A 72,059-nucleotide genomic window follows, 5' to 3' on the forward strand; every position below is an offset into this window, starting at 1 on the left:
TCACTAAAGAAGACATTCAGGTAGCTAACAGATATATAAGGAAATGTTCACGATCATTAGCCATTAGAGAAATGCAGATCAAAACTACAATGAGATTTCATCTCACTCCAACAAGGCTGGCATTAATCCAAAAAAACACAGTAAATGTTGGAGAGGCTGTTGAGAGATTGGAACACTTCTACCCTGCTGGTGGGAATGTCAAATGGTACCACCACTTTGGAAATCAATTTGGCGCTTCCTTAAAAAGCTAGAAATAGAACTACCATACGGTCCAGCAATCTCACTCCTTGGAATATATCCTAGAGAAATAAGAGCCTTCACACGAACAGATCTATGCACACCCATGTTTATTGCAGCACTGTTTACAATAGCAAAAACATGGAAGCAACCAAGGTGCCCATCAACGGATGAATGGATAAATCAATTATGGTATATTCATACAATGGAATACTATGCATCGATAAAGAACAGTGAGAAATCTGTGAAACATTTCGTAACATGGAGGAAGCTGGAAGGCATTATGCTGAGTGAAATTAGTCAGTTGCAAAAGGACAAATATTGTATAAGACCACTATTATAAGAACTTGAGAAAGAGTTTAAACTGAGAAGAAAACATTCTTTTGTGGTTTTGAGAGGGGGGAGGGAGGGAGGGTGGGAAAGGAGTATTCACTAATTAGATAGTAGATAGGAACTACTTTAGGTGAAGGGAAAGACAGCATACAATACAGGGGAGGTCAGCACAACTGGACTAAACCAAAAGCAAAGAAGTTTTCTGAATAAACTGAACGCTTCGAAGGCCAGTGTAGCAGGGGCAGGGGTCTGGGGACCATGGTTTCAGGGGACATCTAAGTCAACTGGCATAATAAAATCTATTAAGAAAACATTCTGCATCCCACTTTGAAGAGTAGCGTCTGGGGTCTTAAACGCTAGCAAGCAGCCATCTAGGATGCATCAAGTGGTCTCAACCCACCTGGACCAAAGGAGAATGAAGAACACCAAGGACACAAGGTGATTACGAGCCCAAGAGATAGAAAGGGCCACATGAACCAGAGACTGCATCATCCTGAGACCAGAAGAACTAGGTGGTTCCCAGCTACAATCGATGACTGCCCTGACAGGGAACACGACAGAGAACTCCAGAGGGAGCAGGAGAGTAGTGGGATGCAGACCCGAAATTCTCATAAGACCAGACTTAATGGTCTGACTGAGACTGGAAGGACCCCAGTGGTCATGGCCCCCAGACCTTCTGTTGCCCCAGGACGGAAACCATTCCCGAAGCCAACTCCTCCGACATGGATTGGACTGGACAATGGATTGGAGAGGGATGGTGGTGAGGAGTGAGCTTCTTGGATCAGGTGGACGCTTAAGACTATGTTGTCATCTCCTGCCTGGAGGGGACATGAGAGGGTGGAGGGGGTTAGAAGCTGGCGATAAGGACAGGAAAAGAGAGAGTGGAGGGAGAGAGTGGGCTGTCTCATTAGGGGGAGAGTAATTGGGAGTGTGTAGCAAGGTGTACATGGGTTTTTGTGTGAAAGACTGACTCGATTCGTAAACTTTCACTTAAAGCACAATAAAAATAATTAAAAAAAAAAAAAAAAGAGTGCTCTAGATGGACTTCTGATCATGCTGGATCCCTTTGCCCATCTTGACCCCTGAGATGCCCGAGTGCCAAGAGGGGAAAGGATGAAGTCTGTGTTTCAGGTGAGTTCTCAGCCAAGATCAGCTGGTCTGTGTGAGGATGACTGGCTTTTCTCTTTCTCTCTGCAAACATACCTGGGGCTGCTTCTATGGCAAGTTCTTTATTATCTTCCTTTGCGTTTACCCGCTCTGATAAAGAAATTATATTCTGTGTGATTAACAAAGAGAGCCTGTTTATCTCGTTCCTAAGAGAAATGGGAGCCATCAAGCGTCCTGAATTTCCTAAACATTGCACAACAGATAATTTGTTGGCTGGAGCATCGAGAAATTTATTATTGGTGAATGTTTGTATCTTAGATTGGTGTAGAAACGTTGCTCTACTTTTCACTCCATAAGTCCTTTTATTTTTTTTTCTTAAAAAAAGTTAAAACTAAGAAAGCCAGAGCTCTCCTCTGAGCATATCTCTGAATGTGTCAGCTCAGCTGGGAGCCGTAGGCCCGAGTCAGGGGGAGGAGATAGAGCTCCTAGTCCTCTACTTCCTGTAGCAGTGAGGCTCTCTTGCTTTGCTGCTGTGACTTTTGGGGCCTGATTCTTCACTCCTGAGACAGCTCTATCCCTTGACTTCTGTTTTCCTGATGCTGGCCTGGTCAACAAACGGAATTTACGGGCTCTTGCTTCTGCTTCATATTTCCTGTTTGGTTAAAATACATCCTGACCCAGATTAGCCCACTTCAGTAGCTTGGAAAAGAGGTCCAGATCTCTCCACTGCCTCTGAAGTTCAAGAAGGGCTGAGAATGAGTAGTATCTCTATATGCCAGCAGTGACCAAGCAGAGGATATCCTTGTGAAGGGAACACCAAAACAAGTCCTAAGTCCTGCTGAAGGAATGTCCTACCTGGATAAGCCAGGATATCTTTGGTTGCAGGTGACAGAAAATCAACTCAAACTAGCTTAAATACCAAAAGAGGGAGAATATGGATCTAGGTTCATGCAGCTGAGATGTTCAAGGTGTGATAGTTGTAGATACAGTTGGATCCCGTATTTAAATTGTGTTATCAGGAATGTATTTCTCTCCAACTCAAGGCTCTACTTTCCTATGTTTGGGTCTATTTTAGGCAGGAACTCCTAGTGTGTCAGCAAAGATGGCTACAGATTTATCATCTACAGAGCTATTAACCTCAAAGAAAAGAACATCTCTCTTTTCCCAGAGTTCCAGTAAAATCCCAGGGGAGGACCCTGAATGGCCCAGGTTGGATCACTTGCTAATTTCTAAACAAGTCCTTGTGGACAGGATGGTGGAGTACTTTGGGCCACATGCCCTCATGCAAAACGGAAACTAGGGTGGAGGAATTGTTCCCACCCAAGCCTCTGAGAATAAGGAGGGGCAGTCCTGCAGAGTGGTGCCAGGAAGAAAAAAAGAAGATACATAAAACATTTGTCGACTACTACACTGGGGGGATGCAAGTGGTTAACGGGCTCAGCTGCTAAGGTTGGCAGTTCAAGTCCACCCAGAGGCAACTCAGAAGAAAGACCAGGCAACCTACTTTTAAAAAATTAGCCATTGAAAACCCGATGGAGCACAGTTCTACCCTGACAAACATGGGGTTGATGAGTCAGGATCTACTCGATGCCAGCTGGTAACAGGTGGATTAGGCTAGCTGATAAAAAGTGCTCAAAAAACTCAGAACTGAAGCCACTCTCAAAGTCCACCCTTCAGCCAAAGATTAGACAGGCCTATAAAACAAACAATAATACATGTGAGGAATGTGCTTCTTTGTTCAATCAAGTATACCAGACCAAATGGGCAACACCTGCCCCAAAGCAAAGATGACAAGGCAGGAAGGGATGGAAAAACTGGGTAAATGGACATGGGGGACCCGGGGTGGAAACGGAAAGGGTACACATTGCAGGCATTGCAACACATTGTGAGGATTGTAACCAAAGTCATGAAATAATTTCTGTATAAATTTTTGAATGAGAACTAATTTAAAATAAAAAATAAGAGAACAGATATAGAGGGGCACACAGCTGCAGTATAAAAATACTCCCCCTAAACTTTTTAAACAAACGTCCATTCCTGACGTGTCTTTTCAGATACTATTCTGATTGTGTAGTCTATGTTTTTTTTTTCTTAAATGTTGTTGTGATAAAATATACATAACAAAAAATTACAGTTTTAAAAAAATCATCACCTTGTATATTTTAAATACGTGCAGCTTATTGTATGCCAATTATACATCAATAAAGCAGAAAATATGTAAATGGACTAAATCCACCAGATAATAATCGAGATTGTCAGAAAAAAAAAGTGCTCAAAAAACAGTACATGATAAGTTGATTTAAAAAAAGGAAAAGTGCTTTTTTCAAATATTTGGAAAGCCACCATGTGGAAAAGAGCAACATAGAAAGAGGATGGAACTGGAAATTGTGTGTGGAAGAGATTTCAGCTCAGGGTAAGGACAGGCATTTCTGCCACTGATGACAGCAAAAAGGTGGCTCATGAAGTGGTAAGCTCCCCATTCCTAGACAATTCTGGCAGGGACGAGGACCACCCATCAGCGATGCTGAAAAGGGGATTCTAAGTCAGGTGGGCTGGGACTTAGCCTTATCCCAAAGACCACTTCTAACCTGAAGATCCTGCCATTCCCAAACTACTTGCGTCCATTTTACAACACACTGAAGCACAACGAAGGTGCACACTAGAGGAAGGCCACCTTGCGCAGCATCAAGGTTGGTTTGTTTCTTTATGTTTTTTTCTCAAATTAACGTTTCTGGAGGCCTTATTCTGTGCCAGCCGCTGGGCTAAGTGCTTTGCATGCCTCGTCTCATTTAATGCTCGCAGCCACTCTTGAAACAAATTTTAGTGACTCTATTTTACAAATAAGGAAACTAGGATGCAGAGAGATTGAGTAACTTGCCAAACGCTACACAGTTAGTAAGCAGTGGAGTTGCAACATGAATCCAGGCCAGCTGTAATTTAAGCCCATGCTCTTAACCTCTTCGCTCTTCGGGCACAAAAAGGCTCACTTCTTTCCAGAGAGCAGCATCGTATGCCTTTCTGCTCTCACCTCTCCACTCTTCCTAGCTCAGGATCAAGGCTGACAAGATCCAGATGATGGCAGGCAGGTCTAATGAGATGTGAAGGGTGTAAGTCACAGTGAGCCAAGAGTGGCTGGGAGAGAATCCCAGATTCACATCCCACCTATTGAGATGTCAAGTAGAAATGTTGTGGCCATGTATTAAAAACAACAACAAAAATGAAGCCACATTATCATTTAACCCTTTCGTACTCCAGTCCAACCAGTTGCTTACATTGGTGCATCAGCTAAGCCAGCTGGCTCGTAGGGGTAACAAATCATAGGAAAAAGAGCCCTGCCATCGTAACTCTCATCTTCCTTCTGGGAATTCAGCACAAATAAGTTAACTTTTCTAAGTTTTCGCTTTTCCTTTTTTATTTCAGTAAAGGTTATTTTTAAAGGTTATTTTTAATTTATTGAAAGATACTATGGTCCAGGATACCCCACATTCTTTGCCTTTTTTGAAAAATTTATTTCACTGCATACTTAAGAGACATCAAGAAGAAAATGGGATTATTTTCTAGTTTCATTTACATATTTTGCTCGTTACACAAGTATTTATCTAGCTCCCACTATGAGTCCCCTCCCCCCACACATCTGTCAGTTTGTCCTACTGTAGGGGCTTGCGTGTTGGGATGCTGGAAGCTATGCCACCAGCGTTCAAATACCAGCAGAGTCACCCATGGTGGACAGGTTTCAGCAGAGCTTCCAGACTAAGACAGACTAGGAAGAAGGACCTGGCAGTCTACTTCTGAAAAAAAATTATCCAGTGAAAACCTCGTGAATAGCAGTGGAGCATGGTCTGATATAGTGCCAGGAGATGAGCCATTCAGGTTGGAACCAAACCTGTTGCTGTCAAGTCAATTCCAACTCACAGCAACCCTATAGGACAGAGTAGAACTGCCCCATAGGGTTTCCAAGGAGCACCTGGTGGATTCGAACTGCCGACCTTTTGGTTAGCAGCTGAACTCTTAAACACTATACCATGAGGGTTTCCTTCAGGTTGAAAGGCACTGAAAAGATGACTGGGGAAGAGCTGCCTCCTCAAAGTAGAGTCGTGGATGGAATCAAGCTTTCAGGACCTTCATTTGCTGATGTGGCACCACTCAAAATTAGAATAGCTGAAAACATTCATTAATAATCGAAACATGGGATGTATGAAGCATGAATCTAGGAAAATTGGAAATCGTCAAAAATGAGATGGAATGCATACACATCGATATCCTAGGCATTAGTGAGTTGAAATGGACTGGTATTGGCCATTCTGAATCAGTCTACTATACCTGGAATGACTACTTGAGGAGGAATGGTGTTGCACTGATCGTCAAAAAGGACATTTCAAGGTCTATCCTGAAGTGTAATGCTGTCAGTGATAGGATAATATCCATATGCCTACAATGAAGACCAGTTAATATGAGTATTAGTCAAATTTATGAACCAACCACTAAGGCCAAAGATGAAGAATTTGAACGTTTTTACTAACCTCTACAGTCTGAAATTTATCAAACATGCAATCAGGATGCATTGATAATTACCGGTGATTGGAATTTGAAAGTTGGAAACAAAGAAGGGTTAGTAGTGGGAAACTATGGTCTTGGTGACAGAAATGATGGCAGAGATCGAATGATAGAATTTTGCAAGACCAATGGCTTCATTTTAAATACCTTTTTTCAACAACATAAATAGCAACTATACACATGGACCTTGCCAGATGGAATGCACAGGAATCAAATCGACTACATCTGTGGAAAGAGTCGATGGAAAAGCTCAATATCATCAGTCAGAACAAGGCCAGGGGCCAACTGTGGAACAGACCTTCAATTGCTCTTATGCAAGTTCAAGTGGAAGTAAAAGAAAATTAGAACAAGCCCACGAGAGCCAAAGTACGACCTTGAGCATATTGCACCTGAATTTCGAAACCATCTTAAGAATAGATTTGACGCATTGAACACTAATGACCGAAGATCAGACTAGTTGTGGAATGACGTAAAGGACATCACATGTGAAGAAAGCAATGGGTCATTAAAAAGACTGGAAAGAAAGAAAAGACCAAAATGGATGTCAGAAGAGACTCTGAAACTTGCTCTTGAATATCGAGTAGCTAAAGCAAAAGGAAGAAATGATGAAGTAAACAGCTGAACATAAGATTTCAAACGGCAGCTTGAGAATACAAAGTCAAGTATTACAATGACATATGCAAAGACCTGCGGATAGAAAACCAGAAAGGGAAAAACAAACTCGCCATTTCTCAAGCTGGAAAAATTAAAGAAAAAACTCAAGCTTTGAGTTGTAATATTGAAGGGGAAAATACTAAAATTGAAGGGGAAAATACTAAACGATGCAAGAAACATCCAAAAAAGATGGAAGGAACACACAGAGTCACTGTAACAAAAAGAGTTGGTTGACATTCAACCATTTCAGGAAGTAACATATGTTCGAGGACCCAATGGTACTGAAGGAAGAAGCCCAAGATGCACTGAAAGCATTGGCAAAAAACAAGGGTCCAGGAATTGACGGAATACCAATTGAGATGTTTCAACAAACAGAGACAGCGCTGTAAGTGCTCACTCATCTATGCCAAGAAATTTGGAAGACAGCTACCTGGCCAACTGACTGGAGGGGATCAATATTTATGCCTATGAACATGGAGTAGCTAAAGCAAAAGGAAGAAATGATAAAGTAAAACAACTGAACATAAGATTTCAAAGGGCAGCTTGAAAAGACAAAGTCAAGTATTACAATGACATGTGCAAACACCTGGGGATGTTCAATCTGTATGCTGAGCAAATAATCCAAGAAGCTGGACTATATGAAGAAAACCAGGGCATCAAGATTGAAGGAAGACTCATTAACAACCTGCGTTATGCAGATGACACAACCTTGCTTGCTGAAAATGAAAAGGACTTGAAGCACTTATTAATGAAGGTCAAAGGCCACAGCCTTCGGTATGGATTGCACCTCAACATAAAGAAAACAAACTGGACCAACGAGCAACATCATGATGAATGGAGAAAAGATTGAAGTTGTCAAGGATTTCATTTTACTTGGATCCACAATCAACAGCCATGGAAGCAGCAGTCAAGAAATTAAACGTCGCATTGCATTGGGTAAATCTGCGGCAAAGGACCTCTTTAAAGTGTTGAAGAGCAAAGACGTCACCTTGAAAAATAAGGTGTGCCTGACCCAAGCCATGGTATTTTCAATCGCATCATATGCATGTGAAAGCTGGACAATGAATAAGGAAGACCGAAGAAGAATTGAGGCCTTTGAATTGTGGTGTTGGTGAGGATTATTGAATATACCATGGACTGCCAGAAGAACGAACACATCTGTCTTAGAAGAAGTACAACCAGAATGCTCCTTAGAGGCAAGGATGGCAAGGCTGCGTCTTACACGCTTTGGACATGTTGTCAGGGGGGATCATTCCCTGGAGAAGGACATCATGCTTGGCAGAGTACAGGGTCAGTGGAAAAGGGGAAAACCCTCAATGAGGTGGGTTGACACAGTGGCTGCAACAGTGAGCTCAAGCATAACAGTGTTTAATTCTGTTGTGCATAGGATCGCTATGAGTCAGAACCAACTCGACAGCACCTAACAACAATCACAGGTACAAGAAAGGATAATACCAATTTCAAGGTAAGTCTTAGGGCTTCAGTAGTTGTTTTCCACCAGTTTGAGAGGAAAAAGTGAGTGGCGTCTGGAAAAAGCCCTCTGAAAGAAAGGCAAACCGTTCAAAATGGACCTGTCTGGAACTGATGGATAAGCATCACTGACTGAACTCTTTTTCCCTGGCAGGACCAATGTGGGGAATGGAGGCTTGGACTTGAGAAGTTCTTTTCCAGGAACTGACCCCTCCTGACAACATGTCCAGAGTATATGAAACGAAGTCTCACCATCGTCGCTTCTAGGGAGCATTCTGGCTGTAAACCTACGAGAGCTTCTCTTCTCTATGAGATGGCAAATCTTGAAACAAGACACAGGCAGAAAACACGAAGGCCTCTCCAAGTTTGGGCTCAAGTGTATATTACTTGTTAGAATGGATCAAAAAGAGCCAGGCTGGGCATAGCCAATCTTGCCTAGACAACAGGCTGCTTGTCTGAGGCTCGGTTATTTGTTTCCCAGATTTCCTGCTTCTCTGCCCCTCCGTGCCAGATGCTAGTCATCAGATTTCCAGGTTGTTCACGTCCCCAGCGGCTTCACTGAGGTGTGTGGGGCTCCAAGCTTGTAGTTTTTGTTTCTTCCTTGAGCAGCAGGCTCTGCAGTTAATGGAGAACACGTTAGCAGCTGCCTTATCCAATATGTACCTCTGAAAGACAGCCCGTCACTGACAGGAGAGCTTGACAAGGCCGAGGACATTGACTTTTTAAGGTAAGCATGTGGTGGCTTTGACAAGAGTCTGTTTTGAGAGGTTAACATTGTGCCAAAGAAAGAGACACAATTTATGTTAAAGGCGCGTCTTCACTCAGGCCCACTAGCTTGGAGACTCGAATGCAACCAGAGGCCAACTGAGCTTGGCTTGGTCAAAAGCCTTTTGAAACACCCTCTCCTCTCAACGTGAGCTGCGTCCCAGCAACCTGAAAGGGCCTGCTTCTAGAGCTTCTCCCGGTGGCAGGTGTGTTCTGAAAAGATGTCTCAGAGAATTGCAAAAGATTACTGCGACTTTGAGTCGTGTTGGGGAAAATTACGTGGGCCCATGACTCCGATATATCAATTACATGTAATAACATCAATACCAGACTTAAAATGCGGTTTCAATTCTCTTCCAGTAGCAACAATAGCAATGACTCATCCTATATGCCTTGAATAAAAGTTATATTTCAGAAAAGTTGTATATTTTAAAACCACAGAATTGAGGGTCTGGTTTTTCCTTCAGTCACCTAAAAAGTACTACAGCACTATCATAGAATAATAAGCTTGCATTTCAGAGAGCTAACATAATACTGCAGAGTGTCGGTGTTGGGGGAATGCGTGAGACGGAACCACTCTTTCTGGTTTGTTCTTCCCTTAGAGCTGCTGCCCTTAGGCGATGGAGACTGCTTCTTTTTGGAGTTTAAAGAACTAACATGTTTCATCCAGAATTCTTATGGATATTTGGAGACTTTACTCTAGGATCTCCATCTCTTTTTCTTGCCTCATTTTCCCCAGTGAAAAGTGTATTTCTGTAATTCAAGATCTAGCCACGGGAAAAGGAAGACTTCCAGATAGACCTTATTGTGCTGGTAATCAGGCTGTGTGCTGGCGTTATGGATTGAATTGTGTCACCCCCAAAATATGTGCTGTGAATCTTGACCTCTCTGCCTGTGGCTATAATCCCATTTGGGAATGGGTTGTCTTTGTTATGTTAATGAGGCAGGATTAGCGTAGGGTGTATCTTGAGTCAATCTGTTTTGAGATATAAAAGAAATTAAACGAGCAGAGCAGAGATTGGGTAAGATATATGCCAAGATACATGGAGGTCTCCAAAGAACCAGGAAACAGAAGCTGAAGAGACAAGGACCTTCCTCCAGAGCTGACAGAGAGAGAAAGCCTTCCCCTAGAGCCAGCACCCTGAATTCGGACTTCAAGCCTTCTAAACTATGAGGAAATAAATTTCTGTTTATTAAAGCCACCCCCTTGTGGCGTTTCTGTGATAGCAGCACTAGATGACTAAGATGGCTGGCAAACATATGATGCTCCTTTGAGTTCCCAAGTTTAGTTCAATTAAAAAATAAAACTAACCTCAAAAACACTCACAGCGTACTTAAGGTATGCTTCCTAAGTGAGCTGAACATTAAAAAAAAATGGTTTTTTTAAACGAGGAAAATAAGTCCTAAGTCGTTAGCTGTTATTTCTCCAGGGATCACTTGGTTTTAGAAGAAACGGCTGTTCATCTTCACACGGTGACTACAGCTAAGAAACCGTGCATCAGAATGCACCTGGGCAAAGCCAGCCCCGTCAGTGGTTTTTTCTTTCTTTCTTTCATTAAAGATAATATAAATACAAAAAAATGCACATACGTGCTCAGCTAAATGAATTTTCACAAATTGAACACATCTGTTTAACCAGCACCCAGATTTAAAAACAGGACATAATTAGCATCGCAGAAGCCCCTCCTTCTCCTCTTCAGTCCCTACCTACCCCCAGGATAAAACCAAAACCAAACTAGTTGTCCTGGAGTTGACTGCAGCTCATGGTGAGTCCATGTATGTCAGAGTAGAGCTGGCCCTTATGGGGTTTTCAATGCCTGAGACCTTTTGGAAGTAGATTGATTGTACTTCCCAGGCACCTCTGGGTAGATCCCCAACCTTTCGGGGTGGCAACTGAGCCCTAAACCGTTTGCACCACCCAAGGCCAACCCCCAGGATAGTCAGAATCCTAGTATCCTGGTTCTAACCCCAGCGATTGGTTTGGCCAGCCTTTGTACTTTATATAAATGGAAGAACACAGTATGCCCTCGTTTGTGTCTGGCTTCTTTCAGGCGATGTTATGACTGTGAGGCTTATTCCTGTTTCCACACATAGTTACAGCGTTCGTGCTCATTGCTGGCTGGTGTTCCCTCGTGCGAATATACCACAATTTATTTACCCGTCTTACTGGTTGATGGACATTTGGTTGGTTTCCAGCTTGGGGGTGGTATAAAGAGCCAGCTGCATGAGTTTTTACAGTTTTTATGGAGGGCTGGTGCCCAGGATTCTTCCTCATTTTCATGAATGCTCTGCGAAGCCGGATTTGGAACAGTGCCGGCCGGCTCTTTAGGTTCTGACAGCATTGTCAGTCTTGTCCTTTCTGTTGGCAGATGCAGACCTTTGAAGGGAAGGGTCACAGCTCCCCACCTGTGAAAACCGACTCTTGTTTCCAAGAAAAAAAGTTTAAAAAAACCAGCAACCGAGAACAGAAGTAAGTATTGTTTGCATTATCACAGAGGTTTGAGCAGCTGGCCACAGGGAATTTGGATCTGAGATGATAAGGTAACTCAGCAAAGCAGGATACAGCCTAACAGCGCTTGAACAAGGACTAGGGCATGCCCGGGGAAGCAGAAGACAGTAGGAGCTGAGAGGTAAACTGTTGCCAAGAAAACTTAACTGAACCATCTCACCCTACCGGGTCGCGAGTTTAAACAAGGGGAAAGAGCTGAGTCTTCATGTAACAAACTAAGCAGCGTAACTCTTCCCTGAGGACGCTGGGTTCACACCTCAGTCCTGGACTGCCTTGGGGATGCTACCCAAGCTTCCCGTAAGGTTCTGTTTCTCATCTGTAAAATGTGGTCTATACATACAATGGAATATTCTTCTGTCATAAAGAGCAATGAGTTCTGACACATGCCACAACATGGATGAACCTTGAAAACATGCTGAGCGAAATAAGTCAACCATGAAAGGACAAATATTGTACATGACCTCACTAATGTGAAGTATCTAAGCCAAAACAAAAACCAAACCTGTTGCTGTTGAGTTGATTTCGACTCACAGGGACCCTATAGGACAGAGTAGAACTGCCTCATCAGATTTCCAAGGAGTGTGTGGTAGATTCGAACTGCTGACCTTTTGTTAGCAGCCAAGCTCTTAACCACTGCACCACCAGGGCTCCGTAAAGCATATGGGATAAGTAAATACACTGAGATCAGAGTTTAATAGTGGTTACCAGGGGTGGGAAGGAACCCTGGTGGTTCAATGGTTAAGAGCTCTGCTGCTGATCAAAAGATCAGCAGTTTGAACCCACCAGCCTCTCTGTGGGAGAAAAGACCTGGCGATCTGCTCCTGTAAAGATTACACCCTTGGAAGCCCTATGGGGCAGTTCTACTCTGTCACACAGGGTTGCCGTGAATCAGAATCGGCTGAACGACACACCACAACAACCAGGAGTAGGAGGGAGGAGGAACAGGGAAGTTATCATTTAGGAACCATTGAGCTCTTGTCTAAAGGGATGGAAAATTTGGCAAAGAACGTTGGTGATGGCTGTACAACACGACTGATGTAATTAATTGATGTCACTAAACTGCATATGTGAAAAATGTTGAATTGGCCAATGTGGTGTTATCTATATATATATTTACAACAATTAAAAGAGGGAAGGGAGCTCGATAACCTCATCCTTGTAGGCCCTGAGAGCCAATAAGACATCATGGCTGAAAATACTCTGAACACTTAATAGATGCTGGCCAAAGTTACTTTCCCTCTCTGCCCATAAACACCATGGTTCATACCAAGAAACACATAATACAGAGCTGAGAGCGCATATGCTGAAATGAACTGGGATACGGCGAATTGGGGAAAAGTAAAACAGAGCAACAGCTTGTTTCTTTTGCAAATCCTTAAGAATAAGCGAGGCAGCCGTTGGTGCCAGTGTGGAACAGAAGAGCAAGCTGGGAGGCGTGCAGGGTGCTCTGAAGAGAGTAAATAAAAGCTGAGGGTCAGAGTCAAGGACAGGACGCTGGCTGAGCACCAGGCTGTTTGCATTTTCATTTTACTTGGCTTTACCCTATGCATGCCAGACTCAGGGTATCAAAAGAGTATTTGCATTTTGGAATATTCTTGTTTTTCTAGACAAACCCATCTTCTTGGGCACTCCACCACATGGCTGGGTTGTCAGAGTCAGGTCTGAGGTCTCGGGATTTAAGGCAGGATTTACGGCAGCCCCTTCCCAGGACTTTTACTCTGGTAGACCCTGAGTTGGTGGTTCCTAAGACAGTCTTTGATTTCTACCGCGAGTGGGAATGACAAGTTTAGATCTGAGGGCAAAAGACAGTATTATCTTTGGAAGTAAATAACAGGTGCAATAATCCCGCTTTGAGTCCCTGGTGATTGAATCATCTCTGCCGCTGGCCTCGGCTGCGTTTGAAGGTGGCCTCGGGGAGCCCTGGTGGCAGGGCCTTGTCCCCAACACTGCTAGAGGCTTCAGGAAATGGGGGAAGAGACAGTGTCCTGGAGTCAGCATGAAGAAAAAAATCTCTCAAGCTTCTCTGGTTCTCCCTCTTGGAGCGAGCCTGAGGCTCCTTTGCCTGTTGGAACTCCAGCCTAGGTAACAACGACATCAAAATTGCTGTCGAGTCGATTCTCACTCAGAGCGACACTACAGGTCAGAGTAGAGGTGCCCCGAAGGTTTCCAAGGAGCACCTGGTAGATTTGAACTGCTGACCTTTTGGTTAGCAGCCATAGCTCTTAACCACTAGGCCACCAGGGCTCCAGGAATACCAATGCTCCATACTTATTCATGTAAGTAGTGGTTTCTGGTCCTCAAAGCAATGCTACTGATTTTATCCAACATGAAAAACATAAGGCAAATAGCATTAAATCCATTTTATAAATAAACTCAAGCAAACTCTGAGATCGTTGGCCAGTGTATAAAGACCAGGTCTCCTGGATGTGCTCACCAGACCACACCTTCCAGAATTACGGCTGGAAGCCTCTGACACAGGCAGGCGTGGACGCCTTCCAGGTTCTGAATTAGCCAGACCCTAGATTTAGGAGTGCAGAGAGCGGTGACCTTTGCTCCCTCACAGCCACAGGTATGGCGAAGTTTAGCTTGTTACTTTAAGAATGCTAGGGGAACAGACTCGAGAGAGACTTAGGAGGTAGGACAGGATTTGGTGATAAACTGCTTGGGGAGGAGGAATGTCGAGATGCTGGCAGGTTTCTGGTCTGTGGATCCGTGCAGATGGTGTGCAAACACTGAGCCAGGCAGCAGAGGAGTAACTAGGGTACAGGTATGGCAGGTATTGCACCTGCCCTGTGCACGTGGCGCCACTGAGCACCTTCTATTAACCAGTACGGACAGCAGCGTATCTGTGGAAAATGGGGCCTATGGCAAGCACTGACACTGCGCCCCCGTCCAGCCATCTGACACCCCTCTTTTAGATAACTTTACCATAATATCAGCTCAAAATTACGAGTCAAGCGTGTTAATCTTTTAATTAACATACCACCGTGCTTGAGAAGGAAACTCTGGTGGTGTAGTGGTTAAGAGCTACGTCTGCTAACCAAAAAGTCAGCAGTTCAGATCCACCAGGCCCTTCTTGGAAACTCTATGGGGCAGTTCTACTCTGTCCTATAGGGTTGCTAGGAGTCAGAATCGACTTGATGGCAACGGGTTTGGTTTGCTTTTTTGGTACTTGAGGACATAGGGCTGTACTGGGTTAATACAATCTGCTCAGTGGTGCCACATGCCCACAGCTGGTACAATACCCTAGATGGGCCACTGCCAGGTGGCCCTGGAAGGTCTGCTGTGATTATAGAGAATTACAAACTGGATTTCAGGAGTCAAGCATTCATTTATTTAGCTAACAAACATTATTTGAGTGTCCATTGTGAATCAGGAAACCCTGGTGGTACAGTAGTTAAGTGCTACAGCTTCTAACCAAAATGTTGGTAGTTTGAATCCACCAGGTGCTCCTTGGAAACTCTATGGGGCAGTTCTACTCTATCCTATTGGGTCTTTATGAGTCAGAATCGACTTGACGGCAATGGGTTTGGTTTTTTTGGTTTATTGTGAATCAAGCACTCTATCAAATGCAGAATCACTTGGGGCCGGAAGAATTGATATGAATAATCAAGTTCCTCTGAGAGCTGACCAATGGCCTCTGTATGCAGCGTAAATGCCTCTGGTAGGCTATTGGCTCCACCGGTTGACTCTGTTTGATTTGGCTTTTAATCCCCAGCAATTCATCTACCACTTGGCACATTTTCGTGTTCACAGTAGATGCATTTTGAATGAAGAAAGGAAGGGATGATCTTTTAAGAACACAAATCATGTCACTTTTCTGCTTAAAAGTCACCAATAGCTTCCCGTTGCATTTAGAATAAAATTCAGCGTCCTCCCTAAAGCCGCCAAATCCAAACAGGGGCTGCATCTGTGGACCTCCCAACCTCCGCTACACTCTCCCCTACTTGTCTTCAGCCTTGTAATCATCTCCAACCCTTGAGCCCTTCAGGCTTGTTCCCTTGCAAACTGGCTGAATTAGAAGCAGGTCTGGAACACTCTTCTATCCTTCCTAGAGCTGGCTGCTTCTTATCTCAAGTATCTCCTCAGAGGGGCCTTCCCTGACCTCCCCCTCCTCACTCTCTAGCCTATTACTATGTTGTATTTTCTTCATTGCACCTAACACCATGTGAAATTACCTATTTGTCAGTGTGTTTACTAACCATTTCCTCAACTATCTTTTTTGTTGAATATATGAACATGGGTAGATAAGTTAGAAGGCAATGACTGAGCAATAGAAGAGGCCTAGAGCCATTATGGAGGGCACAAAGAGACACGAGCAGATCTGAGAGATGTTTAGGAGCTGGAGCTGACGGGTTTGGGGGTAAACTGGTTAGGGAACAGGAAAGTGAAGATACCTCTAGGTTTCTGGTCTGCATGGATGGTTGTGCTAATTACTGGGTTGGGCTGCCCTAGAAGAGGGCCAGATGTGAAGATAGAAGACATTATTTGGGCTTTTCATTTATTGAGTTAAAGTTCCTCTGAGGCTTCCAAGAGGACCTGGCAAGTGAACAGTTGGATACCAGAGTCTGAAGCTTAGCAGAGAGGTTTGAGCTGGAGACATAATTGTGTGTGTGTGTGTGTGTGTGTGTTTTTTTTGGGGGGGGGTGGTTAGGTGAAAGTTACAGCGCAAATTAGTTTCTCATTCAAAAATGTATACACAAATTGTACTGTGACATGTGTTGTAATCCCCATAATGCATCAGCTCTCTCCCCCTTTCCCTTTTCACGCTGGGGTTCTCCGTGTCCATTTGCCCAGTTTTCCTGTCCCTTCCTGCCTTCTCATCTTTGCTTTTGGACAGGGGTTGCCCATTTGGTCTTGTATACTTGATCAAACTAAGAAGCATGTTCCTCATGTGTGTTATTGCTTATTTTATAGGCCTGTCTAATCTTTGGCTGAAAGGTGGACTTCGGGAGTGGTGGATATATAATTTTGTGGGTCATCTGTGCATAGCTGGCAATGGACGGTGGGAATGGGTGAAATAAGCTAGTGGGAATAAAAGAGGGAAAGAGGAGAGGGCCTTGATCAACCCTTGAGAAGCTCTACAATTGAACAGCCTGGTAGAGGGGGGTGAGCTCAAAAGGAATCAAAGGGTTGGAGAAATAAAACTAAGGAGGAAGAATTTGTCAGGAGATGTTTGTGGACTTCCTTGTTCCCAAGTGAAGCTATTTGAGAGGGTCTCCTCCAGCCCTGACACCTAAATCCATTGCCACTGAGTTGATTCCAACTCATAGTGACCCTATAGAACAGAGTAGAACTGCCCCATAGGGTTTTCAAGGAGTGGCTGGTGGATTCAAACTGCTGACCTTTTGGTTAGCAGCTGAGCTCTTAACCACTGTGCCACTGGGACTCCATGTGACACCTGTTGTTGTTGTTGTTAGGTGCCATCGAGTTGGTTCTGACTCATAGTGACCCTATGCACAACAGAACAAAACACTGCCCAGCCCTGCTCTATCCCCACAATTGTTGCTATGCTGGAACCCACTGTTGCAGCCACCATGTCAATCCATCTCATTGAGGGTTTTCCTCTTTTTTGCTGACCCTCTACTTTACCAAGCATGATGTCCTTCTCTAGGAACTGATCCCTCCTGACAACATGTCCAAAGTATGTGAGGTGTAGTCTCGCCATCCTTGCTTCTAAGGAGCATTCTGGTTGTACCTCTTCCAAGACAGATTTGTTCCTTCTTTTGGCAATCCATGGTATAGTCAATATTCTTCGCCAACAGCACAATTCAAAAGCTTCAATTCTTCTTTGGTCTTCCTTATTCATTGTTCAGCTTTTGCATGCCTATGAGGTGACTGAAAACACCCTGGCTTGGGTCAGGGCTATCTCAAGGAACATCTTTGCTTTTCAACATTATAAAGAGATCTTTTGCAGCTGATTTGCCCAAAGCAATGCATCTTTTGATTTCTTGACTGTTTATTGTGGATCCAGGTAAAATGAAATACTTGACAACCTCATTCTCTTCTCCATTTATCATGATGTTGCTCATTGGTTCAGTTGTGAGGATTTTTGTTTTCTTTATGCTGAGGTGTAATCCATATTGAAGGCTGTGGTCTTTAATCTTCATCAGTAAGTGCTTCAAGTCCTCTTCACCTTCAGCAAGCAAGGTTGTGTCATCTGCATAACGTAGGTTGTTAATGAGTCTTCCTCCAATCCTGATGCCCCGTTCTTCTTCATATAGTTCAGCTTCTCACATTATTTGCTCAGTATCCCCTTGTTCTCTCTGAACAACTGCCTCTTGATCTATGTAAAGGTTCCTCATGAGCACAATTAAGTGTTCTGGAATTCCCATTCTTTGCAATGTTATCCATAATTTGTTATGATCCACACAGTGGAATGCCTTTGCATAGTCAATAAAACACAGGTGAACATCTTTCTGGTATTCTCTGCTTTCAGCCAGAATCCATCTGACATCAGCAATGATATTCCTGGTTCCACATCCTCTTCTAAATTCAATTTGAATTTCTGGCAGTTCCCTGTCAGTATACTGTTGCAGCTGCTTTTGAATGATCTTCAGCAAAATTTTGCTTGCATGTAATATTGATGATATTGTTCGATAACTTCCACATTCGGTTTAATCACCTTTCTTGGAAATAGGAATAATTATGGATCTCTTCTGGTCACTTAGCCAGGTAGCTGTCTTCCAATATCTTGGCATAGATGAGCGAGCACTTCTAGCCCTGCATCCCTTTGTTGAAACATCTCAATTGGTGTCCCATCAATTCCCAGAGCCTTCTTTTTTGCCAATGCCTTCAGTGCAACTTGGACTTCTTCCTTTAGTGCCATCAGTTCCTAATCATATGTTAACTCCTGAAATGGTTGAACATCGACCAATTCTTTTTGGTATAGTGACTCTAAGACAGGGAACAGAGGGGACCCCAAATCTGCAAACAAAGTAATAGGAAATGGGCCAGGGCGCAGAAACAAAGCCATTCCCCAGAACAAGGGGACCAGGTACAAGAAAATAGCCCACAAACTTCTTTGAAGTTCTTTCAGAAGCAGCTGGATGAAACCAGCCCCAGAGACAAGCGCAGAACATCTACCTGTGACCACTGCGTCACCTTCCACCAGGGGCAGAGAGGGGGGCTGCAGCAGCAGCCGGGAAATCGGACTCAGGGAATGAGAGATGGCGCAGGCATGCGACACCCCATAATAAGTCCTGCTACGAATCCCAGTGCCCTCTGGGACAGGAGCCATCTTAGAAATCTGCTGCGTGGACACCATAGTTAACATATCCGTGCCTGTGCCTTTGAATAAACATGAGTCTTTTCCCGCCCAAGAACTTTTAAAAACCCAGGCAAGTATTTTGTTCTGTGAGATGGGGGTATGTGTTGCTTAGGCCCTCCTCATCTCCATTTGCAAGCTCTTTAATAAAACTTCACTCGGGTGGAAAACTATACGCCTTACCTGCTCATTTTTGACCAGTGAGAGGCAAGAACCTTATCCCGGTAACACAGTCAGATCCCATAATATCTTGAGCCAATTCCTTAAAAGCTCGCTCCCACTCTCTCTCTGTATATATACAGAGAGAGTTCTGTTTCTCTATAGAGCCCTGTCATATGTATATATATAGAGAGGGAGTTGTTTCTCCGGAGAACCCCGTTATATGTATATACATCACATAGAGAGAGAGAGAAACAGAGAGTTCTCTTTCTCTAGAGAACCCTGTTTGTTATATGTATACACATAAAGAGAGTTCTGTTTCTCTAGAGAACCCTGACAAAGACAGTGACAATGGAAGCAGCCACATCTATAAGCCAGCCATCCCCAGGAACTAGGAGAGAGGCCCACAGAAGGAATTGACAAGGCCAAGACCCTGATTTTGACTTTAAGCTTCCAGGACTGTGATAAAATACATTTCTGTTCTTTCAAGGCATCTAATTTGTGGTATTTTATTATGGCAGCACTAGGTAACTAAGACCTTAAAAGGACCCCATCATTAATTTCCCCCATTCTACAAAGAAGAAAACCAAGGTACACAGAATCTCTAAGTCATACAGACAGCAACTAGAGGTATCCAGATGCAAACCCAGGTAGCTTGGATCCTGAGTCCATGGTCTTTATCCCCACAGTGAGCTGACCCCTCCCCTGTCCCCCCCCCTCCCCATTTTTGCAGGGTACTCTTTTTCTTTGAGAGTGCTCATGCAGTAGTAACTAGCAATTGCCAGGCTTCAACCTTAGTCATGAAAATGTTAGCTTTGAATGCAAAAGCAAGGTATGGGCCAGTATCTCCTTCTTAAGCATTTGGTTAAGATAGGTAAGCAATCTTGATTCTTTGTTTCTTCTTCTTCTCTATCTTCCTTAAGAATTGCTTTATCACAGTCTGGGTGAGTTCCTGAACTCTGTAGGCTTGAGGCCAGCATCCCTGCATGGAGGACACTGGGCCTTTCAGGCCTTCTCCCTCCCCCCAGCAGTGGCAGGAATACTGGAGTCATTCAGGGTGAAACCCGCCGATCGGCCAGCCTGCCACAGTGGTGGCAGACCATGGTGTGGGGCGTCTCTCCATACGTCAGCCGGCCTTCTGGAGGGCAGTCTAATTCAGGCCTCTTTCAGTTATGACCTGAATAAGAAGACAAGCGAAATTAGAGAGTATTAGGTGATTTTCTCCCACCTCCAAAGTTTTTCTTCTTAATCAGCTGCCCACAGCATCTCTGCAAACCTCGCTTCCTCTTTTGTAGCGGTGATAACCAATGCGGCTTTCCCCAGCATCCGTCACATTCCCCTCGAAAGTTGACACAAGTTTCTTCAATAGTTTGAAAATCTGCATTTTAAGTGAAAAAAGAAATTGAAATGCAAGCAATGTTGCCTCTCACAAGAGAAACAGGACTTTCTCTCCGGCTTTATAAAATCCCAGAGTGGCTAATCTTGGAGTATATTTTAGCCAATTTATGTCCAAATAACACCATACAATTTTGTGAAAAGCTGTGTGTTTACTGTCATAAATACGTTGAAAATATCGAATTGCTATCGTGCAGGCTCTTCAAATAGCAAATCAGAACTTCCTTCACTTCAGAAATGACACACTTTGGGGTAGAACTTCCTATTTTCCAAACCACATGAACTCCCCACCCATTCCCCTTCCAACAACTCGGGCATCTGATTACATAGTACCCCCGCCCCCCACCGCCCCTTCCGTCGCCACCACCGCGAGTGACATTTTACAGCAAGCTTATCAAGCTCTGGAAACTCAGAGGAATCCAGTCACCCTGAGTGAGATTCACTTTTGTTGTTTTTCGCCATGTTTAAGGTCATACACTCAGTATTTTCCCAACTCAGTTCACTGCAATCAGGATCTGTCAGGTGATTGTCCCATCACAGGAACCCAGAGGGAAACAGGTTTATTGATGTGAGTATTATGTAGATTTTGTACACGGCAGTTTAAAAAGAGGGGACACTTGTTGCTCCATGGTACGATTCATGCTTCCCATGGGGGAGACCAGCATTCAATTCCCTGCGAATACGCCTCATACGCAGCCATCATCCGTCTGTCAGCAGAGGCTTGCACGTTGCTGTGATGCTGAGCAAATCTCAGCAGAGCTTCTAGACTGAAATGGACTAGGAAGAAAGGCCTGGCAATCTACTTTCGAAAATCAGCCAGTGAAAACCCCATGGATCACAACAGTCTAATTCACAGCCAATCATGGGGCTGGCACCAGGACAGGGCAGCCTTCCACTCCATCGTGCACGGGGCTACCGTGAGTCAGGGCCAACTCAGCAGCAGCTAACAACAAGTTTAAAATGAGAGCAACTTTGATTCTGGAGCTCGGCTCTTCGTAGGAAGCTGACCTTTCGATGGGCTGACTAATCTTAGCACCTGTGGCGGTCACTGCCCACGGTCATTCTCCACAACAAGTGGTGAGCAAACTTCCCCGGGTGACGACTGGCTCCCTCGCGTGTCCTCAGCCTGGGTCTGTGTTCACAACGGTGATTCTCAGTTACAAGTCTTCTCCTGTGGCGTCAGTCTGCGGTGCTGTGGAAGCAGAAGGACCGGGGTTCAAATTCTTGCACTATAGTCAGAAATCTGACCCAGGGACTTTTTCAGCGGACACTTCCTCGTCTTCTTCTTCACCCTTGACAACCAATCTGTCACCAAGTCCTGCCAGCTGTGCCTCTTAAATACCACTCGGCTCCACCTGCTTCTCTCATTCCTGCTGCCCCACCCCTGGTTCAGCCTCCCTCACCCTTAGCCTCCTACCCAATCTCCCTGCCTCCATATATGGGGAGACTTCATATTAAAAACCAAACCAGTTGCCTTCAAGTTGACTCCAACTCATGGCCACCCAATGTGTGTCAGAGTCAAACTGTGCCCCATGTTTTCAACGGCTGATTTTTCAGAAGTAGAACACTAGGCCTTTCTTCTGAGGTGCCTCTGGGTGGACTGCAACCTCCAGCCTTTTAGTTAGCAGCGGAGCACATTAACGGTTTGCACCATCCCAGGATGCCCGATCCATATTAGGAGTCTTTTAAGACTGCAAATGTGACTACAGCACCCTCCTACTTAAAACCCCAATGCTGTTCACTGCCTGAAGTTAGAACCTGGGCACTCTTTTTTACTCTTCAGCCCTCCTCTGTGACCTGGTACTGCCTGCCCTGCCAGGACCGTTCCCCATACTCCCAAACTCTTCTGTCACCACCAGTCATCTCACACAGTGTGTGACTGGCACAAGCACGCACGCTGTGTTAGCTCACTTTGCCATCCTTGGCTTTCAGCATTCCTTCTGTGGGACCTCCCTGCTCTTCTTCCAAGTCCTGATGCTCCCCAGCACAGAGTGTGTGGCCGCTAGAAACCTGGAGGCCATTCTTGCCCCATATCTCCCTTCCCCCTCATTCACACACCCAGGGGCCCCAAGCGCCTGTCTCTGAGGTCTCTAAATACCCTGCACTTGCTGTGATTTTCTTCTGATTCTACCTCCTCTTCCAGGCCCAGCTGCTGGTGTGACATTCGTCTCCTTATCTCCAGCCCAGCACAGCGTCTGTCACGAAGTAGCCATTCTATGAATGTTAGCGAGTGGTCAGGCTGGGGCTCAAGGCAGTTCCTAGGACGCCGGACTTCTGTCTGTACCCTCCAGAGAATCCCATCTAGGTTTCCATAAATATTTGATTCAAATTTCATTTTTAGAACTATGTTAAATTATTTTGAATACTGTAGCACAGTAGACACAAATTTATTATTTATAAACACATGACACACTGCAGACCAACAGATTAAGTGTGTCGTAAAGGTAAACCTGAATAAATCTTCTCCTATCATTTGCTGGTTTTTTAAAATAACTAGCCCAAGATTGCAGGGCTGGTTATTTTAAAAACGGTTACAATTTACCGCCGTTAATCTGTGTGAATTCAGGATTTACAATTACACTGTGACCAAAGCAAGCCCCAGAAATAAACTGGACACCAGGGCTGGTATCAGATTGAAATGGTTTCCCATAATCCCAACTGCTATTTTTCCCATTTATTAAACAGCCTGTAATTCTTATTGGACGGGGCAACATTTTGTTCTGTTACAGATAAAGTCTCTATGAGTCATAGCCGACTTGACGGCACCTAACAACAATTCTTACTGATCAGCTTCATAACGTGTGAGTATAATAAGTTTGACATTGTAATAGAAATATATACTAATAATACACATCGTTAACCACTTGATATTTTAGGTATTTCTGTAAGATGTTGTTTAAAAATGGGGTTAGCTATTTCTTTAAAAACTTGAACTAGCCAACAGGAAGAAGGCCAGTTGCCCGGAGATTTATCACCCACCCCACAAGAAGCCTGGGAAAGTAATGGAAGGTTACAAGGAGTTGGGAAGAACCGTTCAGGGCTCTACTGAGACGGGCAAGAAGGAGAAGCAGCTCTGAGTCCCTTCTGCACATCCAGGATCCCTAATCCCAGAAGGCAGTAGGTGTGTCTCAATGCCTACTTGAAAACGGCTGGTCTCTGCTTCGGTGTTGGGGAAACCCTTGAGGAACAGAAGCTCACGTCCCTGTGTGTCGGAAGCTGGAGGACAGTCCCTGTCTCTCTGTATTCTACAGTTTTGAAGGGAGAGAGATCAGAGGAAACCCAGGCTTTAGGCTCTTTATAAAACCAGATGGAGCCAAACAAGGAGGGTGCAGGCCGGCAGCTGGGCTCCTCTCTCCAGAATTGGTGAGCAAAGGAGTGGGTAGCACAAAGACCCCCTTTCTTCTCTTTCCTCCAGATATTCTGCCAAGTAAGTGATGTGGTTTGACTGTCCACCTGGGCTTTCGTCCCCTTCTCGCTGGTCCCCCCACTGAGTCTCCTACTCTTTCAGTTAACAAGTTTATTTATTTGTTTGTTTGTTTATATTGTGCTTTGGGTGAAAGTTTACAGAGCAAATTAGTTTCTCATTAAACAATTAAAACACGAATTGTCTCGTGACATTGGTTGCCAACCGCGCAATGTGTCAACACTCTCCACTTCTCCACCCCAGGGTTCCCTGTTTCCATTGGTCCAATTTTCCTGTCCCTTCCTGCCTTCTTGTCTTTGCTTTTGGGCTGGTGTGCCCATGAGTCTCGTATACGTGATCGAACTAGGAAGCACGTCACTCGCGCGTGTTACTGTTGGCCCTATAAGAGAACTATAGGCCTGTCTAATCTTTGGCTGAAGGATGAACCTCAGGAGTGACTTGTTACTGAGTTAAAAGGGTGCCCGGGGGTCAGTTAACAAATTTAGATTGGGCACCAGGCGCTGCGCTAGGCTCCCTTTCTGGGACTTTCTCTAGCCAGGCTTACTGACACTTTCTGGGATCCCCCACTCTAAAAATATCCTTCCCTTAATTCTGTTTTTCCCTCAATCTACAGCGCTGTCTTGTCCTTTCACACAGAAACTTCTCAAAAATAAGGATTTACGGTCCCAGGCCATCACATTACATTCTGTCCCTGATTTAACTACGCCTAGGTTTCCCTTGCTACAGGAATGACACCATTCTCACAAAGGTTACCAGCGACTTCCTGATTTTAAAGATCCAGCAGCCTTTTGTAAGTCGGTGTCCTCACAGATCTCTCTTAGAGCAACTGACCCTGGGAACCACCCTCTCTTCCCTGAAATGCTCTTCAGCTTTTGTCACCTGTCTCCTGCCTCTCCTCCCACCTCTCTGACCACTTCTATCCTGTCTCCAAGGACTTTTTTTTTTGCCACTTTCTGCTCTTCTACAGGAAGAAGGTTTTCCAGACTCGACCCTTGGCCTTTTTACACTTCTCCCCTACACCTACTTATAAAGCTTCAGATTTTATTATTGGGTAAATGATGTTGTTAATTTCATTTTTTAATTTACAAAAGCAATCCAGTCCAGTTGCTTGGGAGTCAATCCCAACTCGTGATGACCCCATGTGTGTCAGCATGGAACTGTGTTCCACATGGTTTTCAATGGCTGATTTTTCAGAAGTAGATTGCCAGGCCTTTCCTCCGAGGCCCCTCTTCATGTATGAAGAAAAGGTTCGTAAGACATGATTCCCCCCCAAAAAAAGAGTTCTTTTCTGAGTTCTAAGACCAAATTCCCCATATTTTTTCAAGCATCTCCCCATGGTGGCTGCCATATCACACACCATGTGTCCACACCACAGACACCACCCTACTTCTTATCTCCTCACCTCATCACCTAAATTCCCACGGTCCTTTCAGTGACTTCCCTCCTCTGCCCCACTCCGCATCCACACAGTCTGTCAGTCCTATATGTCCCCCTCTCAGGACTGGCTACATAATATGGGGGGCCCACTTCAAAATGTGTGAGGCTCCTTCTTCAAAATGATTAGGAATTTCAAGACAGTGACAGCAGAGACTTAAACCCAGCATGGGGCCCTTCTGAGCATGGGTCCCCATGTCTGCCCTTGAAGCCGGCCGTGTCCCCCCTGTATGATCCCTCCTGTATAATGCCTTCTTGCCATTCCCACAGATGCTCAAGTCACAGCTGCCTAGATTTCTCCGATGGCCTCCTGTGACCCCATACCCCATCTCACCTTTCCCATCCACCCCTTGTGCTTGGAAACTCCCACCTAGGGACTTGTGTAACCTGTCACCCTCTGCTCAGAGCCTTCAGCAGTTCCTCATCACTTACCAAACTGGGCACTGAAACTTCAGGCCAGCCTTCGAGGCACTGATTTCCTGACTTGACTCCTACTCGTTCCTCAGCCCCTACATAAAACTTGAAGCCAGCGTTCTCACAGCTTTTCGTTGTCTGTACCCCGACGGCTAGAACTCCAGGCCTTTGCTCAGGCCGGTTCATCTCTCTGAAACCTTACCCCACACCACTGGTGTCTTTGGAACCTCTCCAAACATCATGGCCTACGTCTTCCAAGAAGTGTTCCCATGGCCTACCCCTAACCTGGATGTGATCTCTTCTTCCAGGTCAGCCCCACACGTTCCCTGACCACACTGAGCACTTACTCTGTGCCGGTCACCACGCTAAGGGATTTATATGCTTTTATCTTTTAAACCTTTTAACATGCCCACAAGGCAGGTTTTATTACTACCCCCTTTGAAGCTTGAAGGGCTGGGTGACTGAAAGGCCACTTGTTTCGGCAAATGGTGGGCCAGGATTCAAACCCAACGGACTACTCCAGAGTCTGTGCCTGTATTGTGCCTTGTTTGGCTGAAACTGGTGTGTTTTTCCAATACCCATTTGAGACAATAAGTCCTTTGAAGAATAGATCCTTTTTTTGAAGAAACAGGTCTTTTTTCATCTTCATTTTCCTTGTGGCACTTTCCGTCGCCACAGTCAGCCCTTATTGTTTGGCCATGGAGCGTTAGGTCTATGAAACACTGAGTTAGCTCAGGAAGATGCAAGGCCAGATATTTACCTTGTTTCTGAAAACTCAACCAATTAAGGATTAGTTGGAGTAACAACAGCTCCCTTCAATTGACCATGAATTGGTAGATTCGACTCTGTATTGGTCTGCCTCCCTTTCAGCTGAGAGCAGCCCCTAGGGGACCCTGAGGAAGAAGGCAGTCCAGCCCCCACACCTACCCTCTTGTATTGTTTTGGGTTAACCCTTTGGTAACCCAATTATTTTCTGCTTTGAATTTTTTGTTGATACCACGTGTTCTCATTAATGGAAGCATTCCGAATCATTGAGTGTGTCTGAATTTTTGGTAGGTAGTATGGATTTTTTTTTCTTGCCCCCTCCAACTAGCCTACTTAAGTATTTAGTGGTACATTGAAGTAGCACTAGTTATACCCCAGAGGCCCCACTGGGTCTGTTGGTATACATGTGTAACAAATAAAAATTTTCAAAAATTCTATTTTTCCTACCCAAAATTCAGATGCCTCATACAACTCCCTGTAAGAAGAGTAATTCACGGCACACACCCGTTTCTTTGGTTTCAGCGGTCAGAAAGGCCCCTGCCTTGTGGCAGCGTGCAGTCAGTGGTACAGCAGCTTCCCACTAAACCCCAGAGGCTGAAAAAGTTCATGGCTGCTATATGTACCACTGGAACCCTGGTGGCCCAGTGGTTAAGAGCTACATCTGCTAACCAAAAGTTCAGCAGTTTGAATCTACCAGCTGCTCCTTGGAAACCCTATGGGGCAGTTCTACTCTGTCCTATAGGATTGCTCTGAGTCTGAATTGACTGGACAGCCATGGGTATATGCACAGCCAGGCACAGGTTAACCTCTATCTTCATCTCAAGCTCCTCCCCCAGGCTAGGCTATCAGAAGGGTAAGGAAGCAAGCCAGATTTCTTAGTCCTCCAATACTTCTTCTTTCCTCCATGTCACAGGGGAAACCAGCTTCTTCCAGAACTGCTGTAGGGCCCAAAGGGAAATGGTTCACGGCTCTCTTCCCTCCTTCTGAATCCCTTCCTTGGTTAGATGGAGTGAAAACTGAGGGAGGCTCCAGAGAAAGGGGTCCAGGGTAGACAGAAAATTAGAGAGTGCAGCCATTTAATACTGTTTTGTAAAATTAATTTTTATGATATGGAAAATGTTCATCATATACTATCGAGTGGGGAGAAAAGCAGATTTCAAAGCAGTAGGTATAACAGGATCCCACTCTTACATTTTATATTTAAGCAAATGTGTGTGTTACACTTTAACGGTAGAAATTTCAGAAAACATGCATTGTAAAAAGGAAGGCCATACAGCCCATACTTTTCCAAAGAGATTTCCCACAATGTTTTTAGGGGTTGCATCTGGGTGGTGGATTTTGGATGAAATTGCCTTCCCTTTTTAAAAACATATTTTAAAAAGTATGTATTTTTTATAGTTGAGGTGTATTACTTCAGGATGTGTGTGTGTGTGTGTGTGTGTTACATTACGGTGTATGACTTTGGGGTGTGTGTATGTTACATTGAGGTGTATAACTTTGGGATGTGTGTGTGTGTTACATTGAGGTGTATTACTTTGGGATGTGTGTGTTACACTGAGATGGACGCAGTCTTGCGGTCTGGGAGGCAATTCTGCAGGTGGTATGCGAGCCTCAGCCCTCTGGCACCTGTCTCCCCCTCATCCCACATAAATCCGACCTCGGCTGCTGTCTGGGGTAACAGGGGGAACAAGATACCACCACCAGAGACCCTGCACCCTGCAGGCATGTGAGCACCTTTGGCCAGGCGGGAACTGCGTCAGGAGTGTACCACTTCCCCTTGGGTTGGGAATTCCAGAGCTAGAGTGGTGCTATGATTTGACTAAGAGGGTGTGACCAACCCAGGGGAAAACTGGGAATTGATCCCCTGACTCACCGTCCTGTGTTCTCACCACAAAGCTCCACTTCCTCTAGTTACTTACCGCTGGCATTTCAAACCTGGGCTCAGCTCAGTGCTCGCTGGTGGTTCCCTTTACGGCGCTATGTGAAGTAAGGACAGGGGATGATGGCTCTTAGCTACCGCCCCTTCTCTCTGCCCCTCCTGCCCTCTACTTCGAAAGCCTATCCTTTGCCCTTCTTCCCAGCCCACCGCAATTAGCCAAGCATAAGCTGGCACATGGTCAGCGTTCTAGGCGTGTGAGTGACCAGGACTTCACGTGCCCTTTCCTCCTCTCTGATTTCACATTGTCCTTCACATCTCTGTCTAGACAGAAATTCCTTAAGAACTCCCCATTCCCTTAGCCATACCGGAAATCCAACCTCAGGGAACGGAAAGCGTATCAGTGAAAGGGGAGTCCCTGGGTGCTGCAAATGGTTAATATGCTGGCTGCTAACCAAAAGGTCAGAGGTTCAAGTTCACCCAGAGGCACCTTGGAAGAAAGGCTTGGTGATCAGCTTCTAAAAAACCAGTCATTGAAAACCCTGTGGAGCACAGTTCTTCTCTGACACACCCGGGGTCGCCAGAAGTCGCAGTCAACTCGATAGCAAACGGTGGGGGTGATGGATCAGTAAAAAGAATACCACATTCCTGAACCTCAACACCCCCCAGCTGCAGATAATAGGAACGGGTCAGAAAAAAGCATGAACACAACGAAAACAAGTCAGGAGGGAAAAAATATACATTTTCTGAATAGCCAGACACTCCTATTTGTTCTCAACTGCATTATCAGAAAGTGAGAATTTCTAGGTTTATGTTCTGACCATTCACCTGACCTGGAAAGCACTCCCTCCCTCTTCCTCTGGCCTGTCCTCTTCCACAAAGTGTTTCTAGCTCATTTCTGCCCAGAAAACTGCTTGTGACAAGACTTGTATTACGATTTCACGGTTCATCTGTTTGTATCTTCTTGCCTCCCCCAGGTACAATGCTCTTTGAGGACTGGGACCATATCCCTAGAAGTAGCAAAATGTATTGGGCTTGGGACTGAGATGTGGGTGAAATGCCTGGCTCAACGTTATCAGACCATGGGTAAATTGCCTTAACCACCATGAGGCTTGGTTATCTTATCTGTCAGTTAGCCTACAATAATGCCTACCTCATAGGATTGGGGAAGATTAAATGAGATAATACAGTGACATCTGCGAGAGCTAGGACTCTACTTATTTTTTCCGGTCTCAGAAGTTTTCCGCCTTCAACAGTGAGCAGTCTTACCAGTTATCTATCGCTCTATTTGTGGATGAAGGAATGCTGGTGGCACAGTGGTTAAGCACTCGGCTGCTAACTGAAAGGTCAGTGGCTTGAACCCACCAGCCTGCTCTCCAGGAGAAAGATGTGGCAGTCTGCTTTCATGAAGAGTTACAGCCTTGGAAAACCTACGGAGGGCTTCTACTCTGTCCTATAGGGTCGCTGTGAGTTAGAATCAACTCTACAGCAATAGGTATGGTTTGGGTTTTTATTAGTGGAAAATATTTGAGTTTTCCTTCTCTGACAGGTTTCTGCCTTACAGGAGTTCCAGCTCTCGCAGGTTTACTGTATATGTAAAGGCTCTGGTAATTGAATTATTCCCCAGCCTTTACATCTTCCCATCCTTCACAATACCTAGGGCAGGGCCTTTGCTGTAGATGTTCAACAATGTTTTTGATTGGCCAATTGGCAGATGGCGGGTGACACTCCATTCCTCCCTGAGTTTTATCTGCATATCTCAGAGAGTTGACCCTTATGGGATGTGTTATGGGTGGACTTGGATGTGTATCCTAATAGCCACAAGACATTAGAGATAAATATGACTGATCTTTACTTAATGATCCATCCACAAAGCAGTCTAAATATGTCTGGTTCCATACGTTTCCTACATTCCGTGAAAAATATCTTTTATTTGTTCTAATCTTCTCTCTCATTAAGGCTTGTAGAGGGTCCGGTCACTTGAATTAGTATAATATACATTTCTTTGATTGAAAGAATTACTTTTAATAAAATGTAATTGAATAGAAGTTAAATTGAGTTTAAGTAAAAAGCCCATGCTAACAAGTCCTAATGGAATAAGACTTGTATTGTATGAGCAATTAGCAATCTCTTCCACAAAAGTGATTTAGAAAAATGCGATCTATCCAATAAAAAATAGGTGTATGGATCAGAGATCTGGCCAGAAATGGAGGGTGTACTCAAAAAAAGGGGTCATTGAAAAGAGTTTGTTAAAGGGTACAAAGGGGTTAAGAGAGACCAACGAGGGATGGTGAAGTACCCCAAGTCCGCAATAGTGGGCACTTTAGCTCCTCTAGACCTGAAGGGGCAAAGGGGAGGAATAGTTACAGAAACCCGGTGAGAGCTATAACTATCAGAGAAGGAGCCCCTGACAGGAGCTGTGACCTTCATTAGAGAAATGCAGATGTGGGGAGGGGCAGGTGGAATCCATACCTCCACTCTCCTCTGCGTTTGTCTTCCAGTATCCTGTGGTGATTCCCACTGGCCGATTCCGACCAACAGTTGAAAGACAAGGCGGTGGGTTGGTATCCACTGAGGTTAGTTGTCTGGTCACAGAGCTGGTGGGGAAGGATGGAGAGTGGATCTGAAGGGCAAATAGAGAATATCCAACCCGACAGGAAAGGAGAAAAAGAAACCATGAGAAATTATAGAAAATAAGAATAACAACACAAAAACAGATACTAGATATAAGTCCAAATATTTCTGTAATCACACACACACACAAAAAAAGTAAGTAGATTAAACAGATTCCCAGATTGGAAAAATAAAAAGACAAACTACCACATTGTATATTTAAAAGAGACATACCTCAAGCACAATCACTTTGATAGGTTAAAAATAAAGATACCAAAAAGGTGGGGCGGGGGGAGGGGGGGAACACCAGGTAACTTCTAACCAAAGGAAACCTTATTTAGCGATATTGATATCAAACATAGAAGAATTTAAGGTGCAATTTTTAATGGAAATGAAGAAAGCAATACATCAAGGAGATGTAAAATCTTTAAATCCTAGCTATTTAATGTCATAACATAACAGTATACAAAGCTCAAAGCGGTGGGGTTACGTGGAGAAGTAGGCGAATCTACCGTCTTAGTGAGAGGTCTTAGAACACCTCTCTCAGAAACTAACAGATAAAGCAGACCAAAAATTATAGACAATTAAGGCACACAAAATTTGCACAAAACATTTTAAACGGACTAACTCTAGTAGATAACATATAGACTCTTGCATCGTCCAATAGATAACACATTTTTTTTAAGCACGGGTGGAACATTTTCATAACTTGATCATACTAGGCCACAAAGGAAGTCTCAACAAATTCCAAAGAATCAATATTACAAAGACTGTGATCTCTGAAAACAATGAATATTAGTATTTATTAAAAATCACTAATAAAAAGACAGTCCCACGTGTTAGCACATATCATTAACATCACATGCAAGTACAATTTTGCTGAAGATCATTCAAAAGCAGTTGTGGCAGTACATTGACAGGGAACTGCCAGAAATTCAAGCCGGATTCAGAAGAGGACGTGGAACCAGGGATCTCATTGCTGATGTCAGGTGGATACCAGTTGAAAACAGAGACTACCAGAAAGAAGTTTACCTGTGTTTTATTGACTATACAAAGGCATTTGACTGTGTGGGTCATAATGAATTATGGGTAACATTGCGAAGAATGGGAATTCCAGAATATTTAATTGTGCTCACGAGGAAACTGTATATAGATCAAGAGGCAGTTGTTGGAAAAGAACAAGGGGATACTGAGTGGTTTAAAGTCAGGAAAGGTGTATATCGGGATTGTATCCTTTCACCATACCATTCAATCTGTATGCTGAGCGAATAATCTGAGAAGCTGGACAATTTGAAGAAGAACAGGGCATCAGGATTGGAGGAAGACTCATTAAGAACCTGCGTTATGCAGATGACACAACCTTGGTTGCTGAAAGAGGACTTGAAGCACTTACTGATGAAGGTCAAAGACCCCAGCCTTCAGTATGGATTGCACCTCAACATAAAGAAAACAAAAATCCTCACAACTGGACCAATAAGCAATGTCATGGTAAAGAGAGAAAAGATTGAAGTTGTCAAGGATTTCATTTTACCTGGATCCACAATCAACAGCCATGGAAGCAGCAGTCAAGAAATCAAAAGACGCATTGCACTGGGCAAATCTGCTGCAAAAGACCTCTTGAAAGTGTTAAAAATCAAAGATATCACTTCAGGGACTATGGTGTGCCTGACTCAAGCCATGGTATTTTCAATCACCTCATATGCATGTGAGAGCTGGGAAAACCAAAGGAGAATTGATGCCTTTGAGTTACAGTGTTGGTGAAGCATATTGAATAAACCATGGACTGCCAAAAGAAAGAACAAATCTGTCTTGGAAGAAATTCAGGCAGAATGCTCCTTAGAAGCAAGAATGGCGAAACTTCCCCTCACATACTTTGAACATGTTATCAGAAGGGACCAGTCCCTGAAGACGATCATCATGCTTGGTAAAGTGGAGGATCAGAGAAGGAGAAGAAGAGCCCCAAGGAGATGGATTGACACTGTGGCTGCAACAATGGGCTCGAGCATAACAGCGACCAAGAGGATGGCTCAGGACCTGACAGTGTTTCGTTCTGTTGTACGTAGGGTGGCTATGAGTTGAAACTGACTCGATGGCACCTAAAAACAACAATAAAAAGATAACCAAACCATGTCCTCCATATATCTTGAAACCAATGGCATACTTCTAAAAAATTCATAGTTTAAAAAATAAATTAAAAGGGAAACTTAAAATATTTAAAACTAGTAGCTATGAAAATTGAACTCAGCTCTTTAGAACACAGCATAAAAGTACTTACAGGGAAATTTAGAGCTTTAAATATACATGTTAGAAAAAAAGAAAAACCATAAAGAATTTAATTTATGAAGCTAGAAAATATTTGTCCCTGTGTGTGTGTGTGTGTGTGTGTGTGTGTGTGTGTGTGCTTTAGGTGAAAGTTTACAGAGCAAATTAGTTTCCCATTTGATAGTTTGTACATAAAGTGTTTCATGACCTTGGTTTCATTCCCCACAATGTGTCAGCACTGTCCCCATTTCCGTCCTGGGTTCCCCATTTTCTTCCGTTCTGATTTTCTACCCCTTCTTGCCTTCTCATCTTTGCTTTTGGGCAGATATTGCCCTTTTGATCTCGTATAGTTGATTGTTCTAAGGAGCATGTTTCTCTTGGGTGTTAGTGTTTATCTCATGTGCCTGTCTGTTGTTTAGCTGGGAGGAGGTCTCCAGAAAAGATATCTGTGAAGGAGTGTTATATTTCAATAGAATGGTGTATTTTTTACATCCAATGTGTAGCAAACTTACAAGATGCTCTTCTGAGTTTTGTAATTGTTTTGCTTACTCAGTACTTGGCATAGATTAAAAAAAAAAAAGACCCTTGCTCTCGAGTTGATTCCGACTCATAGTGACCCTATAGGACAGAGCAGAACTGCCCCATAGGGTTTCCAAGGAGCGGCTGGTGAATTCAAACCGCCAACCTTTTGGTTAGCAGCCAAACGCTTAACCACTGCACCTCCAGGCCTCCCTGGCACAGATTAAACCAAAAAACCCCACTGCTGTCAAGTCGATTCCAACTCATAGCAACCCTATAGGACAGAGTAGAACTGCCCTGTAAAGTTTCCAAGGAGCACCTGGTGGATTCGAACTACTGACCTTTTGGTTAGCAGCTGAGCTCTTAACCACTGTGCCACCAGCATTTCCTGGCATAGATTAGGTGATGTATAAACACTTGATAAATGAATGGGTGAATTAATGGCCAAGAAATTTCACATTCCAGGAGGTCAATACTGAGTATGAAAATTTAGTCCTTTTTTATGAAAATTTAGTCCTTTTTTTTCTCTTGGTTTGCTCTTTTACTTTCTCTAGGAAATAGTCATCTGCTTTTTTTTTTTTTTTCATGAATGAGCATTTTGCTTTACTTTTCTGGAAATAATTATCCAAAACTCATTAGGCATTTACAGTGTGCCAGGCACTTAGTGCTTTACATGAATTGACTTATTTAGCCTTCACAATAACCCTGTAAAACAGGTAGTATAGTCATCACCCCCATTTTACAGATGGGAAATCAGGTAACTGACGTAGGGGTCAATCCAGGGAGTTGGGCTTCAGAGCCCAAACTATTAACCTCTGTGTGTTATGGACTCTTTCTTAAGGGATCTTAAGAGATGAGCGGGGACCTGATTCTGTCACACACACACACCCGGCATCATGTCTACCATGTGGTGGCAGAGTCTGCCAACCAGGCTGTTATTCGTTCACTGACATTCTAGTCGAGTCCTGTCCAACAGAAATGCCATGAGAGCTCCATAGTTAATTTAAAGGTTTCTAGTAACCACATTAAAAATGTAAAAATGCAAAACAGATGAGATTGCTTTTAGTATTATATTTTATTTAACTAACTATATCCAAAATAAAGGAGCCCTAATGGCCCAGTGGTTAAGTGCTCGGCTGCTAACCGAAAGGTCGGTGACTTGAACCTACCAGCTGTTCCATGGGAGAAAGATGTGGCAGTCTGCTTCTAGAAGGATTACAGCCCTGGAAACCCTATGGGGCAGGTCTGCTCAGTCCTATAGTGTTGCCGTGGGTTGAAAGATCGAATTGACTTGCTATGCGTCAAAATCGACACAGTGGCAATGGGATTTCCAAAATATTATCATTGTAACATGCGATCAATATAAAAATCATTGAGATAGTTCACATTTTTTTTCATACTAATCCTTTGAAATCTAGTGTGTATTTTACCCTTTGAGCACATCTCAATTCACACACTAAATTTTCATTAGAAACACTTGATCTGTAGGGTGCATAAAATTTACCATTGAAAAGTAGTTTCACATACCCAAGTTGTTCGAAACATAAAGTTTTTCCAACAACTGAATTGAGTTTTTAAATTTAAATATTAAAAGTAAATAAAGTTAAAAATTAGTTCTTCAAGAGTAGCCACATGTCAAGTGCTCCATAGCTACAGGTTGGCTAGAGGTTACTCTGCTGGACATTGTAGGCCTCTCAACCGAACCGAACTCACTGCCACCGAGTCGATTACTGACTCATAGTGACTGTAGACCTAGTCCATATAAACACTCATGTGACCAGCAATTGGCCCTTCCAGGGTATTCCACTGTTACTCAGCTGTCTGCCCATCTATGCTATATGGCGCTTTCCATTCTGATCTCATATAAAGTGACTTTTCTGCCTCAGCTAATGTATAGAAATAACCTTCTTCAGAATAACAAAGCAGCCCTATCCAACCAATAACCCATGTAAATTTCTGTTAAACAATAGGATTTTCTTTCTTTTCCAAGGATTAGTAAACAACACTTCAAAAAGCATCAATAACCTCATGTAAGTGAAGCAATAGGGTAAAAGGCAAACGGAGGCACAGCACGGGATTTCAGCGGACCCCAACACGAAGTCGGTGAGAATTCCTCAGGCCAGTTCTCTCCTCAACTTCCAAATTGGGGGCCTCTGAGAATGAAGTGAAAAGGGAGCTCGTGACAACATGCCTCATGGAGCATTCTACCTCCCACCCTCCCAGAGCTTTGTGACAGGCCTGATGCCAACATGCCGGGCCACCTGTCTCATCCGGCCGCTGCTTGGCTTGGTCAGAAAGAAGGAGTACTTATTTTGGCTAGAGAAATCGAACACCCCAGTCAGCTCATTCTTTGTGCCTTGGCATGAATTCAAGACTTGCAAAACCCTTGGGAGGCTCCTCACCAGATGGCCGGGCCCTCCATGTCTCTCAACGCTGGTCCTTCCAGCTGGTAGAAGGAGAAACTCAAAAAAGCAGTTCAAGGTTGCTGCTTCCGACTTTCACATTGACCTGCAGCATAATTTGGGGCAAGTCTACCTGGCTGAGATTCTTTCTCTCTAAAATAGAAATAATAAAACCTTCCTTACTCACTTCACCGACTACTGTAAAGGTCAAAGGAGAACCCATACCATATGTAAAAAAATACCCAGAAAAGTATAGAATACTTTACACAACTAATGTGTTATTTTAAAATCATGTTGGCTGCAAGTCTTTCAATATATGCCAGAAAAAAACTTGAAAGATAAGTAAGCCCAATAGGCCTTTTGAATTTCCATTGGGGGTAAAAATAGAAAAAAAAAAAAAAACTTTTTGGAGGGAAACTAGGCAGTATCTATAAAAACGTTACATGTCTGTACCCTCATGCCCATAAATCCCACGTCTAAGAGTGATGTGAAAATACTCACGTGGGTCCAAGATGTACAAGCAAGGGTCTCACGGCAGAGACGGCTGTAATAGCAGAAGTTGAAACCTACCTGAGGTTCTAACGGTGAGAGGTAATAAAGAAGATGACACAGCTGCTAAGGGACAGGGGACCCATGCGTCTCTATGTGCAAATGAGGTCATAACATTTTGATATGGTTTTCTTAAAAGCAGATTTAAAAAAAAACAGGCGCTGTCAACTCTGACTCATGGCGACCCCATGTGTGTCAGAGTAGAGCTCTGCTCCATAGACTTTTCCGAAGTGGATCACCAGGCCTCTCTTCTGAGGCACATCTGGGGGGGTTCAAACCACCAACATTTCTGTTAGTAGCTGAGCGCTTAACCATTTGTTCCACCTGGGCATGCCAGATAGGATGCATAAATTAGTATAAGTATATTGTTTATATTGCACTACAACTACGGAAGTATGTCAGCAAATAAAACCCTCCTGGAAGATGGACAAAGGCGGACCTTTCTTTTGAAAAGTTTCTGCGTTGTTTAAATGTTTACATTGAGCACCTGTCACGGCTCAACCAGCAAGAGCAGTAAAGATGTTTCTATTTTAAAAAACAAAGAAAGAGGGAAAAAAAGGTATGCCAAAAATGTGCTAGGCAGTGGGGAATCTGAGATGATTTAAAAATATGGTCCACGTCCTTATGGAATTCACAACCTAGCCAGGCACATTGAAAGGAAACCCTGGTAGCATAGTGATTAAGAGCTACAGCTGCTAACCAAAAGGTCGACAGTTCAAATCCACCAGGCGCTCCTTGGAAACCCTGTGGGGCAGTTCTACTGCGTCCTACAGGGTTGCTATGAGTTGGAATTGACTCGATGGCAGTGGGTTTGGTTTGGTTTTTTAGATGCTCCAGGAAATTATCTGAGTTTTCTGAGTCACTTTGTCAATTTTATTTTTCAAGACATTATAGGAGACCTTTGTTCTTCTATTCTCAAAACTTTCTGTAGCTTTTGAAGTTGGAAGATATCCTTGACTTCGCTTTTTTTTTTTCCATTTGTTCAGTCAATACGTATTAATGATACATCCCTCCACCGAGGCGCTGTGCTGAGTGCTCTAGCAGACCCAGGGGACTCACTGTGACCTTGGGGAGTTTGCATTCTGCTAGGAAACACAAAATATTGGTATAAATAATACTAATGCAAGGGAGAATGAGGATAAGTGCCACAAGAGATGAAGCAGAAGAAGGGCTCCATGGGCTCCTGCCCTGGAGGCTGGGGACGTGACAGGCAGGAGGGTGATGAAGGCCTTGTAAAAGGGGCGCTTGAGCTGGGTCACAAAGGAGTGGTGGGACCTGGAAAAGTAAACATCACTTTCCAAATTCAGAAATTGATTGAGAAATGTATAGTAATTAAAGCAAGCTCTAAAGCTTTTTTTTTTTTTTTTTTTAAAGCTTAGTGCTGCTGTTTTTATTCCCAGGAGCTAAACCAATGCCTTTCTACCACACCCACATCATTTTAGTGTTTCCTCAAAGGGTTAGCTCGTAGAGTGGGCACTCAGTGATGGTCTCCTTCTTGTAAGAGCATGATTCGGGGGTCTTTGGAGCTCTTGGCTTAGTCTTTGCAGTGCTGGTTCAGAGTTACTGCCCCTCGCCCCATAAAAGTGGCCCTCAGATAGATTTTTCTGGTAATTGGAAACTTCTCAGCAAACCTGATCTCTGATTGAACTGAGTTCAAAAGCCATGTTTGCGTGTAAGCCACACTCCACCCTTCTGCGCTCAAGGAGGCGAGTGGGGTTCACCAGCGCCCTAGCACACAGCTGGGAGACACTACCACTGTGCCTGGAGCTGAGAATCACTGCCTTGCTAAACGGAACCAAGTTCTTGAGCAAACACTCCTCTGTGATGCAGCATTTTTTTAACCATTTCCTCCGAACCCGATTTCAACATTCTAGAATGTCCCTCAGTAAATGTGTTCATTTTTTTCCTTTTTTAAATTCTTTTCTCCCCGCAGTCTAAGGAAAGCTTGAACAAAGTTCACCCTTTTCATAACGGTGCTGAGTCCTGGTGAAGAAGAGAAGCCAGTCATGAGGCTGATGGCTTTGCCTGGGTGAAACATTCCAGCGAACATTTCGGGAACTGCTGGGACTGTAAGCAGCAGATGTTCAGACACAGCCAGGACAGTTCTCTTCCGTGTGCTCTGTAGACATTTATTAAGCAGTTAATATGTACCAGGCACAGAGGATACAAAAATGAATGACATGATCCTTAACTTCTAAGACTTTATAGCCGGGTGGAGGGAAATGTCTTTGTAAATCATATTAATAGCTACTGTTATTTGGGACCTTCTCTGGGTTAGGCGCTATGCCACGCGCTTGACTAGTATTTTCAACCATACGCTCTACAACCCTGCAAGCTAATCTTTGTTCGCTTTGGTCTATATATTAAGAAATGGGCTCAGGAAGGCAGCAGCAGGGGGCACAGAGAAGGTGCCCACAGCCAGGGAAGCCCAGCTAGGGGCTAGGGGACATCATGTAAGGGAGCGCACCAAAGCTGGGTGTCCTGGTAAAGCAAAGGGGCTGTAAGAGGCAAGTGGATGGGTGGGCAATACCCCTGGGCCCAGAGAGGTCTACAGGGACAACATCCCCAATCCATGCAGGTGAAGTGGTGGAGGTGGCAGCACCAGTGACATGCAAAGAGCTCTGCCTCCAGGTCAGGGGTGGCTCGAGCTCTGTCTCCTTTTATTCTCTCTGTAGTTGACCTGTACTTTAGTCAGCCACCTTAAAGCTTAAAGACAACAAGCACAAGACAGAGCCAGATGTTGTTGTCAGGTGCCACAGAGGCGGTTCCAACTCATAGCGACCCCGTGTACGACAGAACAGAACACTGCCCTGTCCTGCACCGTCCTCACGATCGTTAGTATGCAGATGGAACATTGCAAATTCAATTCCCTGGAAGGGCAATGCTCTACAGGTAGTGCCTTGGCAGAATCTCTTCACATTAAGCAGAGTTCCTGAAGTCTGCCACAGGCCCAAAACTCCAGTGGGAAGGAGTGGGCCTGTGAGCTGGTTGAATTTGCACTGGTCCAAGAGGTTCCTTTACCTTTCTCTCACTTCCCTAAAGTCCTGCCGGTGGTGGCAGAGCTTGAGGCCTGACGTTTGGCAAGACACATTTTCTGTAGGTGCCTGCTGACTCATCTGTCTACTGTGAGGGCTTCGGATTCCATGATTTCCAAGCAGTGGCATCTCTACAGGGATGAAGGGGTTGCAGACCACATCGAGAGACACTATCAGAGGACGTGGCACCAAAATCCCTGTCTATAAAATTTTCGTGCAATGTTTCAACAGAAATTTATTACTTTTTTTATAAAAAGTTTCCTGCAGTTATTATAACAAAAATTTTTTTCGTAAACCCAGCTTACATGTATCAATACACCTACAAGGCTAAAACTCCATGCTAATTTACTTTTTGAACCTTCTAATGCTCTCCAGTCAGAGCCGTCATTACTACCCAATTACAATGAATCACGTGGTTTCGTCTGCATGTGCTACAAGCAGGTGCTGTTGTTTTCATTGCTGCCAGTATTTTTATAGTCTCTGATTTTGTTGAATTTTCTGGTATTTTAGCTACAATATTCTGATAATTAGCCTGTGGGAGGTGACACCATGAGTTACCGCACTGGGTGACACCAACCCTAGTGATGCCACTGTTTCCAGGTCCTCCCTACTCTAAACATCCACAAAGCTAAGTCATCATTTCAAGAAGCTAGAGGAATTCCCACACCCTTTCACCCCTATTTGAGGAGCTATTTTTATTGCGATAGTCAACCTTTACATGTGGGGAAAAAAAATTATCCTAAGCCCTAAACAAATTGTTACCCATGGGGTGGCGGAGGGGGAGTTATCCTAAACCCTAAGCATATTAACAGAATAAGGAGATGTGGGTTTTGAAGCAGTTGGTGTCAGAACATCCAGGTTTTAATCTAGGCCCCATCTCCTATTGGCTACCCCACTCTGCCCAAATCTCGGTTTCTACATCTGTCAGTTGTAGGAAAGCATCTTGCTGTGGAGAGTTGTTGGAATAAGGGGATGGACATAGAAGAGTTTTTGGAAAGATAAGAAACCAGACAAGTGTCTGTTAGGAACAGAATTTCCGATATTAAATTCCTGAGGGGCCAAGATATGGCTGGCAGGCAAAAGACAAGAGGAAAGGCACTGTGGGTGGGCAAGGAGCAATTATGGATCAGGGCCCAGTAAAGTAGAGGAAAGTGCTTGCTGACAAAATGAGCATCAGGGAAAGGATGACTCGATTTCAGCTGAGGAGAAGGGAGAGAGTTGCTGTGAACAGCACAGAGAACGTCAGCCATCCAGACAGAAATCCATTAAGCAGGTTCTTCTTTGTGTAAATGTATCTTCTCATGCTGGAAACCAAGCACCAGGATCAGAGAGTACCGAAGTTCACGTTGCTTCTCAGATTGCTCATTTGGGTTCATCTGGCTGCCTGACCCAGGACATTTAAGGATGAGGAAACAGGCCAGGGAAGGTGAGATGACTTACCCGAGGTCACAGGAGTAGGAACATATTCATAGGACCCAGGGAAATGATCCGTCAGAGAGTGACGGAGAGAATCGTGAACATCACCTGAGCTGGAGCCTGGGCCTGCATGGGGGACAGACTTAACCTAATTCTAAAGGGGGCTGTACTGGATCCCACCAGCAAAGGATTTTTACCTCAAAGATTAGAGTAGGAGACAATTTCCTATTGTATGAGAAGTGGGTTGGAACCAACAGGACACAGATGTAGATCTTACACTGTGTCAAGCTAGGTTCAATGGCAACAATATAAGTTTATAGGTTACCCACCTCTACAAAGTACCATCAATGTCCCTGGGAGCAGTGGTCAGACTATCAAAAGACACATTGCACTGGGCAAATCTGCTGCAAAAGACCTCTTTCAAGGGTTGAAAAGCAAACATCTCACTTTGAGGACTGAGGTGCGCCTGACCCAAGCCATGATATTTTCAATTGCCTCATATGCATGCGAAAGCTGGACAATGAATAAGGAAGACCAAAGAAGAACTGACATTTCTGAATTATGGTGTTGGCGAAGAATACTGAATATACCATGGACTGCCAGAAGAAGGAACAAATGTGTCTTGGAAGATGTACAGCCAGAATGTTCTTTAGAAGTAAGGATGGTGAAAAACTTTGTCTCAAGTAATTTGGACACATTATCAGGAGGGACAACTTCCTCGGAGAAGGACATCATCCTTGGTAAAGCAGAGGGTCAGCCAAAAAGAAGAAGACTCTCAACAAGATGGCTGCAACAATGGGCTCAAACACAGTGACAATTGTGAGGATGGCACAGGACCGGGCTGTGTTTCGTTTTGTTGTACATGGGGTCACTATGAGTCGGAACTGACTCGACAGCACCTAACAACAACTACTACAGAGTCCCAAGAGATTCCTCATGTTATGGTGAAGTATGTTTGTACTCTAAATGGCTTCCCTAGGCATGGGATGTGGGAATGAGCCACTAATAATGGGTCGGTGTTGTCATCCCCATTAAACTGGTGGAAATTATCACTACTTTTTTTTTTGTCATATTATTATGGCTATTGTTTATCCAGGATCTACCACGTGCCCCATGCTGTGATGTTATCTACATGACATCTACTCTGCAAAATGGCTCAGCAAGGTAGGTATTTGCAGATGAGTAAACTGAGACTCAGAGACGTTAAGTAATTTGCCTGAGGTCACACAGCTGGTAAGTGGCTGAGCCCAGGTTTAAACCCAGTTATGCCTGGTTCCAAAGCCCAGCCAATGGTCTTCCCACTACTTCATGCTGCCCTAGGTCACAGTGACAGCAGAGAAGCAACTCCAAGAGACAACAACCTAGACAGTCCCTGTATCAAAGTCATTAAACCAACCAAAAGTTTAAACTTAAGTCAGCAATCCAAATCCTGTCTGCATTGTACCTACTATTTGATTTAGTTTAAGACACCACTTATTAAAATTTAGTACAGATAGCAAGCGTGCCAAGGTAGCGAGTAGCCCCCATTAACCCAGGACCTCAAGTTTGTTCAGTGTTGAGTCATGTTACAGGAAAATATTTATTCTCAGGTAACATTAGGTAAGTCAATACAACAAGCACTTTTTGAGTATCAATACATACTAGATCCAGTGTGTACCACCTGGGAATGAATGTTTTTTTCACAAGACCTACAGCTCACAAGCCTACCGCCTGTCTGTCAGCTTATTGTGCCGTGGTGGCTTGTGTGTTGCTATGATGCTGGAAGCAACATATAGGGAACATTTCCCTAACAACAATAGGGAAATGTAAGGGGACAACATCATCGTATCTAACTAACGCTCTTGGGATTCGTGTTTAAAAAAATCTTTATTAGCTGACACAATAATTTCATCCAGCTGCCCCATGTTAAAGAAATGGCTAAAAGAAACCCTGTTTTAATAACATCACTTAGAGCCCAGAAGAGAAGGAAAGAAAGGGTGGGATTCAAGCGATAACTTCGGAGATGTGCATCAGTGTCTTAGGCAAAACGAGGGGGACGTAGTGGCCCGTGACAGAGCAACAGGAACAGTGTCTCCATGTTATTGCTATGGGATGGCCAGAGGTACAGCCACGGAGAGCAGCAACCTGCATCCTTTGCTGCCTCCAATGGCACTCCTGTTGTCCCAGCACAAACACCAGGAACCTGGGAAGAGTGGGGAGCCCTCAGAGAGGTGGCAGGCAAGCCAAGCTGGGAGATTCTAGTGAGGAAGTCCTACAGGTAAGTACCGGGTATTAGGGGTCACTGAGCCTATTTCAGGAACCTCTTCCCTTTTAAAAACATCCATTAATAAAAAATAACAAGCTTTTATTAAGTGCCCACTAAGAGCCAGGCACTGGCTTACTACCTATTCCTTACCAAATACCTGGTGAGGTAGGTTTTAATATCCAGTTTTCAGACAGGAAGAAACAGAAATCCAGTGAGCTTAAGTTGCCCAGATTTGCATATCCAGGATTTTACCCTGTGCTTTTCTAACTCTAGGACCCACGCCATGCTTCCACTATCTCTTATAACCTTCCACTCTTCAAGCCAACAAACATTTATTGAACCTTAGCTCTGAATAAAAACCCTGGTGGCATACGGTTAAGAGCTATGTCTGCTAACCAAAAGGCTGGCAGTTCAAATTCACCAGGTGCTCTTTGGAAACATTGCGGGGCAGTTCTACTCTATCCTGTAGGGTCGTTATGTGTCAGAATCAACTCGACAGCGGTGGGTTTGGTTTGGTTTTTAGCTCTGAAAAGTCAGAAACTATTGTGGAGGAATTCAAGGACACAAAAAACAAAATTCCTGACAGTAAAAAACCCACTGCTGTCGAGTAGATTCCGACTCATAGCCACCCTATAGGACAGAGTAGAACTGCCCCATAGAGTTTCCAAGGAGTGCCTGGAGGATTCGTACTGCCAACCTTTTGGTTAGCAGCTGTAGCACTTAATCACTATGCCACCGGAGTTTCCAAGCTTAAAATCTAGGGGAAGAGACAACCCGTCTACATAAAAAGATAATGAACACTACTACGAGGCTATAAGTAGAAAATTAAAGGCATGACAAGAGGGGCCAGTGACACACAGATGGGGAGTGTTACCTTTGTCAGAGAAGGAGCTGTGCAGTTTGTCCCTAGCTGGTCCTGAAGGATGAGTAGGAATTAGACCAGAGGTGGGGATACATACGTTCTAGCACTAGCAGGGAAGATCTTGAACAGGAATGTCTTCACTCTAGAGAAAGCAAGGATGAAATCTTGATATTCCTGAAGCTTGGGGGATAAACAGCAGTTTGGAGACATTTTGAAAGTCTCTCTAATTTAATTTTCTTCTTTCTAGTGAAAAAAATTATTGAGGTAAAATTTATGTAGAACTAAATGCACAAATCTTAAGTATAAATTCAACGATTTTTGTAAATGTATATACCAAAAAAAGACCAAATCCACTGCTGTGAAGTTGATCCCGATCCATAGCGACCCTAAGACAGAGTACAGCTGCCCCATAGGGTTTCCAAGACTGCAATCTTTATGGAAGTAGGCTGCCACATCTTTCTCCCTTGGAGTGGCTGCTGGGTTCGAACCACTGAACTTTTGGTTAGCAGCCAAGCACTTTAACCACTGCACCACTAGGGCTCCTTCATAAATATATACCCAGTCAAAACATAGAATATTCCTATCACCCCAGAAAGTTCTCTCATGCCCCTTCTCAGTCAATCCTTTCCCTCCACCCCTCCAGGCAACCATTGTTCTGGTTTCTATAGCCATAGATCAGAACTTTATATGCAAGACTCATACAGTGTACACCATTTTGTGTGTGGCTTCTTTTGTGCAGCATAATGCTTTTGAGGTTAGTTCGTGTTTTCAAGTGTATCAGTAGTCCATTTCTTTTTACTTCTGAATACTATTCCACTGTAGAGATGTACCGTAAGTTGTTTATGCATTATTTTCCTGTTGATGGATATTTGAGTTATTTCCCATATTGGGCTATTATGAATGAGGCTGCTATAAACATTGCTGTTTACACCCAATATGACTTTAAAATTCATTTTCTAGTCTCTCCTTTTTCACCCCTTGCTTATTTTCTGAGAAGTTCAGATGGCATCTTGCTGTAGATACCAAAAGACCTGGAGACTAGGTCCCTTCCCAGTTCTTCACAAGGCCGTTATGTTCTGACCTACACGTATAAAATAAGAAAACATCAATAATTTGTGTGTACTTTATAGTAATTTTAAAGAGTTTTGATGAACCTGGTTAAAATTATTTGTAAGAAGTTTCTGAAATTATGTTTTACAGCTCACAACCCATGGAAGACTTTAGTAGCCCCAGATTTGAACTACCCTGCTTCTTCCTGAGCCCTGTTGTATTAACAATTCCCCCATACATACGGGATATCCCACCCACCCATCCATGAACCTGTGATGTTAAGGATGAAAGAAGATGGAAGTTGTATTTCTCTTCTTCCTCCAGTCTACAAGGTTAAGAAGCTTGTACAACTAGTAAGTAACAAGAAGAAATTTGACCTGGAATCAGTATTCTTCCCACTATACCATAGTTTTATTTTCCCTTTCCATTCCCACCAACTCAACATGAGTTGGCGCTTTGCAAATTGTGAGTGCTCCATAAATACTGAGGACTGACTGCCTCTGTGATAAGTCTTATTCTACCCCTCAGTCACTCATGTTCAAGGTAATTTTTCCTGTCATTGAATATGCATGTTTGAAGACCTTACTTATTGCCAGAATTTCTAATCTGCTTAGAAAGGCCTCTAGAAGGATATTGAATATGCATGTTTGAAGACCTTACTTATTGCCAGAATTTCTAATCTGCTTAGAAAGGCCTTTAGAAGGATATCTAGTTAAGTATAGTAAAAATAGATTAAGTCATATACTTATCTCCATTCCCTCCAAAACTTCACTAAAATAAAAAACATGAGATTAAAAAAAAAAAGAACAAACCCACAAGGGCAGAAAATGAAAGGAAATAACAGCAACAGAGTTTGGGGCTCTGAAAATCATATGGGCTTGAGCCAACAGACTTAGCACTTTTGAGAAAGTCATTATCTAAACTGCAAAAGAAGAAATTCAGAAGTAGGTTGTTTCATGCAGCAGAAAGTCAGAAAGACTCAAGAATTAGAGGCACTAAGTACCTGTAAAAGCGGGCATGTAAGTGAGACTAAAAATACGTATATTGGTTAAAAGTCATTTTAAGAATCAGTTCCATCCGTATTTCCCTTCCACCCTCAGCAACCTGGCAAATTTCCCCAACCCATGCTGGAACAAGACCAGAAGCTCCTTCTCTGGAGTGGCTAACCCCAGGAGACTCTGGACCCCAAAACAGCAGGAACAATGGAGAACAGTGCTAACACACTGAATACAGGGTATTAAGGAAAGGTCAACACTTGTGAGAGCAACACCTCTCATACCTTCTTCAATCTGATCCCAAGAACACAGGCAGCCATGCTTATCTCTCCCAGGAGGACACGGGAGACTTCTTTCCTTAGAGAAACAACATGCCTGAGAGAATACACTTACTGCTTCCATTTGGGGATTTCCCAACAGAAAAGGCCAGTCAGAACACTCAGCAGTGAAGTCCACCAACCAAGCCTCACCTACTCACACAGAATTCCCACTCATAATTGTAAATGGATAGTCATGGATCACCAAACGTTTGAGGAAGTCTTCCAACATAAATCACAACAGTTAAAACAAAAGGAACTTGAGAGAAAGAGAAATAGGCAAAGAGCAGAAGAAAATATACATGATTAATATCCTCAGAGAGATAAGTAAAGATTAAAAAGTTAGATAAGTAAAGGTTTAAAAGTTAAGAAATAGCTCAGAAAATTGAACAGAGAGAGAAAAAAAATTGGGAAAAGATTTTCTAAATATTAGGGAATAAGTCCAGATGGTCCAATACCTGGAAGAGAATTCAAGAGTGAATAAACAGAGAAAAACGAGTAGGGGGAATAATCTAAAAGATAATACAAGACAATTTCAGGAAGTCGTAGAGGAGAAAATTCATCACATGCTCAGAGCAAAGAAGGAAAACGAATCTACAGGCCACACAAAATGGCAGAACACTGGAGATAAAGAGGAAACCCTGGTGGCATAGTGGTTAAGTGCTACGGCTGCTAACCAAAGGATCGGCAGTTCGAATCCTCCAGGCACTCCTTGGAAACTCTATGGGGCAGTTCTACTCTGTCCTATAGGGTTACTATAAGTCAGAATCCACTCGATGGCACTGGGTTTTGTTTTTGGTTTGGAGATGAAGAGAAAATGTTAAGGACTTTCAAATATTTTAAAAAAAGGGACGCAAAGCCTTGGGAAAAGACTGGGAATCAGAGTGGATCAGACCTGTCAAAACTGACACTAGAAAGCAAAAGGCAATGGTTAAACACTGCAAAATTCTAAGGGAAATGATTTTGTAACTAAAATTCTACATTCAACCAAACATCAGTCAAGAATGAAGGTAGAATAAAATCCCCCCAAATTTACTTCATCTTCCTCCTCGCGTCTTTTTTTAAAGGATGGATATGATGCACTAAGATGAGGGAGTGGTCCAGGACAGAAGCGAACGTGGGGCCCAGGAAGGGAATTCCCATGCTGATGGTTGGTGCTGTCCTCCAGGGACAGCTGTGCATCGGGCCTGGAGTAGAACCAGTTCAGAATGAAACAGGAGGGCAGAGGGCTACAGGAGAGGTGGCCCCAACAAAAAACAAAATTAAGAAAGTACCTACTATATTTTAATATATGGATAGACATTTAAAGTTGGGAAGATTTATAGGAATAGGGATAAATCAGTGATTGGTACATAAAAATTTAAGCAGAAAAATTAAAACTATTATCAACACTTCTTAGGAAAGTAAAAGGTTGAACAAGAAAGAAAATGCAGTTAATTATAGTATACTACATGGCTGAACTTTGATTAGTATTTCCATACTGATAGTAATGTAAGTACTGAATACCGATTTGACCCAAAGTAGAATATAATTATATTGGAACCGAAAGTGTAATATAAGAGAGCAAGTTCTTCTCTTCTACACAAGAGAGTCAAAGGATAATATTAAGGCAGAAAAAACAAAACCAAGAAATGGCAGGATAAGCTTGTCGTTTTAAAATATGGAGGCAAAAATCAAAATTAACAGCTAAGATAATTATAAATGGGTAAACCTGTGTAGTGGGAATCAGGAGTGGAGAAGGCTGGCAGAAGGCTGCTTTTGTTATAAGCTTACAAAACTATTTGACTTTTTCATGTATGTACATAAATTAAAATTTTCAAAAGAAATGAAAAAAAATAAGCTTCTGGACACCTTCAGATGTGTGGAGATACACACATTAAATAAGGCAGGATCTGAACGCGCATCAAAATTGTCCATCCGACAGACGCAGCCCGTTTGCCCAGCCACCCACAATTCTCTAGCAAGGGATCCTCTCTTTTCAGTGACTCCAGCCTACCTCTGGTTTCTCTTTCAAAAGTAATCTCTTGTTGTTAATCCCTTTCCAGTTAGTTCCAACTAATGGCAACCTCACATGTGCAGAGTAGAACTGCTCCATAGGGTTTTCAAGGCTGTGACCTTTCGTAAGCAGATCGCCAGGCCTGTCTTCTTAGGCACATCTGGGTGGGTTGGAATTGCCAACCTTTCAGCTAGTAGTTCAGTCTTTAACAGTTTGCACCACCCAGGGACCAAAGTTGGTCTAGTGGGCACTAAAGGCAGACTGGTTTCTCTTTGGTGGTTTATACTTTTTGATCAGAATTCATGCTATAGCTACAAAAAAAAAAAAAAAACAAAACCTCAAACCCACTGCCGTCCAGTCGATTCCGACTTTTGGTTAGCAGCCGTAGCTCTTAACCAGTGTGCCACCAGTACTACCTTTTTTTTAGTATGTGAAAGAAATGCTTAGGCTGCCAGGCTAATTAACTAAATGTGATATTTAGCTGGGAAGATAACATATCTCTAATGTTTGGATTACAGACCCCTGGTGACGCACTGGTTAAAGCGCTTGGCGACAAACCGAAAAATCCGCAGTTCAAACCCAGCAGCCGCTCCTCGGGAGAAAGACGTGGCCGTCTGCTGCTGCAAAGATTTACAGCTTTGGAAACCCTATGGGGCAGCTCTGCTCTGTCCTATAGGGTCACTATGAGTCAGAATCAACTCGACAGCAGTGGGTTTGGTTGGATTTGGAATGTTTGGATTAATCAAAACAAATTCCAGATGGCAGGCAAGTCACAGAGAGAGAGGAGCCATCTGGTACATAAAAGCAGGGCTCATTTTTTTGTTCTAGGGTGAAAGGTAATAAATTCTAAACTTCCTCTGGTGAAAATACATCTGTCTGCTGCCGCTACTGGAGAAGCAACCCCGAGCCTCACATCTTCAACGTGCTAATTTAAATAGCTCTAACGTTGTGCTTTTTCACATACCTGAATGATGAATTACGGTTTTAAAAAGCACGTGGCTGGCCTAATATAGTAAAATTTCTATGTATACCTGTTAAATACACATTACGTGGTGATAGCTGTAGGCATTAAAAAAACCAGTGAATGGACTCTACAATTACACACAGTCTTTGAGCGCATCCACCAGTAAAAACCGAAATGATTTTTTTCAAAACGTTTTCAGATGTTGCCGCCATGCTTTATGTAGTTCAGCAGTGGTATTTTTAGTGCCTTTTCTGTTTGACAGGATGTTTCTTGCACATATTTTTTTCTTTCCCCTTCCCAGTGCTCCCTCTGGAATGAATCATTACTTGCCTGGATTTTTTCACCAGTTTCCCACCCCCCCCCCACCAACCACACCCCAGTCCAACTTGAACACAACTGCCCACTTAATCTTCTTTAAACATGATTCTGTTTATATAACTTCCAGGCTCAAAAAAAAAAAAAAAAAAAAAACAGTCAATACCTCTCCAATGTCCAGAAGATAACTTGCAGCCTTCCATTCACTGCCACCCCACTTCCGCACTCCAACCCTTCCGTCTGAGTCCTTCCCACCCCCGCCCTGCAGCCAAGCTGTCACCCTTAGGAATGGGAGCTCCGTCCCTAATCTCAGCACATTTGACAGGGGCCTGACTCTCTGTCTACTGGGCCCAATAGCCTTCTCCCCGAGGAGTTTGGTCTCTATTTCCCTCCACCCCTAGCTGAAGCTAAGATGCCATTTTCCAGCCTGGTGGTGAGAATTGCTCCAACCCAGAGGATTCTATGGCTGAGCCCCCTCCAGGTCAGCTTCCAGGGGTGGTGCCATTAGTCCAGATCTTATGTGATGGGAAACATTGGCCACTGTCTGTGGTAGGCAGAATAATGAAAGGTGCCCATGTCCTAATCCCAGAACATGTATGTGATCTTACGTGGAAAAAGGGACTTTGCAGATATTATCAAGGATCTTGAGATGGGAAGATTATTCTGGATTATCCAGATGAACCCGACACAATCACGAGAATCCTTATGAGAAGGAGGCAAGAGGGCCAGAGAAGCAAATATTAAATGGAAGCAGGTCAGACAGAAAGATTTTGAAGGTGCTATACTATTGACTTTGAAGATGGAGGAGTCTCAAGATAAGGGATGAGCTAAGGAATGCAGGCAGCTTCTGGAAGCTGGAAAAGGCAAGTAATAGATTCTCCCCCAGAACCTCCAGATGGAAGCAGCCCTGCTGACATCTTGACTTTAGCCCATTAAGACTGATGTTGGATTGCTGGCCTTTAGAATTGTAAAATAATATGTTGCTTTAAGCCACTAAGCTTGTGATCATTTGTTACAGCATCAACAGGAAACTAATATATCCTCTTTGCAGGCTCCCCTGGTTCCAGGCTTCAAGTCCTGGCTTACACTTGTGTGTCTGCTGGCTCACAGTACAATCCCAGCAGGATCTGAGGCTGAGATTGATGTAGTTTATAACCTGCACTGTCCAATACATTAACCACTAGTCACATGTGGCCATTTATATTTAAATTTAACTTAAAAAATTCAGTTCCTCCCTCACACTAACCACATTTCAAGTATTTAGTAGGCACTTGTGGTTAGTGACTACTGTGCTGGACAGCAACGACGTAGAATAACTGCATACCACAGAAAGTTCTATTGGACAGCGCTAGTCAAAACGACATGCTGTGCATCAGTAGTTTCTATGTCACTGAACCCTTGCGTCAAACAAAAACTCAACTGGAAGCCAAATATGTTATAGAAACAAAGTCAGAAGTATTTTGTGTGGCCTCACTCTAACTACAGAGCCCATGGTGATGTTTTTGTTCCCTGGCCTTCAGTGTGGAGCCCTGGTGGCACAGTGGTTAAAAGCTTGGCTACTAACCAAAAGGTTGACAGTTCAAATCCACCAGGCACTCCTTGGAAACTCTATGGGGCAGTTGTATTCTGTCCTACAGAGTTGCTATGAGAAGGAATCAGCTCAATGGCAACAGGTTTGGTTGGCTTGGCCTTCAGTATGGATTACACCTCAACATAAAGAAAACAAAAATCCTCACAACAGGACCAAAAAGCAACATCACGATAAACAGAAAAGACTGACGTCAAGGATTTCACTTTACTTGGATCCACAATCAACGCCCATGGAAGCAGCAGCCAAGAAATCAAACAATGCATTACATTGGGCAAATCTGCTGCAAAAGACTTCCTTCGAGTGTTGAAAAGCAAAGATGTCACCTTGAGGACTAAAGTGTGCCTGACCCAAGCCATGGTATTTTAAATCACCTCATATGCATGTGAAAGCTGGACAATGAATAAGGAAGACAAGGAAAAATCGATGCCTTTGAATTATGGTGTTGGCAAAGAATATTGAATGGACTGCCAGAAGAACAAACAAATATGTCTTGAAAGAAGTACAGCCAGAATGCTCCTTAAAAGTGAGGATGGCAAGGCTTCATCTCACATACTTCGGATATGTTACCGGGGGGATCCGTCCCTGGAGAAGGACATCATGCTTGGTAAAGTACAAGGTCAGCAAAAAAGAGGAAGACCCTCACCAAGATGGACTGTCACACTGACACACTGCAATGATGGGCTCAAACAACAAAGATTTGTTGAGGATGGCACAGGACTGGCCAGCGTTTCATTCTGTTCTACATAGGGTCACTATGAGTTGGAACTGACTCAATGGCACCTAACGACAACAATGGTATCAGTGTTAGCTTAGACACAGTATTTTAAAACCCTGGAAACATCTAGTTTTACCTTTCTCTCAGTAAGCTATGCGGTAAGTGGGACCTTCTGGGCTGGGGAAATACGGCTTAAAAGTGACTGGTATGAGCACCTTCAGCTGATGTGCATCCTCCAGGGTAGCCGATAATGCTTGGACTTGGACTCCCTTTTCCCCCATGGGACTACCTCCTGATCTGGGGGAGCACTTGTGGTCTTTTGTATTGCTTCACTTTTGTATCCCTCCACGTGTCTGTCAGTTTGTTGTAGAGTGGGGGCTTTCATGTTGCTGTGATGCTGGAAGCTATGCCACCGGTGTTCAAATACCAACAGGGTCACCCATATTGGACAGGTTTCAGCTGAACTTCCAGGCGAAGACAGACTAGGAAGAACGACCCGGCAGTCTACTTCTGAAAAGATTCAGCCAGTGAAAACCTTATGAATAGCAGTGGAACATTGTCTGATATAGTGCCGGAAGATAAGCCCCCCAGCTTGGAAGGCACTCAAAAGATGACTGGGGAAGAGCTGCCTCCTCAAAGTAGAGTTGACCTTAATGATGTGGATGGAGTAAAGCTTTCAGGACCTTTCATTTGCTGATGTGGCACGACTCAAAATGAGAAGAAACAGCTGCAAATATCCGTTAATAATCGGAACCTGGAATATACGAAGTATGAACCTAGGAAAATTGGAAATCGTCAAAAATGAAATTGAATGCATAAACATCGATATCCTAGGCATTAGTGAGCTGAAATGGACTGGTATTGGCCCTTTTGAATCGGACGATCATATAGTCTACTATGCTGGGAATGACAACCTGAAGAGGAATGGTGTTGCATTCATCGTCAAAAAGAATGTTTCAAGATCTACCCTGAAGTACAACGTTGTCAGTAATAGGATAATATCCATACGCCTAAAAGGAAGACCAGTTAATACAACTATTATGCAAATTTATGCACCAAGCACTAAGGCCAAAGATGAAGAAATTGAAGATTTTTACCAACTTCTGCAGTCTGAAGTTGATCAAACATGCAATCAAGATGCATTGGTATTACTGGAGATTGGAATTAGAAACTTGGAAACAAAGAAGGATCGGTAGTTGGAAAATATGGCCTTGATGATAGAAACGATGCCGGAGATTGCACGATAGAATTTTGCAAGACCAACAACTTCTTCATTGCAAATACCTTTTCTCACCAACATGAATGGCAACTATACATGTGGACCTCACCACATGGAATACACAGGAATCAAATCGACTACATCTGTGGGAAGAAAAAAAACCCACTGCTGTCGAGTCTATTCCGACTCATAGCGACCCTATATGACAGAGTAGAACTGCCCCATAGGGTTTCCAAGGAGAGCCTGGTGAATTCAAACTGTAACCTTTTGGTTAGCAGCCGCAGCTCTTAACCACTGTGCCACCAGGGATTCCTCTGTGGGAAGAGACCGTGGAAACACTCAATATCATTAGTCAGAACAAGGCCAGGGACCGACTGTGGAACAGACCATCAATTGCTCATACGCAAGTTCAAGGTGAAACTGAAGAAAATTAGAACAAGTTGAGGAGAGCCAAAGTACGACCTTGAGTATATCCCACCTGATTTTAGAGATCATCTCAAGAACAGATTTGACATGTTGAACACTAATGACCGAAGATGAGACAAGTTGTGGAATGACATCAAGGGCATCACACATTAAGAAAGCAAGAGACAGGAAGACAGGAAGGAAAGAAAAGACCAAAATGGATGTCAAAAGAGACTCTGAAAATTGCTCTAGAATATCCAATAGCTAAAGCAAAAAGAAGAACTGATGAAGTAAAAGAGTTAAACAGAAGGCTTCAAAGGGTGGCTCAAGAAGGCAAAGTAAAGTATTATAATGACATGTGCAAAGGCCTGGAGATGGAAAACCAAAAAGGAAGAAGACAGTCTGCATTTCTCAAGCTGAAAGAACTGAAGAAAAAATTCAAGCCTCAAGTTGCAATATTGAAGGATTCTATGGGGAAAATAATAAACTACTCAGGAAGCATCAAAAGAAGATGGAAGGAAGGAATACACAGAATCACTATACCAAAAAGAATCGGTCGATGTTCAACACATTTCAGGAGGTACCAAAGGAGCAGGAACCAATGGTACTGAAGGAAGAAGATCAAGCTGCACTGAAGACATTGGCAAAAAACAAGGCTCCAGGAATTGACAGAATACCAGCTGAGATGTTTCAACAGACAGATACAGCACTGGGAGTACTCATTCATCTATGCTCAGAACTTTAGAAGACAGCTACCTGGCCAACCAACTGGAAGATATCTATATTTATGCCTATTCCCAAGAGAGGTGATCCCACCGAATGCAGAAATTATCGAACAATATCATTAATATCACACACAAGTAAACTTTTGCTGAACATCATTCAAAAGCAGCTGCAGCAGCATATTGACAGGGAAGTGCCAGAAATTCAAGCCAGATTCAGAAGAGGACGTGGAACCAGGCGTATTATTGCTGATGTCAGATGGATCCTGGCTGAAAGCACAGAATACCGGAAAGATGTTTACCTGTGTTTTATTGACTATGCAAAGGCATTCGACTGTGTGGATCATAACAAATTATGGACTACACTGGGAAGAATGGGAATTCCAGAACATTTAATTGTGCTCATGAGGAACCTGTACATAAATTACGTGATGACTAAGATCGTGCGTCAACTTGGCTGGGCCATGAGTCTCAGTGTTTTGGCAGTTGTATAATGTTGTGAACACTTCCCTGTTGATATTCGATATGTGATCAACCCCATGATGGAATCTGCTGAGTGGTACCGGCAGGGTTGGGACCTGTGGCAGCTCATCGCCCTCTCAGCATTCATCTCTCCTCCTTCCGCCGCCTACTTCCTTCCTGCTTGCCTTGCCAGGGTTGTTGGCTTGTTCTGGATCCAGCAGCTGTCTCTTGTCTGACCTCTGGTTCTTGGGACTTGATCTAACAGCTTACCTGTCCATCTTGGGATTCATCGATCTTCACGGCTTGTGAACAAGAGTCCTGCTCCCCAACATGCCTATCTTGGGTTCACCAGCCCCTGCAGCTACGTGACTCAGGAGAAACCTTGCAGTCTTGCCTGCCGAGCTTAGGGATTCCTCGACCATCACAGCCTGTGAGCGGGAGCCCTGCTCTCTGATCTGCTCATCTTGGGTTCACCAGCTTCTATGGCTCCACGAATCGGGGAAGGCCTCTATCCTGATCCAAGGACTAGAAACGTACAAACCCCTACAGTCACGTGAGCTGTTTCCTTGATATAAATCTCTCTCTATGTATTTATATGCTTTACTGGTTTTGTTTCCCTAGAGAACCCAGCCTAAGACACATCAAGAGGCAGTCGTTCGAACAGAACAAGGGGATGCTGCATGGTTTAAAGTCAGGAAAGATGTGCGTCAGGGTTGTATCCTTTCATTATACCTATTCAGTCTGTATGCTGAGCAAGTAATCTGAGAAGCTGGACTATATGAAGAAGAACGGGGCATCCGGATTGGAGGGAGACTCATTAACAATCTGCGATATGCAGATGACACAACATTCCTTGCTGAAAGTGAAGAGGACTTGAAGCACCTACTGATGAAGATCAAAGACCACAGTCTTCAGTATGGATTACACCTCAACACAAAGAAAACAAAAATCCTCACAACTGGACCAATGAGCAACAACCATGATAAACGGGAAAAAGATTGAAGTTGTCAAGGATTTTATTTTACTTGAATCCACAATCAACATCATGGAAGCAGCAGCCAAGAAATCAAAAGACGCGTTGCATCGGGTAAATTTCTTGCAAAAGACCTCTTTAAAGTTGTGAAAAGCAACCATGTCACCTTGAACACTAAGGTGTGCCTGACCCAAGCCATGGTGTTTTCAGTGGCCTCTTATGCATGTGAAACCTGGATGATAAATAAAGAAGACTGAAGAAGAACCGACACCTTTGAATTGTGGCATTGGAGAAGAATACTGAGTATACAATGGATTCAGAAAAGAAAGAACAAATCTGTCCTGGAAGAAGTACAACCAGGATGCTCCTTAAAGCAAAGATGGCGAGACTACGTCTCACATACTTTGGACATGTTGTCAGAAGGGACCAGTCTCTGGAGAAGGCCTTAATCCTTGGTAAAGTAGAGTGTCAGGGAAGGAGAGGAAGACCATCGATGAGATGGATTGACACAGTGGCTGCAACCATGGGCTTAAGCATAACAATTGTGAGGATGGCGCAGGACCGGGCAGTGTTTTGTTGTACACAGAGTCGCTGTGAGTTGGAGCTCGATGGCACCCAACAACCACAACAACTTTTTGTATTGCTGTCTACAACAAGATGATAAAAACATTCTTCACAATTTTCTCCAGTAAATTCAGAATGTTTTATTTTAAAAAATTCTTTAATTCGTCTGAAATTTATTTTTATGGATGATGTGAGGTAGTGATCTAAGTTTATTTTTCCCATTGGATAGCGAAATGTTCTGACATCATTTTTTCCCATTACTTTGAAATGCCACTTTCATCATGTAATAAATTCCCCTGCAGGAATGGATGTTTTTCTGTTTATCCCTGCGTGACTACCACATTGCTTTAATTACTGTAGTTTTGCAGTTTATTTTGCTAGCTAGCAGAGCATTTCCCCTCTTGTTGTCTGTTGTTCGTTTCCTTTTCCTGATACACTTCTCAATCAGCTTGTCAAGGTTCACCAAAAAATACAGTTGAAATTTTCATTGGAATTATGATACTTTGAATTTACGGAATCTTAAAAATACTGAGTTTCAGAAACCCTGAGAGCATGGCCCCTGGACACCCTCTTAACTCAGTACTGAAGCCACTCCCGAGGTTCACCCTTCAGCCAGACATTAAACAGGTCTATAATTTTTTTTTTTTTATAGTGGCTAAGAGGAGCCCTTGTGTCATAGTGGTTAAGAGCCATGGCTGCTAACCAAAAGATTGGCAGTTCAAATCCACCAGCCACTCCATGGAAGCCCTATGAGGCAGTTCTACTCTGTCCTATAGTGTCCCTATGAGTTGAAATTGATTCAGCGGCAGCGGGTTTGGTTTTTTTGGAAAAGGGCCAACAATAACAAGTGAGAAACGTGCTGCATAGTTCAATCATGTATACAGGACTAAATGGGCACACCAGCCCAAAAGCAAAGAGAAGGAGGCAGGAAGGGACAGGAAAACTGGAAGACTAGAAACAAGGAGACCGGGGTGGAGAAGGGGAGCATGTTGAGACATCTCAGGGTTGGCAACCAATGTCACAAAAGTTTGTGTATTAATTGTTTAGCTCCATAAATTTTCACCTAAAGCACACACACGCACACACACACACATACAAAATTGAGTTTCTTAATTTAGCAAAAAGGTTTGCTGTTCCATTTATGCAGGTGTTTGTTGTTTGAATCTTTGTAATTCTTTAAAATTTTATACTTGTCTTCATTTCTTTGTAAGTCAATTCCAATGCATTTTTTGTTGGTAATGTGAAAAGGTTTTTTTTCCCCATGAATTAAAAAAAAATTGTTTAATGCCAGTATATAGGAAAACCACTGATTTTTGTATATGATTGTCTTACTGAAACTTGTTTCTATTTTAACAGTTTTTTTATGGTTGATTCTCAGGAAACTTCTAGGTTGATTATCATACCACCTACCAAACGGTTTTCTCTTTTTGTTCCTTTTATCTTTATCTCTTATTTCTTTTCTTGGTTTATCTCATTGGAACCTCCAGCGTGATATTGAATAGTAGGGGTAATAGCAAGCATCCCCTTCTTTTCCTGGCTTCTTAGTGGAAATACTTCTATTGTCTCACCATTAAGTACAATGTTTACTGAAGAAAATTTCTTTCTTTTTCTAATTTTCTCAGAAAGGGATGCTGAAACTTAACCCAAAAAATATTTTGCATCTGTTTTGTTGATTATATTGTTTTTTCTTCTTTAAATTGTAAATGTTGAATTGCAATAACAGATTTCTTAGTGTTGAACTAGCCTTACATTTCTAGGATAAATCTTACTTGGCCAATCACGTTAGAATTAGTCTTTAAAGACACAGCTAAATTCCATTGGCTAATATTTTATTGTACTCTTGTTCTGTAGAATTTTTACATCTATGTAGTAAGTGATGTTCCTCTGTAAGTTTTGTGGTTGTTTGTTTGTTTGTTTTTAGGCTATTTAGTTTGAGTTTTGTCTAGCCAGTGATATGTTATCCTTGTAGAATGAGTTGGAAAACTTCCTTTTTTTTTTTTTTTTCTAGGGTCTTTATATGTCCCAAAGGTCTGGGAGAACTTTTCTGCAATTATCTGAGACAAATAGCTTTTTAAGGAAAGACTGTTCACCAACTTTAATTTCTTCTACAGTAATTGCCTATTCTGTTTTTCTACCTCTTTAAAAGTCCCTTTTGGTAACTTATATTTTCCTAGAATATCTTCCATTTCATCTAGATTTTTTAATTTACTGGTATGAATTTATAGTTTTGTTCCTTTTCTTAATTTTATTTATTTATATATCTTTCCTTTTTTGTTGTTCAGACTTGTCAAAACTTTGTCTATCTTATTGTGTTTTTTTTTCCCCCCCAAGAACCAGCTTTTGGTTTTATTAGTGAAATATGCTGAGTTCCCTTCCCCCACCCCAGTTAATTCCTCCTGTTATCTTTATAAATGTCCTTTTCTGGAGCTGTTTTATTGTTCTTTTTCAGATTCCTGTTTTCATCATGTAGTATTCCCATCGTTCTTTATTTCAAAATAGTTTATGATTTTAGTTATTTCTTTTCATCCTGCTGCTAACCAAAATGTAAGCAGTTTGAATCCACCAGCCCACTCTTTGGAAATCCTGTGGGGCAGTTCTACTCAGTCCTTTAGGGTTGCTATGAGTCGGGATCAACTCGATGGCAATGGTTTTTTTTAATTCATGAGTGCATTGAGGTTGACTAAACAGAGTGTATGTAAATATGTATGTCTGAATACTCATATAAATAAATATATATTTCAGTGGTTAATTATGCTATTCAAATACTCCATATACATATAAACTTAATTTTTTTGTTTGCTTAATATTTAATCTGTCAATTTCTGAGAAAGCTGTGTCTCATTATGATTCTTGATTGTCCATTTTTTTCTTGCATATTTGCATATATATTAAAGCTACGTTATCAAGAAGGGAGAGGTTCATGACAGTATATTTTCTTAGCAGTGAATGCCTTTTATCATTATGAAAGGTCTTTCCTTGTTTTATCTAATGCTTTTGCTTTAAATCCTATTTTGTCTGAGAATAATTTTGTCATCCTTGGCAACTGTCATACTTACCTTCCTTAAATTATTTTTTAATCTGTATAAATTTTAATTTATATCGGTACATTTTTTTAAAAATCAAATAATTCTCCAAGACTTAAAATGAAACAATGAACTCCTTGCCTCATCCCGCCTACTCGATTTTCTTTCCTCATAGGCAACCACTTCCTACTATTTTTATGTTTGTGAAGAATACCTTCCCACCGTTATCTCTTTATTTTTCCATTTTAGATTTTATCTATTTGTTTTCTGTTGTAGCACATTATTTAGATTTCTTACATGACCCTGGTGGCATAGTGGTTAAGTGCTACGGCTGCTAACCAAAAGGTCAGCAGTTCAAATCCCCCAGGTGCTCCTTGGAAACTCTATGGAGCAGTTCTACACTGTCCTATAGGGTCGCTACGAGTCAGAATCAACTCGACGGCAACAGGTTTGGTTTGTTTTACATGACCCTACCATATTCTCATTTCCATTTCCCACAGCCTCCCAAAATAGTTACAATTTTTGGTTAAGTTAATATTCAATGTTCATTATTATGTCTATAAAAATGTTATTTACAGCCAAGTTATTTCATATCCTATGAATACATGTCATTTTTGGCACAGCTTTTTATTATTCCTGGAGTTAATAAATTTCCCCCTTTGCTTGTTTTTTAAGTACCATCCCCAACTTTCCACCACAATTGTAAATCTCCTGTCAACATCACATTATTGACTTTTTTCCCTCTGTTCCTTTTTTTTTTTTAGAATTCCCGTAGGAAAAATGTTGAATTCTTTGTCTTTCATGTCAGTACTTTCCATCTCATGATTGACATTACTTTAGCCTTTAGCACTGTATTTAGGGAGAATTTCTTGGGTTGATGTTACTACACTTCTAGTAAATCCGTTCTATTACTCAGTTCAATTATTTAATTTTTTTTTTTTTAATTTTCATCAATCATCAGTAGGTGTTGGAGCCAGAAGCCTGTTCAAATAAAGAGACTGTGCTATTAGCCAGTTCACTACTAGTAAGTGGCATCAAGATTTTTTCCTCTAACCCAATTAAAGTCATTGTCCTTCATTAGGGAAATTTTGATCTATTCACATTTATTGGGATAATTGATATGTATGAATGCATTCTTGCCATCTTGGTTTAAGAATATGAAAACTTTCCAAATTTATTTAAGGATATCACTTACCCTTTAAAGTTTTTTTTCCATTTCATTTATTAGTGCTATTTCTTTAGGGATTATTTTTTCAATTTGATGCCTTTTTTTCTCAGTGTTGCTGAGAACCATAAGAACCAGGTTAATGTTGGCTATTTATTTGTATTGATATTTAAGATTCCCTCTGCCTACCACTGAATGTTTTGATTAGAGTAGTCTGTCTCCTTTGATTGTGAAAAAAAAAAAAATCAGGATTTGGGACTAGATTGGTATAGGTAATTTGTCTCCTGGGTCTCCCTCTCTCCTGTAGTTTGTTAGTTCTCTGGATCTCTAGCCCCACCCCCTACTCTGTGGGCCTCCTGTGCCAAATTTCTCACCTAGAATAGACATTCACCCACTTGTAGTGTTTGTGTTACAGCAGCACAAACATAGACACTGATTCAGTAGAGAAAAATTGGAATTAGAAATACCTTCCACCTAGCGGAATTTTTCTGAGCTTACAAAATTTCTCAACCTGTAGAAAGATATCTTCTTAATTAAAAATATCATAGTTTACAGAGATGAGTTACTTGAGTTACATTTAATTTTTATTAACCATACAATGCAATGTTGAAGAAAATTTTATGAAAACATTAATAAGTCCATATTTTTAAAAAATGCATTCTTCAGAAACACCAGTGATATAGTTTCAGAATTACATTTAGCTAAGGAACTGAGAAATACAATAAAAATAAATATTCTGATTAAGATATTGTTTAATGTTCAGATAATTAATATAATTTTAAATTTTGCTTTAATGTACATAGATACTATTTTTTATTTTTAAGGAAAAGTATTAATTTTGAAAATAATTTTTGAATAGAACTATCATCTACTAATATCATAAAACCAATTTGTAGGTCAATAAATATTTCAAAGTTATAGAATTTTTTTAGTGCTTTCAAAAATGGCTCACTTAGATGACTAATGATATGGTTTGCTTTCCCCATACTCTCCTCCTGCTAAGCCTCTGTATCTAGTGCTGCTATAATAGAATTACCTACCACAAGTGGATGGTGGATGGCTTCAACAAACAGAAAAGTTTATTTTCTCACAGTTTGGGAGGCTAGAAGTCTGAATTCAGAGTGCTGGCTCTAGGGGAAGTCTCTCTCTGTCAACTCTGGGGGAAGGTCCTTGTCTCTTCAGCTTGTTTCATGGTTCCTTGAAGATTTTGATGTGGCTTTGTATCTCTTTTCCCCCATGGCTGCTTGCTTCTCTCTGCCTAATCAGCTTGGTTTATATCTCAAAGGCGATAGGCTTAAAACCCACCCTACACTGATATGGATAACAAAGAAAAATCCATTTCCAAATGGGATTACGTCCACAAGTATAGGTATTAGGAATGATGACACATATTTTGGGGGGACACGATTCAACCCATAACACTCTCCTTTGGTTTGGGGGTAGGAGGAAGGCTGAGGGAGGCAGTGTCCTCCTGTTCCTGTCTGTGCAGACGCAGTTCTAGTAAGAGGTTATGACTTCTTTGGCTGACTGTTGCCTTCCATTTGCAGGTTTCTTTCATGGAGTACAGTAATGCGTTCCTACGGGGCTCTGTCCCCCATGCTGCTCCTCTACTTGAGAAATTCAGCTTCAGCTCTCTGCTCTTCTCTGCCCTCAGCTACTGTCACCAGCAGCCAATCCCTCTTGCTGTTGGGGTCCCCTTGGCTAGTGGGTGGCCCTCCTCTTTCCCTCAGAAACCACATGATGGTTTTCCTAAAAATAAGCCACTTTACTGATAACTCATTGGACGCTGCACTGGCCTGGGGCCTCCTCTCGCTTGTAAACTCCCGGTATCTATTCCTAAATCAGACTTTCCAACATTTCTTCTGTAAATCCCACCCACAACATGAATTTAAATTTACAAGCACACAGGCTGTGTCTTAGGCCCTGTTCTGCCCCTTATTATCCTCGGGCCAGTTATTTAACCACTTTAACCCTCGGTTTCACTATCTGCAAAAAGGGCGTGATAAAATCCTACCTGATAGGATCGTTTTTACAATTACATGTTATATTTCATGTTAAGTGCTTAACAGAGTGCTTCGCACCAGAGGCATTAAAAAACAAAAAAACAACCAAACCCATTGCTGACGAGTCGATTCCGACTCATAGTGACCCTATAAGACAGAGTAGAACTGCCCCCCATACAGCTTCCAAGGTGCGCCTGGTGGATTCGAACGGCCAGCCTTTGGGTTAGCAGCTGTAGCACTTAACCACTGTGCCATCAGGGTTTCCAAAGGCATAGCCTGGGATAAAAAGAGTGGGTGAGAGCAGGCAGATAGCAAAGGGAAGCATTTGCTTCCTCTGAGTACATTCTCCTAGAGTATTCTGGGATTCATCAAAGTTTTTTTTTGTGGTTGTTGTTGTGTTTTGATTTTTTAAAGATAAAAGGCGTTTAGTTGCCATGAGAGTGGTTGGGACTATCTTAAAAACGCACTAGAGGAAGTTGTGAAGGTAAGAATTAGGCTGTTCAAGAGGCTGACACGAGAAAGGTGGTCGAAGAGCGGTGCTTTTAATGTGACAGCCTCCTTGACATTGAAGGCTCTGCGATCATCCTCCCTGACATTAGGTTCTCATCATGCTCTTGCTTGGGACTCAATGTCCACAAGTTGCTATTGACATTTATTATATTACTCTTAGAGGTGGAAGAGATCTCAAATATTGTTCCAGATGATAAGCAGTTGGCATGAACAATAATGATGTATTTGACTGAATTAAACTAGGTTTAGCCTCCTCTCTGGGTTTCCAGTATTCTATTATGAAAAATTTCAAATGTACGGAAAAGTTGAGAACAGTACAATGTTCACCCATATATTGCTTTATTGCCCTCTCCATATATACATCTGGGTTTTTTTTTTTTCTAAATTATCTGAAAATTGCAAATATCATGATCCTTTATCTTAGCATTCATTTCTCAAGAATAAGGATATTCTCCAATATGATCCAAATACTGTTATTACACTGAAGAAAGCTAACAATAGTTTCACAGTATCATCTAATATGCCATGTTCTCATTTACCGATTGTCTCAACAATGTCTTTGATGGCTGTTAATAGTCCAAACAAGATCCAATCTAGATTTACAAATTTCATTTGGTTATCTTTCTTTAGTCTCCATTTATCTAGCTTATCCAACCCACTTTTTTCTTTTTTTAACGTTGACTCTTTGGAGAATCCAGGCCACTTGTAGAATGTCCCACGTCCTGGATTTGTCTGATAATTTCCTCATTTTATCATTTATCTTGTTCCTCTGTCCCCTGTATATCCTGTAAACTGAAAGTTAGGCCTTGACAAGACTTGATTGGTTCATACTAAATATTTTGGACATTTTCACCTCAATCTCTTCCTTTTAATGGCCAAGAAAAAGGGGCCAAAACAGAAATTCAGGAAGCAGGTTTTCAAGTTGGAAGGCTTGAATCGAAAGCAAGCCCTAATCTAACATTTGGACACTCTGCTTCGCCTCTTTGATGCTTATGTTCCCCTCTGTAAAGGGACAGACTTAAACCAGGTGGTTAAATGTCCATTTTCATGTAACTAGTTTGGCGAGTGTGGACTAGAACTTGTATTAGAACGCCAACATACCCTCCCCTAATTTGGAGCTTTTTCCACTTCACCATGCTGATTCCTCTCAGGATTAGGTAGCAGTGTTTTCTTCTTGTTTGTATTTTGCTTTTGTTTTTAATTGAGACATAACAAACAGCAATATGCACTAATCTTAAGAGTGTACATCATGATATATTTTTACACTTGTATACAATGGTGTAGCCCACTTGGGAGATCAAGATAGAGATCGCTTTAGCAAAACCTTAGAACATTAGCTTAATCTAATGGTTTTACTATTATCAAGTTTAGAATTAGTAAGCATACCACCTAAGTGTCATATGATATAAAATGAAAGAAAGTCTCAGAGTCCTACCACAGTTTAGAATTAGAAAACTCAGGATAACAGATTTGCTATAATTGTAATATCTTTGCATGTTCTTGCTGCTGCCATCTATGTAGGAAAGCCATGAAGAAATATAAATCTAATGCTAATTAAACATTTTTATTATGCGCTAATTTAAAAATATCATTTTATTACTCATTCTACACTCAGAGTCAGTTTCAAGGTGCAACATGCTATTCTCTCCTGGGCACTGGCCATGGTCACTTCAGACACGCAGGTACCAAAAGCCAAATAGCAACCAAACAAGTTACAATTTCTTTCTTTTACAAATTGCTTCATGCTTCTTACTCCTGCCCAACTTTAATATGGTGTAAGAATAGTATTTGATAAAGCTTAAATTTTATATGTATACATACATAGATGTGTATATATCTCCATCGAAATGAACAGGAAAATCTGGACATACTCTCTAAGGTTTTGTTTTTCTTTGTCTTTAGTGAATGTCAACACACATTATACACAGCGATCCCTGGTTTTCTTGTTTCAACATTCCAAAATGGCGCACAGGCTCATGCTTGGGGTTGAGCCTCTGCCTTTGTTCAAGACAACAGACTGGGCATTGTCTCTGCATAGTCAGTCAGAGCTCTAATAGTTGTAAAGAATGTGTAACCAGACATGTAATTACCAAGAGTGCCCTTTTTCAGACCCCCATTTCAACTAAGTGCATTCCCCTCATTTCTCACGTTTGCCAGGCTTGTCAGTCCCTTGAGATTGCAAGCCCAAAGGCTTGAGACCATCTGTGTCTAGGACGGCATCTATTATGTTGCTGAAATTCAGCAAATGCTGAAAACTAATGATAATTACTTGTAATTTCAAGGGTTTCTTAATATAATGCCAAGTAGTTCCACTTGTCAAGTGGGAGAATCTGTGACATAGACGCTGCCTTTTTTTTTTTTTTTTTTGAAAAAACAGTATGATGTAGATGAGTAGGACAAGCCAGAACATGGCGTGGGCTTCCCTGCATGGGGTGGTGTGATTTTGAGTAAGTCATCTTCCTCACCTAAATCTCAGCATCTCTTTCTACAAAATGCCTATGGTCATAGATTCCAGGGTTATGGTGAGGAGCTGAGGAAACTGTAGGCAGGAAAGCCTGTTGTAAACCAGTAACAGTCCTTCTATCTTAGAGCTTTCCCACTGCTATGGTTCTTCACGATTTTCAGGGACCACTGAGCTCACAGCCTTGAGCTGGGCGGGCAGTGCAGAGCCTGACGTAACATCACCTGTTCCAGCCCTTCTTTACCAGACCAAGGGTCTTTCTTGGACCTCACAGGGAGACAGATCGGGTAGTTGTCCGTAAGGTCCATCTTGAGACGTGATGACTATTCTACCTTTCCCCAACTCCTGAGAAAGAGCCTACACTAGAACTTGGAATTGTCACTTTTAAACTTCCTCCTCTTACAACTTGGCAGAGCCCTTTTGGAAAGAGTTTGACAAAATATACCAGGAGCCTTATAAATGTGCATGGCCTTTGAATCTGTGGTTCCACTTTAGGAGTTTATCTGAAGGAAATTACGAGCATATATAGTATTTAAAACAGTGACTGATTAGAAACAACCTAAATATCCAACAACAGGATTGGTTAAATAAATTACATTACAGTCAGTACAGCCATTAAAACTTAGGTTGTAACAGGGAACTTAGGCTGTGAAAATGTGCACAACACATGAAGTAAAAAGAAGCAGGTCACCAGGTAATACAGCCGCGATTACATTTAATAATACGTACATGTATGCATGCCTAGAAAAAAAGACAAAGGAAATATATTAAATGCTACTGATTGTTGGTAGAGATTATAGGTGAATTTCTTTTTTTTTATTTTATACTTTACTGTATTTTCTTCAATAAAAATATACTGTTTTTATAATCAGAAAAATGTAATTTTTTTAAAGTCCTTCCTTCTTCTTAAGAAGTTGGATCTTCCGAGGCTTGGTTAAAATGCCTAGGTTACCTAAAACCTGATGGTCAAAAACATGCATTGTCTGGATGAATCTGGTTTTCAATCTTGAATTTACCACTTTCCAAAGGTGCAACTGTGGCTGAATTACTAAATGCCTCTAAGTCTTGGTTTCCTTTTCTGTGAAATAGGGATAGCCTTGCTACACAAGGTTGTGTAAGGGTTAAAGAATGTGAGCAATGTGCTGAGTGCCTGGCACATGGTAAACATCAGTAAATGGGGACCACACAGCTACCAGACCCCTAGTGGCCCAGTGGTTAAAGCTCTCGGTTGCTAACCCAAAGGTTGGCGGTTTGAACCCACGAGCCACTCCATGGCACACGGATGTGGCAGTCTGCTTCTGTAAAGACCTACAGCCTTGGAAACCCTATGGGCCAGTTCTATTCTGTCCTATAGGGTCGCTATGAGTTGAAGTCAACTCAACGGCAACGGGTTTGTTTTTCTCTTCAGTTTACCCCGTTACTAGCAGCAGTAACAGCACTGGAAGAGCTACCACATTCCGCCACAAACTCCCTCATGCCGCATCAGCAAGGACAGTCTGTCAGTTTAATTTCTGGCCTTCTTCTAGTAAAGCCGTAGGACTTTAACCACCACGCCACCAGGGCTTCCTTCTTTTTTTTTTTTGGTTTTTCTGGTAAAGCACAGCCATGGTGGCGAAGTGGTTAAGAGCTTGTCTGCTAAACAAAAGGTCAGCAGTTCAAATCCACCAGCCACTTCTTGGATACCCTAAGGGACAGTTCTACTCTGCCATATAGGGTCGCTGTGAGTCGGAACCCACTCGATGCAAGGGGTCTAGCAGAGCAGAGGAGTTGGGAGTGGGAGAGGCTGAGGGTCCAGGAGACCCTGGGCTGGTGGGCAACCTCTTTCCATCTGGCTGGGTCAACCCTGCTCATTGTCTTGTGTACCAAAGTGGGGAGAAGTGATATTCTTTTGTATCCCAGTAAAATTTCTCTGAGGTAAAACTGCCCCACTTTCACTTTCCAACATAGAATGCTCAGAGTAGCAAGTACCAGCTGCTGGGAGAACAACAAGTTCTAACTTCCTGACTTGTGTGTGGTAAAGTTTCACTGTATTGACATAGCTTTACATTTCATTTCCTCAGCTTTTGAGACACAAACAAAGCACTCCCACCAAAACACTGGAAATAAAAGGGAATAACTGCACAGTGGGGTACACATGGTGGAGATGTCACTGACATTCTCAGAATTACTCATTAAAATAAATGTATACATGCAATTAGTGAAATAAATATTTTTACTTCCAAAAGTAGGCAACAATATCATCATATTCAGGGACTATAAAGAGAACTGTGCTTGCTTTACCCATGGCACACCACATTTCTTTTTTTATATTTTTATGTCAAGCAATTGTGTCACACTTCGCAAAAGACGGTATTCTTTCAAAAATTAAACACGCTTAAATCTCATGTCAAAAACTGAAATTTCTAGCAATACACAAAAAGGAGTTCCAAGTCAGCAAGACACTCTTTTAAAACATTTAGCTAATTCACAAATAACCCCAACCAAACTGGAGATTACTCAATGCTGAAAAAATATCCTTTTTGGCTTTACAACAAACAAAATCAATTTCTATTTGAATCTATTTGTACCTTAGTTTTCTTCTCTCTTTTTCTCTATTAGTCTCTTCCCTGTCATCTGTTATATATCTGTAAAAAGGTCTAAGATTTTTTTTTAACAATCTAAATTTAAAGGTATTCTTTATAATGACTAGAAAACTGTAGCTACTCATTAAAAAGTCAGTCTATTTTAAAGTTACAGTATAAATGAAAGCAGTTCACGGTTAGAAGAGGGCTTTGTGAGGTTTTTCATTCTGATAGATTAACACAGTCCTACAAATTCAGGATGTGCCTAATAAATACATGATAAATAATGAGAGGGGTGGGGGAGTCATAGCAAATACCATTTTCTCCCCCTAAAATACCAACTATTAAATTACGAAATGTTAAATTACCTACGTTAGGGTAAGAAGAATAATGGTCTTCACCTTCTGTAAAAGATATCAAAATTGCTAAATTCATTTCATTTAATTGTAAAATTTAAGTTTGTTTTCTAAATCATAAAGCAAAACATGCTTATAGAGAAATTTTGGAGAACCATGTCTTGAAAGAAGAAAAATCACTCATAGCTTCATCTGCCAAAAGCTACTAAAGTTTGATGCATTTCTTCCTTTTTTTTTCTTATGAGTTGTTTTTAAAATTTACATAGCTATGACCAAAACTCATACAAACTTTGTATCATGATATTTTCAATTAGTATCACAACATATTTTTCTATGTAATAAACTTTTTGTAAATATCCTTTCGAATTTTCGGTATACACAGTGTTGCCCAGATTATCTTTGGGCATCTCTGTTTTACAATTCTGTTTTCATTATTATGGTATTGGGTATGACTCTGAGAAATTAAAAATGCTTTTTATTGTCTCACCCATTTTCTCTAAAATATGCTGTGTGAGGAAGGAGGAGGGTTACTTAGTAAAAAACAGGCCATCAAATGGACTCAAATAGGCTGAGATCACACTTAAATAGCCAGAAATGGGGCCTGGACTCACTCCTAGATGTCTGCACTGGCATGAAAGTGAAGCACTCAGTAATTACTGAGCAAGTTGTTATTGAATACTTAGACCCACGATCCCAGGTTGGGTGATGTAACGAGTGCAACAGTGCAGACACTGGTGGGACTGCGTCTAGAGCCCAGGGAACCTGATTCACACACCGGCATTATTTCTACTTCGTTACTCAGGTCTGGACAATTCTCTTAGGCTGGGTTCTCTAGAGAAGCAAAACCAGTGAAGCATATATATACGTATATATACATATATATAGAGAGAGAGATTTAATTCAGTAAATGGCTCATGAAGTTGTAGAGACTGGCAAGTCCTAAGTCAGGTCAGGTATCAGGCTGGAGGCTTCTCCTAACTCACGTAACTGCAGGGGCTGATGAACCCAAGATCATCAGGTTAGATGGCAGGCTGTTCACTCACAGGCTGCAGAGGCCGACGAATTCTAAGATCAGTAGGTAAGATGGCAGGTTGCTGGCCCAAGTCCCAAGGACCAGAGGTCATATGATGACAAACCAGATGTAGGATCCAGAGCAAGTGAGTGAGCTTTACCAGAATGTCTATATATATTGGATGTAGGCCATACCCCAAGGAAGCTCCCCTTACAACTGATTGGCTGATCACATCATGGAGGATGACTGCATCATAACATAACTGTCACGCTACATCACTACATAACTGCCAAACCACTGAGAATCATGGCCCAGCCAAGTTGACACACAACCTTAACCATCACAGCAATTATTCTAGAAAATGCTTAAAGTGCTGCTTAGTGTTGAACAAGTCATAAATATATTTAATCTCTGCCATCTTGGTTCCAAGTATACTTTAACTGAGTTTTCCAATTTAGCAGGGGAAATCTTCTCTTAAAAAATATTAATCACATTCCCAATTTACAAAACATGTAAAAGCAGAACTTGTGTGGTGGTAAAAGGGAGGGCAGGCCAGGCCTGGAGCTCAGCATTCCTAACTCCTCGGCCCTCCCTTGAAACACACAGGCAGCCCTCGAGCCGCCTCCAGGGAACCTCAGGGCTCTGAGGAACAGTGTATAAAACTGGACATGCTCTAGTTTTTCATCCACCTTGTGCATATAATGGTGCTGCAAAAAGGGACTTCTCAGAGGCCTGATGCGCCTGAAAAAGTTTATGAAAAACAGCTTTTCAATTTTTCCGAGGCAACTGGTTCTCTCTTCTGAGTGACCTCTTTGTTTCCAGTTCCTGGAAATTTCAAAAGGGGTGGTGACATTTACAGGTTGGTGCACACCGACTGCATATCTAGATCATTCTCTTTCCAATTCCTTTTGCCAACTAGGGGCACCCCATTTGCTCTGCATCTTCTCCTTTCTATGTAACTAGAGCTAAGCTGTGATTCCAAAGACCATGCATCTGTAGCATTTCTCCACAAGCACTATTTCAAACAGGAATACATATTTTTTGGGAACAAATGATGCACCTAGGAGTGACAAAAGGAGCCCTGGTGGCACAGTTGTTAAAATGCTCAGCTGTTAACTGAAAGGTCAGTGGTTCGAACCCACCAGCTGCTCTGTGAGAGAAGGATGTGACAGTCTGCTTCTGTAAAGATTTATAGCCTTGGAAACCCTATGGGGCAGTTCTACTCTGTCCTACAGGGTCGTGATGAGTTGGAATCGACTCGATGGCAGTGGGTTTTTTTAATAGTGATAAATTCTAAGGCAATAAAACATGCAATTCGGTGAGAGTAAGTGATCCTTCCTTTTGTGACTGAGTTGCGTTTCCAGGAGTGGCATAAAGATTGTGTGCTGGTGCAGACACACTTGCTTTTCCCCTCTGCGACCCCTCCCCATTCCTAACCCCTTGACAAACTCCTCCGGCCATCTGTACCCAAGAATTAGGACAAACCCAAGTAACCCATATCAGTCATGGTTGGCCTCTTCATCTGGTCTTGACTACATTTCCTAAACCGGTTGGCCACAGGATACAGAATATATAGAAAAGAAGATGGCAATGACAATTATGTTTATTCAAAAGAATAGGAAAGGGGGAAAAAAAGGACAAGGTCTCAAATTCCTTAATTCATAAGTATGACAACATTTGCATACTTTATTACTGTCGTGTCACCGCTTAATCTTTTGTTACAGGGAGCATTTTAGAAGGTTTCGAAGCTGGAATCACTATTGTGAGAAGTGCAAGTCAATAGCACTGGCCAGCTTGCAGTCTCACTCATGGAGCCGTTGTGATTCATTCATTTTTAAGGGGATAAACTTGATTATGATTGAAGCTCATCTTCGGTGAGGGGTCTGATGTGTACTGGCCAGGGTCTGATGCATCAAGTTCAAAGTCACGATGCTATTTCAGATGTGACATATTAAATAGCTGAGTACAACAGAGGTTCATTGGTTTGGTCACTTCCTGGGATAATATCTGACCAAATGTAAATGAAAATCTCTTACCTCTTCAGCCAGCAGGTCTTTGTTGGCCATCCCTTGTCAAGGCTCCTGATTTCCCTCACCCAAGTATTTATCAAAACCAGAGTGTCACAGATTGAATTGTGTCCCCCTAAAATACGTGTCAACTTGGTTAGGCCATGATTCCCAGTATTGTGTGGTTGTCCTCCATTTTGTAACTATAATTTTATATTAAAGAGTATTAGGGTGGGATTATAACACCACCCTTACCCAGGTCACGTCCCTGATCCAATGTAATGGGAGTTTCCCTGGGGTGTGGCCTACACCACCTTTTATCTCTCAAGAGATAAAAAGGAAAGGGAAGCAAGCAGAGAGTTGGGGACCTCATACCACCAAGAAAGCAGCACCCGGAGGAGAGCGCGT

The 72,059-nt window shown here is 42.4% G+C and overlaps 1 long non-coding RNA gene across 2 annotated transcripts; it reads right to left on the reverse strand.

The window, feature by feature from the left end:
* Positions 1 to 19,773: 19,773 nt before the first annotated feature.
* LOC135227766 (uncharacterized) lies at positions 19,774 to 47,324 on the reverse strand. Of its 2 annotated transcripts, XR_010317898.1 has the most exons (4): positions 44,279 to 47,324; positions 30,836 to 30,986; positions 20,332 to 21,642; positions 19,774 to 20,232 (listed from the first exon to the last, which is right to left on the reverse strand). It is a non-coding gene; the product is annotated as an uncharacterized LOC135227766 (long non-coding RNA). The 2 variants fall into 2 exon arrangements; XR_010317897.1 differs by lacking the exon at positions 44,279 to 47,324 and having other exon boundaries at positions 30,836 to 41,200.
* Between the last annotated feature and the right edge of the window lie 24,735 nt (positions 47,325 to 72,059).

The sequence above is a fragment of the Loxodonta africana genome, chromosome 15 (genome assembly GCF_030014295.1).
Source record: "Loxodonta africana isolate mLoxAfr1 chromosome 15, mLoxAfr1.hap2, whole genome shotgun sequence".
Classification (NCBI taxonomy): Eukaryota; Metazoa; Chordata; class Mammalia; order Proboscidea; family Elephantidae; genus Loxodonta; species Loxodonta africana.